We start from the raw sequence: 72,089 nt of genomic DNA on the forward strand, positions 1-72,089 counted from the left end.
CGTCACATTACCTCTTCGACGATTATTTGACCAAGTAAATTTCCTTCCCAGAGAGGGAACAGGAAGCAACTCGCACCCATCAACTATGGCCTGAAATTCCGCTGCCAATCCAAGATTAAAAGCTCTAGGGCCTCTCTTCTCATGAGAAGCTAGAGTGGCATTGAAGTCCCCAATTACTGACCAGAGAATAAGAGCAGACACTTGCAACCCCAGCTCTAACCACAAATTCCTGCAAATAACTTTAAAAGAGCTCGCATGCACGAAAGAAAACCCCACACTACTCCCATGTCTATCAAAGACAATTGACAAATGTTGGTCGGATATGGCTACAACCACAGGCCGTTGAATGCCTAACTTCCAGATCGCCCAAAGATTAGGGACCATCCCATCCATCTCATTATGAAGAAAGTCTACGTCATAACCCAATTTATTAAAAAATAAAACAGGGAATTTACACACCTGAACCATGGGCTCAGCTAAACAAATCACCTCTGGAGAGTGCTCCCTCAACATCAAACGAAGGGCACCTATACTAACAGCCTTCTTGATGTCTTGAATAATTCCAAAAGATGAACCGCATAGATCACCGATTTGAAGAGGTATTTTTGTCAGACTTTTTTTCCTGACTTGCTCTTTTCTTCTTTTGTGCGGCTCCCATCGTCAAACTTCTAGGGTCTTTCTCCCTCAACCTTGCCACTCTATCCACTACCATGACCTCAGAGTGAACGACTGAGATAGCTCCCCTTTGCGGTGCACTTCCGGCATGGACTAGACTATATGTTCCCCAATAATTGTCTGAGCCTGGAGGGAGCCACGATCATCATCCTTACCCCTACCCAAGCGACGAGAAGGATATCGAGATTCAGGCAGAGGCATGCCTCCTTCAGCAGCAGCGTTCAAGGACGTCTTCTCCAATCCCAAGGACACCTGGTCCATTTCTTGGATCGGGTTTGCCCTTGGGTCATGGGTAAACCCATTATCAAAGACCGCATATGACCCATCCACCTCAATCATCACACCTTCCATATTTGGAGGAGGAGAATAAGCAACGTTATTCCTTATACCATTCACAATCGGGCTATGCATGGAAGTTTTCAAAAGAATCTGGATTCCTCCCTCAGTGCAATGCTGGTTTGAATTTTGAATATTTGAAACTGATACTGGATTAGGATCAATACTCTGATTTGGCACTGATTGACTCCTAGTTGGAGACACATCTACCGAGTTGCCTCCACCTGAGCTGACTCCGTCTTCACAGTAGACTACACCTGGAACCTGCATAAACTTCTCCACCGCAGACTGCTTTTCGTCGTCTATCTTTCGCTGCCTACAACTGCCCACCAGATGCCCTACTCGCTTGCAATAGCCACATCTTTCAATATTGTCCTCGTAAATCACCTTTTGGATGAAACCAAAAACTTGGTTTGTACCAGGTTCCAATCTTTCAACCTAAACCTCTTCCACCCTCACTGTCGATTCAGAGATATCAATCTCTACCAACACCCATGCGAAGTAGCCAAGAAGGCCTTGTCTCGTCCTTCTATCAAGGGCTACAGGCTATTGCCTTTGCAATGGATAGGAGAACATTTTCATCCCAATATTCCAATGGCAGATCCAGAAAACGAATCCAGATCAGCTTCATGGAAGACTGCTTCTCGTGAATATTAAAATCAGGTTTCCAATGTTGGAAGTGGATCACCTGATCTCCAAACCTAAGAGGGCTTCTCATCCACACTGCTGCCTTATCTCCATCCGATCTTAACTAAAAAATAACAAATCCTTTTCCCAGGGGGTGTATAGTTACCCCTTGGCTTGAGTTCCACTTTTCCCGAGCCTCCGTTCTCAGATCATCAAAAGAGTTCAAAAGGAAATTCACCCTGTTGATTAATGCGAAGCGAAATTCTGTCTCTTTGATTCATAGTCTTTTTGCAGAATCATCACTCGAAGAAAATTTTGAGCCTAGATCGGTTCAGGTAGAAAGTCCATAGCTGGCAAAGTCAAGATCCCAACTACCTTCACATAAGAACGTCGATGATCTCCACCATCATGCCTCCTCTCCGGAGGAGGAACTCCTGGGCCACGATCCAGAGTTTCTCTGTCACCCCCATCATTTTCATCCAAAGCCAAATCTACATTCCTAGCCAAATCACCAGACACTCTCTTCTCCAGTCGTCATCTTTTCTCCAATTTAAGTTTGTCCCAGAAGCCTATATCATTGAATATAGTCTAAGTTAACATCTTCTATAACTTATTTCCCCTTATTGGCTTCCACTACCGTGCTTCTTGCTGATCTTTTTCATTGCTGAAAAATATAAGCATCAGGAATATACTTGATATCTAGAACATAAAAAACTTTTAATATATGGCAACAAAGAATGCCAAATGTCTCATATTTCTTACAACTGCAATTAATTATGTGTTCATCTGGATTACAAAAGATCTCGTACACACATTATGAATTAAGAACCCCATCCAAATATTCACAAAAGGTAGTACCTTCACTCCGTAAATTTGTTTACAAAAGTTAACACAGTTATACTACTTCTGAAATTGCTCAAAATCATGAGGAGTATATACTTCCCTAGCTTGTTTCATAACAGTGACATATAGAACATGTTTCTTGATAGTTTGTTCTTTGCATCAAACTTAACTCTTAATTCATTAGTTTGCTTACCGTTGACAACCCTTTCAAAGTGCTTAAAAAAATTGCACAACGCCTATTATGAAATTTAAATAATCCTTCAAGTCACCATTCAAGCTCTCACTAAGGTGTGTACTCCGCATACCTAATATGAAAGTGTTTTCATATAGCTGCTTTCCCATTTATATTTAAGTCCATAGATAAAATTATACCATGACTTATCCTCCACTCTGTAATCATTAAGTAATTTCTGTCAGGCTTCCTCAAAATGTGATTCAACCTCATATTGAAATATACAATTTTTTAATTGGTGAGAAATAACGAGCCATCTTTCATTAAATTTCCTAAATTCTGAATGCCATTTTGCATTATATTTCAAGTATTAAGTCCATGCCATGTCTCTGACCACACATCAGATAATGATTTTGCCATAGCAGCATCTTGATCCGTGATCTATGAAGATCGTATAGGCTTCTTATGCCTATATGCTTCTGTGAATGAATCAAGTGAACACTTGAAAGATTCAGCCATCTCGTCATATCAAAGTGCAACCCCAAATATAAAGGTTCTTTTGTAATGATTGAAGCCAACAAATACCCTTAACGGCCTACACTCTTTGTTCATGCAAAATGTAGTGTCGAAACTAATGACATCACTGAAATGTGCATAATCTATTCTTATCTTCGCATCAGACCAGAAAATATTAGTTATTTGTTCTTCACTGTCCAAATGCATTGAGTATTTAAACGGATGATTTATCCAAATTTGCTTTTCAAAATATTTCAACAAACTACCTGTTTCACCATAAGAGAGGGAATGTTACCTTTTAGTTCTAAGATAGTTCCAATGATCTTCACTCGTGTACTCAGGAGTCTCTATCCCTCTGGCTTGCTTACCCATGTATTCAAATATGTTTTTAGGCTTGATTACCGAATCATCAACCAAATTAATTTCATGACCATGTTTGTCAGGAATCTTCCTCTGTGAATGCATAAAATGGGTAGTACACTTCAACTAACTCATGACATTCATATTTTCCATTTTCCATCAAATATATGGACATCCATGCCTGATATTCTATTCTTGTTTCAGCTTGAGGTTTACTTGTAAGAAAATATCTCTTATCTTTTCCACGAGTAATCAGCTTTACAGCATACAAATCTTCTTGAGGTTATGGTTGTTTTGTCTTTTTTCCTCCTATGAGCATAATCTCGCCTAATACTAAAACCCAATGTTCTTCCATAACTATTGTAGAAATCATAAGCCTCCTTCTTTGAATTATATAACTTGCCTACCTTAGGCTTAGTCTCAACATCTTCACCTAACTCAACTTTATCCATAATATTGCTGATTTTTCAAGAGATTCAACATAATTTACAAGTTAATAAGTGGTAATGCCAAACAATGTATTGCTTTTAGAGGAGGGGACTACCAATCAAGAATATGGTTTAACAAGTTTGATGTGCTTATCAGTTGCATAAAGAGTATACAAAACATATGGCATTTCCTTTTAGGAAAATTTACAGCGTCACCCCTAGAGAATGCCACTATTATAAGAACACCATCTCTATTTCACCAAATTAGATCAGACCAGTCATTGTTAAGGAATATACTTTAAATGCTGATGTCAGCAACTATATTTTGTTTTAAATACCAAAATTCCATTATTAAACACGAAGTACCTAAAATACCCTTGTAATAAGTTAATATTTCTTTCACCCAAGATTTCTCCTAAATCGTAATTTTTAGACCTCCGACGATCGTTCAGAGCAGCGGCATTGGCGACAGAAGGTGACCCGCAGATCCTTGCTACGACCAGGTGAAACCTCTCTCTAGCTTTCTCTCTCTTGTGCGTTTCATAACTATATGAGTACTACAGTAATTGCTCAAATCCTTTCATGTCTCCTCGGTCGATCATCTGTGTGGTTATTGTTGTCCTATTACAAGTTTTGTTTATCGATCTGATCACAGCTTACACATGTTAGTTACGGTCAATAGGAGCTGATACAAATAGATCTTCTTCTTCTTCTTCTTCCTTTTCCTATCCCCCTTTCACTTCTCCTCCGTTGTTCCCTTTCGCCACCACTTTCGGTTGCGGCAATCCTTCATTTCATATCCAATGCTCCTCTCCTCGCTCCTTCATTTCCATTAACAATTTTTCTTTTGCTCTCCTTCGCCATGAACTCTACTCTACCTCTCTCCTCCTCTCCCCTTAAAACTCTCCCATCCCCAATGTGGCAACTTAATCTTCTTACCCTACACTCTCTATTATCCCTGATCGATCTATCGATCTCTCCGGTTCCCCCTTTCGATTCTCCAACGCTTCTTGTTCCTGGTTCTTTCTTCTTCGACCTTGCGAGTCCCTCTCTAGCCCTAATTATACCAAATGTCCTTGGGAATGTGCAGTACACAACAACCCAGTTCGGTTGCTATCGGGTTCACCTCGGCACACTGTTGAAAAACACTGCCAACAGTGGCTCTCTCTGCGCTTGATGTATTGGTGAAGGTGAGAATAGGTAGGGGTGAAGAGGAATCAGGCTAAAAAGAGTTTTCGTGAAAAGGGTATAAAGGTCATTTTAACTCTTGACTTGATAGTGACTGACGGTAGGGGGTCTGAGTCTAATTTGGTGAAACAGAGGGGGTGTTCTTATAATAGTGGCATTCTCTAGGGGGTGGCACTGTAAATTACCCTTCTTCTTAATATGGAAGGCAGGGTAGTTAATAACTTCCAAGAAAAACAATATGTTTAAAGGGAAAAACAAAAAATCTTCTAAGTGTACAGCTTGTGGAGTAGGGTCTGCTTGTAACTTGGATACTTGCTGACAACTGGTAGTGGTGGTACAAATTGCATCAAAATGAGTGTATGGATGTGTTGTTAAAATAGATAAGTACATAATGAAAGAAAATAAGTGCGAAAATGATTTATGGAGATCAATGAGCATGCATGATAAATACTACAAAGATATGTTTTAGGCATACCTGAATCCATGACTGAAGAATAACAACTCCTCAATGTCTTTATGTATGCTCCTTGGACAACACGATCAATGTTGATTTGGTCTACCCTCTTTACCTTTTGCTTTAGATCATTAGCCTCACTTAATGTGTTAGTGATAACTATATATAGGGGTGAGGGTAGGGACCAACCCTGCAATAAAATTAGAGTTTCTTCCCCATTAAGGAAATAATACCTTAGGTCTACACATAGCAATAAATATTTCATACCATTAAGGTGTGTTAATAGAATCTAATATCTCCATAGAGATCACTTACTAATAATATTGAATTCTTTCTGCTTACTCAATCTATAGTCAACACCACTAAATCGATTTTGAAAACAAATTTTTGACTATGCTAGCCCACCTAATTGGAAATCTTACAATCTCCCACTTGGGTAGCATATGTCACAAGTTTTAGACTTTAAAATTTATTTAAAACGATTCTCCGGTTTAGATAAAATGAATGTGGCCACAAACAAAACAGTGTCGAATGGAGTACACCTTAAACCAAATGCCTTAGTCCGAATGAGAATTACAAACACCCAACCGTATTGATCATCACGTCTAAAGCGATATGAGACCAAACACGTCAAAGTGCTCATAACATCACCGACTGGGTTGAACAGTATGAAAGTGTGGTATGGAAATAACATGCAATAGTGATCATTATGTCTATTTCTAAATTGGTCCTGCCTCGAAAACCAGATGAGCCCTATGAGACAGATACCAAAGGTCTCACTAACTATAAGCATCTCCTAAACGCTCAAGCTTCAATCAAAGAAGCTCATTGGGACTGGGTCCGGGTGTATAAAAATACTAGTACTAGACCTCAATCAAACGAGGCTTTGCTAGTGACTGGATGTGTGTGTATTGACTGGAACCTTAGATACCGAATGAGATAAATACACCACATATAACCTCAATTTTCCGTAGGAGGCAAATAAATAAGTGTATACACATAAACAAGTGGCCATAATAAAAATGCATATATATTCTTGAGAACAATAATAATGCATCATATATATAAAATAAAATTGAAAGTCAAATGCGAACATATTGAGCAAAACTCCCACTAATAAAATGCATAAAAAAGAACTAACATGTCCCATATTAGTGACATGCTCTTGAAAGACTTTTGGAGTCAAGCCCTTAGTAAGAGGATCTGCAATCATGTTTTCTGTAGCAATCTGTTTCATTGTAATCTGTGACTCTTGAACTTTCTCTTTGACCAAAAAGTACTTAATGTCAATGTGTTTAGAGTCTGAAGTACTTTTGCTGTCATGAGAGAAATAAACCACAATGGAGTTGTCACAGAACATCCTCAATGGTTTAGATATAGAATCAACAACTGTAGCCCTAAGATAAAATTCCTTAACCACAAAGCTTGAACAGTGGCTTCATAACATGCCACATACTCTGCTTGCATAGTAGAAGATGCAGTGAGTGTCTGCTTGACACTTTTCCAAGATATAGCCTCACCTGCCATCATAAAAACATATCTAAAAGTAAACTTGAGGTCATCTAGACATCCAACAAATCTGCATCAGTGTAACCGACTACATCAAGTGAATCGATTCTTCTATAAGTAAGCATAAAATCCTTGGTGCCCTACAAATATCTCATGACTTTCTTAGCAGCTACCCAATGCGCTTCACCAGGGCTGCTCAAATATCTCTCAAGTACACTAATAACATAGACAATGTCAGGCCGTGTACAAACTTGAGCATACATCAAACTACCAATGCATAAGGTATGTTCTTCATCTGATTGCGCTCCAATTCTATCTGTGGACGTTGAGACTTGCCAAATTTGTCCCCTGTCACAACTGGAGCCTTACTAGGGGAGCATGCTAACATATTAAAACTTTTTAATACCCTCTCAATGTAATATTTCTGAGACAAACCAAGAATGCCGCTAGACCTATCATGATGAATCTCAATGCCTAAAACATAAGAGGCCTCACCAAGATTCTTCATATCAAAGTGACTTGATATGAATTGGACAAAAAAACACAGAAAATTTAACTGTTGACATCCATAAGTGTTCTATCGTGACAATTAGAAGCACCACAAGGTATAAAATCAAAATAAATAAAATTTCAATGTGCTAATGACAAAACAAAAAAATTACGATATATAAGAAAAAAAAAAGGTGAAAAAACTTATTCTCCCACAATGTACACCAAAAATAAATAAATAAATGCCAATTTACAAGGTAAAAGCACTCAAAAATCGTCTTTATAATGAACCCATTCTGGTTGCCACATAGATGGAGATAAAAAACCCATCGAGTAATCTGACATGAGAAATAAATAAATTCTTTAAGTCAATACATGCACTTTATTACTTATACGGTACCTGATCCAATTAGTCGGATCGAATTTTATTCTCTTGATCAACAAATTGTAGTGGTCAATAAGTATATATATTTATTTGTAATAAATATACAACCGGATCTATACAAATATAATGATGTAAAGCCCATCATCATTACAACCTATCATCATTAAAACAGTAACTTCAAAATAATCCCTTTATGCCATATACATGTACAGATGGAATGCTATTGTCATTTTAAAATATTTAAATATATATAAATTAAAAGGCATAATAATATATCTGCAATTGAAACGCCCTCTGCTGCTCATGGCGATCAAAAGAAAAAGAAATAAAATCTATATATATATATATATATAAAGAAAATAACCAACCTGAATTGGAAGAAATTTCGTACACAACAGAGAAAAAAATAAAAAATTATGGGTTGGATTTGCAATCAATGTGTTCACATGCACGACTACGAAGGAACCGTGTAAACGGTTATTCAGCAATGCGACATGCAATTATTATTATTATTATTTTTAATCGACCATCTAAACACACAATAATAATAATAAAAAAAATTATATGTATACAGCCTATCGATTTCCATGAACAAGGCTCTGATACCATTGAAAGAAAATAAGTGCGAAAATGATTCATGGAGATTTATGCGCATGCATGATAAACATTACAAAGATATGTTTTAGGTATACCTGAATCCATGACTGAAGAATAACAACTCCTCAATGTCTTTACGTATGCTCCATGCACAACACGATCAATGTTAGTCTAGTCTACCATCTTTCCCTTTTGCTTTAAATCATTAGCCTCATTTAATGGGTCAATGATAACTACATATAGGGGTGAGGGTAGGGACCAACCCTGCAATAAAATTAGGGTTTCCTCCCCATTAAGGAAATAATACCTTAGGTCCACACATAGTAATTAATATTTTATACCATTAAGTTGTGCTAATAGAATCTAATATTCCATAGAGATCACTTATCAATAATATTAGATTCTTTCTGTTTACTCCATCTGTAGTCAACACCACTAAATCGATTTTGGAAACAAATCTTTGATTATGCTAGCCCACCTAATTGAAAATCTTACACACAATAGCCAGAGCATGTTTATGGAATCACATCTTCTTAAGGAAAGAGATTGCATGTACACAAGCATTCATGCCAAGCTAGATATAATTGAAAGATACACAAGCATGGATGAGAGTGGGGTGCTCGAAAGCTATGATATTAAACTACAATCTGGATTCACATTCAGGCTGAGCCAGATACAATTTAAGTATTAGATAGCCAATAAATTAAATGTGTCAAACCGAAGTTGGATTCACATTCAGGTTTTCTTCTCTCATCATTTGCTTAGATTGAGCACACAATCAAACCCAAGTTGGATTCCCATTAGGCTTGCTGCTATTCACTGGGTTAGAAATCTGATAACAATCTAGCCTAGATTCAGGCTGAGCCGGATTGTGCGAGTTGTGTTGCCTCATGAGTCATGAGAGAGTATCATAAAATGAAAAAAATGGATAGGTGTGGATTTTTTTAGTTGGTAAAGCATATTTTTTCCCAATTTTGTGTCATCTCTCTCTCTCTCTCTCTCTCTCTCTCTCATAAATCTATAATAATGGATTGTTGATCTCCTGATCGAATTATGCCATTAAAGAGTCTCTTGGAAGAACATTGATTGTTGATCTAAGACAAGCAAGCAAATTCCATTCAAGTAGTTTCTTTATGGAACCAAACAAATAAACTATCATTAATTTAGGCTTGAGTCTCTCTTTTTATTTCAAGAAATGGAGGGAAAGAATAGGCAAGGTAGTGCCTAAATTGACATGCATATTGAGTTTGGCTCCCCTTACTTCGCTGAGCTAGTCCCATGGTTTCTATGGTTTTCATAGGACCTAGTGCTAATATGACTCCCATGTGTGTGGGGGTACATGTGTGTGGGATTAGTCCAACCAAAGGTATAGATACTCTCGTTAGTGGCTATAGATCAGGTTCATGTACGAGAATGTTCTCGTACACTCCTGATCCGTGGATATAGAATCTATTAAATGAAGAGAGAGAAAATTGATTATATATCTACGGACCAAGACTGTTCTCGTACATTCTCGAATGTGAACTTGATCCGCTCTCCTTGTTAGTAAGAAAAATCATACTTGTGGTTGATTTGGGTAGAAAGGAGAAGCCGATGAAGCTCCTGCTGGTATTCGGCTATTGCTTGATGCTCTGCTCAATGTTTTGGGAAGGAAGTAGAGTTGAAGATGGAGAACTGCAGCTGCTGCTCAGTTTACCTGTAATGGCAGCAAGCTGGGGTGCTCAGTGGTCGCCACTCGCTTTGGGAAGAAAGGAGAGAGAGAGTTGAAGGTTTTTTTGGTTGTTCTCGGTTTCTCTAGAAGGTGCTCCGTAATGGAGGAAGATTGAGATGGAGAAAAGGGATATAACACTAACTTTTCACATTTCATTGGGTAGGTTTTAGTGCCCTAGCTTAAATGGGAAATCATGCAATTGGGATAAGGCTTCGCAACAGTACTCTTAAAAATTTTAAGGCACCCTCTCATAGAAAGGACTGAATATCCATGTTGTTACCTTGTAATACATAGGACCTTAATTTGAAAATTTTCCAAAAAAGATCTTAAAAAATATGAGTTGAAAAATAAATTTCCATATTAGATGAGTTTTAGGATTTGAAGGCACTCTCACTTAAGAAAGGACTCAATATCTAATAGGGGTGTCAAAAGTGAACCCGAACCGATAAGACCGATCGAAATCGAGCGAAAAAATCTAGACCGAGCCAAACCGAGGGCTTATTGGATTGGTTTCAGATCAGGGGTATTAGAAGTTATCGGTTTCGGTTTGGTTCATGTTAACCCGATGGGCACCCGATGGGACCGACCAATAAACCCGACAATTGGTTGAAAAGTGAAACCCTATTTGACACCTATACTAATACTATAGTCTATACACCATTCTCTTTGGAGTTGCAGCCGTCACTCAATAATTAATGAATTAATATATTTCATTCTCCAAGACAAGACCGAGAGTCTAAGTCGAACACTTTAGCGGCTGAAGCGGCTGTGCTTGGCTGCTTGTGTCCTCTTTCTCCTTCGTCTTCTTCTCACGTAGTGATGTTGATAGTTGACTCAGCATAATTCTGGTAAATAGTTTCTTCTTCTTCTTCTTCTTCTTCTTCTTCTTCTTCTTCTTGTCCTTTTGCCACTTTCTTTGAAAAGAAGGGGAGCGCTTCTAAAGCTCTCATCAATTAATGTCAATCTGTGGGCCTTTTGTGTCTCTTTTCTAATGTTTGTTTGCAGTAAAAGGAGAGTAAAGGAAGGTTCTTGCTAGATCTAGGCTTCCTTTCAACTGAAAATAATATGAATGATGAAGGGTTAGGTGGTGAATTGTCTTTTTTTTTTTCTCTTTCTTTTTCTTGTGCAACTATTGATAACTGTTAGCATTTGATATTTGTCCATCTTTGGGACTTTCACTAGTACTGTGAGCATGAATATGATGGATTTTTTGGAAAACTAATCCTTAGGGATTATGTACAAAGATGATGAGTTTTTTTTTTTTTTTTGAAACATTAAAGTTATTCAATTAAGAACGAATGTTGTTCACTTGTTCTAATTTTTTAGCCATAGCCTTTGCCCTTTGGTTTATTATTGTTACTTATTTATTAGTTGATTTGATTTAGAATATGTCATATGTTTTTCACTTTTCCCATTGACAGTAGTTAGTGTCAGAAATGTCAAAACGACCTATCTTTGTCGTCAATATTGCGGAGGAGCCTTGTATTGATCTTAATGTTGATTACAATTTTAATGATGAACTTAAATTACCTGAAGAAGGATCAACTACAGTAACTACTACAAGTACGAGAGCTTCAAATAACAAAAGGAGAAAAAGAAATGCTATGTGGGATGAATTTATACCACTTGATGGTGAAGATTATGAAGATGGGAGGGATAGAGCTGAATGTAAGAAATGTGGGCAAGCATATAAGGCTGACACTAGCATTAATGGAATAGGTAACCTTAGGAGACATCTTCGAATTTGTCCAAAACGAGATATCCAAGATATCCAACAAATGATTATTGCTAGTAATGGAGGGAAATGGGTATCAGAGATAAAAAGGTTGATCAAGAAATTATCCATAACAAAGTCACTTGACTTATTATCAGGCACGAGTTGCCTTTGACTTTTGTTGAATATGAGGAGTTTAGAGAATTAATCACATTTCTTTTTCTTGAATACTCCCATATCAGTCGGAACACACAAATGTCTGATATTTTAAAATTATACGATATGGAGTGTATCAGAATCAAGGGTTTTCTTAAATCCTTGAATGAGAGAATATCTTTAACTAGTGATTTGTGGACATCCATCACCAATGATAGATATATTTCTTTGACTGCCCATTATATTGATAAAGACTAGATTTTACATAAAAGTTGTTGCGGTTTTGTATAATGCTGCCTCCACATTTTGGCATATATATCTCAGAAATGGTTTCAAAAATTCTGTCTGAATGGGGTATTGAAGAAAAACTTTTTTCAATAACTTTAGACAATGCTAGTGCCAATACTTCTTTTGTTGAATTCGAGGAGGGGTCTAAATTTGAAGAAATCTCTTTTATGTGATGGTGCTTTCTTTCACAATCGTTGTTGTGCACATATTTTAAATCTCATTGTACAAGATGGATTGAAGTGCATAGATGGATCCGTGTTATTGTTTCGTGCTAGTGTTGGTTATGTGAAAGTATCCCAAGCAAGAAATGTGAGTGTTTTGAAATGTTGTAACCAAGTGGGAATAATATATAGTAATGGTTTGCATGCCGATATATGTACAAGGTGGAACTCAACCTATCACATGCTTGAGTCTGCCTTATTTTATAGGAGAGGGTTTGAACAACTCCAATTGATGGACCCCCATTATAAGACTTGTCCTGATTCTGAACAATGGTCAAAAATTGAAAAACTGATGAGTTTTTTGCAACCCTTTAATGAAATTACAATTTTGCTTTTTGGTTCCAAGTATCCCACTGTAAATTTATAATTTCCCAATATATGGGAGATCCACCAAAGTTTGTTGGAAGAGACATCAAATAAAGAAAGTTTAATGAAGGGAGTGGCTATGGAAATGAAGAAGAAATTTGATAAGTATTGGAGTCAGTATAGTGTGATATTGGCTGTTGCGTTAGTGTTTGACTCTCGCTACAATCTTGGATTCGTGAATTGGGCATTTAAAAAACTTTCCCCCTTGGACCCAAACTCGTCTGAGATTGCTAGTCGTGTGAAAAGTGCATTATATGGGCTATTCAATGAGTATAAGAGCATGGATGCAAGTGGTATTGAGTCTTCTACAACTTTGTTGAATCAAGCAGGGACTTCTAGATCTCGTCGAAATATAGTGGTACATACATTTATCATTTACAACCTTATTATTTTTTTATTTGCAAGTTTATATAATCATGAAGGCTAAGTACTAATTACTTATACTTTGTATTTTTCATGTATTCCATAGGAATTTAAGGCAACTGAGATTGCTGAAGTTGATAATGGATCTAAACTACAACTAGATGTGTATCTAGATGAACCAAAGACCCCATTCAACGAAAATATCAATGGTTTTGTTGTGTTGTCATTTTGGAGATCAAATTGGACAGGGTATCCAGACGTGGCTCGAATGGCTCGTTATGTCTTAACTATTCCAGTTTCAACGGTTGCCTTGGAGTCTGCTTCTAGTGCAGGGGGTCGTGTTATTGACAAGTATCGAAGTAAACTACTTCCTACCAATGCTGAAGCATTGATTTGTCTTCAAGATTGGATGTTTGACTTAGATTTCAGAGGTGATTTCCATTCACATAATTAAAAAAAAAAAATTTGTACTTTACTTAGTTTCTAAGTCTAGTAATTATTATTGATTGGTTGTACTTCGTTTACAGCTGAGCTTGTTGACGATGTAAAAGATGTGTTGTTAATACCAAAGCCAAATAGTGAAAGGGGGTGTGAACCAATTGGAACTCCTCAAGCTTCATCATGAGGTGGTTCTTCACACTCTAAAGTGTAATAGAGAACGGTACAAATCAATCATATACTCAAACTTCATCATATGTTGGTTCTTAATTTATGAATTGTGGCTGATGGATCCTCTTTTCATTTTTTGTAGGTTCTAATTTGTGAGAATAAGAGTGAACAATGATTGATTTTACTTAACGGATGAATGGATCATCGAATCATAGATAATTTGATATTATAATTTACATATTTTTTTTTTTAAAATATTTTAACTTTTGAGGATGAAAGTAAAACAATGGTTGAATTTTTATTTTTATTTTTTTCTAATAGAGGAACAATGATTGAATTCATCCAATAAAAGGATGGATCATGGATGTTATAATTTTTTTTCTTAAGTTTTAACTTGGCAAACTTGATGTAGCTTTTTACATTTTTTCTTTTTAAAGTAGAGGAACAATGATTGAATTAATAAATGGATGGATCATGGATATTATAACTTTTTTTCTTAAGTTTTTAACTTGTCAAACTTGATGTAGCGTTTTACTTTTTTTTTATTTAATAGAGGACCAGTGATTGAATTAATTCAATAAATGGATGGATCATTATGGCTTCCAGAACTTTATTGAATAGATCATCATGGATGTTATAATCCGATTATGGATGAATGCATTTTTTTTTTTTTTTTTTGTGAGTATGTGAAAAGAGTTACACCCGAATCAAACCGTTAGTAACCCGATATTAAAAAACCGAATTAAACCAAAGCTAAATCGAACCGAAACTGAAACTGATCGAAAATCAAAATTTCTTAATGGTTTGGTTTCGGACTCATACATTCTTGAACCGAAACCGATTCAACCTGACCAAAACCAAACCAAACAGTCCAATTGACACCCCTAATATCTAAGTTAATTTTAAAAAAAAATGAATAAAGATCTTCCATACAATTGGAGTGTTAGAAATTTAAGGTGCCCTCTATCTAAAGGCTAATGCTCATGGTAGATTTTCCCATCAGATGCAACCGTAGTAGGGCTTATGGTAGGGACTGTTGCTGTTGTGTGATTGTAGCACTCAAATCGAATTGAATTACCCATTTTCGAACCGAATAATAACACCATTATGCCTGAACTAAAATATAAGTAGAGGCTTCCTTTTACACAAAATTTAGGCACCTCTAATTTGTTGACATTCCACATATTTATTGATGGACAAAAGAAAATTTATTCATTTAGTAAAGATAAATTGAAACATCAATATCAGAGTTAGTTGTTGATGAGTAACTGATTGTTCATACCCATGGTGGCTATACTAAGCATGAGGAGAACCAATTCGTTTGTTGGTCTGAGATAAATATGTGGTATAAACAAAATGTTATAGACGTTCATAAAAAGGGATAGCATTAGAGGTGTCAATACTTAAATTGAACTAGTTAAACCGCCTCAAACCGAGCCAGTTGAACTCGGATCAAACTGAACCGAAGGCTTATTGGGCCAGTTTTGTTTGGGAGTTGTAATCCACTTATAAACCGAATCGCATTGAAAATCGAACAAACCAACAAAACCAAAACCAACTCAAAACCGGGAGCAAAACCAAAATAAACCAGTAAGAAACTGAAAAAGTCCCAAATTCATTAACAAACCAAGTTTTTGCATAGTTTTATATGGAAAATCAAACCAAAATAGACAAAAAACTGAAACCAACTCAATTACAAACTGATACAAAAAACTGAACCAAACTAAAATCAAACCGCATCAAAACCGAAATCGAAAATTTCCTTATTGGTTCAATTTCAATTTCATCATTCCCACACCGAAACTGACTCGACCCAAATTGAAACCAGGTCGAACTGACTCATTTACAGCGTCCAAGGCCATGATTTGATGCTCTCACAAGAAAATAACGTTCCTAGTTCCTCTGAATCATTCCATGTCTTCCCTATTGTCCAAATATGTGGTTATACTACGCATGCCACATCCCACATGAATCTATATTCTAACATGGCCTTCTTGTGATTATTTTTTGGAAAAATTACATGATTACCCACTTTTGGGTTTCTCTTTACAAAATTACCCACCAAAAGTTTCAGTTAACAAAATTACCCAAAATTAGGTTTCCATTTACAAAATTACCCATTTAAAGTTTAAGTTAACAAAAATATCCAAAATTGAACTTGGGTTTATAAAACTAACCATTCAAAGTTTTAGTAGTAAAAAAGTGCATGCTTATATGTGGAAGATGAATTACTATTTTGGGTAGTTTTGTAAACCCAAACCTGATTTTGGGTATTTTTATTAACTGAAACTTTGTCTGGGTAGTTTTGTAAACCCAAACCTAATTTTGGGTATTTTTGTTAACCAAAATTTTTTGTGAGTAATTTTATAAAAGAAAACTCAAAAATGGGTAATCATGTAATTTTTCCTTATTCTTTTAGTCCAGAAAAGGTAGGCCCATGAATTCCAAAGCCTACCTAGCCCCATTCGCTACGTAGCGGCGGTGTAGCATGGTAGTCACGTAGTCGCGCCCTCAGATGCATGCGTCTTTTTTTTTAGAAGGTTGAGGATGTTTTCGTCCAAAGGATATAATGCTGGTTTAGGTATGCATAGATATATACCGCCACGGTGCAACGGCCAACCGTCAACGGCGCCAGCGATTGGTCTTTCATCGCAGAGAAAGATGACACAGCGAAATCTCAGGAAACTAGGGTTTCTTTTTTTGGCTCTTGAAGTTAGGGTTTGTGACGCTTACTGCTTATATGAACAACAATGATCTACGACGTGAACTCCCCTCTCTTCAGATCATTCCTTAGCCAGAAAGGCGGGGCAGCTGATAAGAGGTATCTATGATTCTTCACATTTTTCTTTGAATTACATATATGGGCTCTGTTTTTTGAATCTGATAACTTTTTCCTGTTTGTTTTCTATTATCAATTAGATTGCGTTGAGTTTATTTGGAAATGGGATTTTTGTGTTAGTATTTCCATTTTGTAATTTGTTTTGAGGTCCTACGAGGATTTGAATGTCGTAATTTTCTGGGTTTTTATATATTTTATAGTTTATGAACTGCAATTTATGATTGTTAGGTTTTCATAAACACAATCTAGTCCTGGAGAATGTTATGTTTAGCTTTATTTAAAATTCACTGAAAGTAGATGTATCTGATTATCCAATTGTCACGAAAGAGTTATGTCATGGATTCCGGAATCAATCTTTCCATGGAGGAGAATCCAAGGGTGTGTTTAGGTACGAAGTTTTAGTTGCTTGTCATGCGGGCATCTGACTTTTTTCTGGAACTTAAATGCTGTACGGTTGATAGTGGTGCCTAGTGTGAGTCTACTGGTTCTGAATTAGGGTATCTGTGTTTCGATTTCTTACATGTTATTAGAATTGGAGAAACTTGGATAAATGAAAGGATTGTTTCTTTTTTCTCTTTCTTTCTTTCTTGGTGGAGTGTTCTCCAGCTAACAGCAACTCCAGCTAAGGGATGAAACTCGACGGACTAAATTGCCCTACATGTGAAAACTGATGTCCAAAATCCACAGTTGAATGGGTCATTGCCCAATGATTTCTAACTTCCCCTCCCAACTCAATGACAGTATGTAGCAGGAAAAGAAATAGAACCTGAAATAAGAATAAAGAAAGAGAAGAATTATAATGAAGGGAGAAGGTTATTCAAAACTGGGTAATAGAACAATCGACCAAACTGGTCTCACACAACTCCCTAACCGCTGGATTGCATGCATATGAAAAGAAAAGACAAGACTCTTAATCAGAGTTTTATAGAGTGGATTCAAGATATGGATCGGTCTTGGCTGCTTCCAATTTAGATCAGATTGGAATTGGCTAGATCGGTCCTGAATCAGTCATTTTTGAAACGGCCAATGAACATGCGGTGTTTTATTTTTAAAGTATGATGGATGGAAATCGGAAGATTTTCCAGAATCCAGTCTTCCACCCCTGTGTCTCCCTCCGCATCCCGTTGCAACACTCCCCCTGCTACAACTGATTATGGCATTCTGTCCAACATTGGAGGCGTTCCCTCCCCTCCCCTCCCCTCTCTCTTCTTTCTCTCTTCCTCTCTTCCTCTCCTCCTTGCCCTTATTTCTGCAACTCCCCCATTCTGTTTCTCTCTCCCTCCCTATTCCTCTTCCTCCCTGCCCTTATCCTTGCAATTCCCTCCGCTATTTCTCTTTCCCACTCCTCTCCCTCCCCTCCGCTCACTTCTTCTTCGACTTTGCCTCTTGCCCCATCCACTCTCTAGCTCCCCTCCCCCTCTTGTTGCAACACTTCCCGCCCCCTACCCCTACCCCACTCCTTCTATCTCTCCCCCTCCCTCTCTTGTTGCAACACCCCACCCTTGCTTCAGTCTTTGATAATATAAGGACTAAGGGTAGCCACCCCTAGAACTCAGTTGCAACAGTGAGGATGTTATAACTTTTAACACCCAAATTTAGACTGTCACTACAGTCAAGGAGCTAGAGCCCCTTTTGTGTCCAATCCCAATTGGAGCATGATGTAGTTCAATCCTACGATTGGGTTTTAAAACAAATTTCGTGGGGGCCAATGACAACTATCAATCTTACTTCTTTGTTGGAGAGTTGGGAAGATATCTAGTCAGCAAGGAGATATTGATTGAGCAATTTAAGGAGCCATAACTGTAATCTCATACTTTTTGGAAATAAACTTCTTCAATTGCTCAACTAATATCTCCTTGCTAACTAGATATCTTCCCAAATATCCAACAAAGAAGGAAGATTGATCACTGTTTTTGGCTCCCTCGAAATTTGTTTTAGAGCCCAATCGTATGCTGGAACTACATCATGCTCCAATTGGAATTGGACACAAAAGGGGCTATGGCTCTTTGATTGTAGCAGCAATCTAGATTTGGATGTTATAGTTGTAACATCCTCATAGTTGCAACTGTGAGTACTAGGGTGGCTGCCCTTTGTCTTTATATTATCAATGACTGAAGCTTGTATATCTTGGACTGTAGAAGCAGTCAACTTGAGTTGTGTATTGAGCTTAATACGAGTCCTAGTGAGGGCAGAGCTCTATGGATGTAGGCACATTGCTGAACCACATATATCTGGTGTTGTGAGTGTGTGTGCCTATATGGCTTGCATATAGAAGTGTGTTTAATTGCAGAAGGTGTGTGCATCTTCGGGAAGGCCTGGCCATGCTTGGTTTCATGGCAAGAGTGCATGTGTAACTGGTAAAAGTGGGAGTGTGCCAGCCAGTTGTGATTTGCAAGTCTATAGCTCAAGTCAGTGCCAAGACAGTTATAACAGTTATGGTTGTGAGCATTAAGATTGCAAGGAGGTTTTGGGTGTGCCAGTTGTGATTTGATAGTGGCAGTGTGGTGAGTTCTTGTGAGCAGCAACTATGCTGGCAGTGTGTATGTGCCAGGGGTGAGTGTTATCACTGTTAGAATACCTAAGGGAGTGTTGGGTAGTGTCCTAGGAAAATTTTGACTTCTTTTGAAGACCTTGATCACTCCCCTCTCAATGTTTACGTGGGATCATCAGTTACAATAAGAATGTCTAATTAACAAAGATTGGTTGAAACAAATACCATCCCATGGTACAGAGGTCTATGGACACACATAGACTTCCAACCGATGCATGCACTCTGACAATATAAAATAGTGTGAATTTGGATTTTAAGTGAGATGCTTCTAGAGGAAATACGATTCAAGGTTCCTCATTGTTCGTCAAATTAGTTTCAAAATAAACAGTTTCGAATTCATGTATGGTTCTTAAATTCCATAGAGGGTTTGCTTCTATTTTGGCATAGTTCTGTTCTCTCACAGGCATGCTGGAACCAACCACCTCCCTGGGTTAAAGTGGGTTGACTTCTTCCTTTCCTATTCATTCGCACTCTTTATCTATTTTTTTTTCCCAGACCTTGGCCGTTTGTATAGCCTTTCTTGGTTGTTACTTCGATATTTTACTTTATGTCCATTTAGCCATGTCGAAAGGGTTTGACATTTTTCCTATGATGAAATGATTCCTTCCACTGGGCATTGACATATTCTTATAATTGTTGGTTTCATATGGATAGCATCTTGTGTAGGTGGGATGTTCCTATGATGTTGCTTTGTTTCTTTCTTTTTCTGTCCTGTTCTTTTCTTTCTTTATGTTTCCTTTGTTTTACGTGGATCCATGTAGCTGATCCCATTTAGTTAGGAAAAGGCTAAGTTGTTGTTGTCTGGATGGATAGCATCCGCTCTTTACTGTGGTTTAATCTTTTAAGTTCAGCATTTTTTTTTAATGTGCATTTTGTTCTTGTTTTCACTCTCTTTCTAGTGCGTGGGGACTGACACTCATGCTTCCCATCTTTGTTTGAAGAAAAGACACCTCTTCTCTTATTCTTCTGGTCATTTTCTGGGATTGGTTAGGCTCTTCCAAAATTTATCTTACATAAAATGCCGGTGTTTTTTGTGTACATTCTGTTCTAGTGAGGACACAAATACTCTTGATTGGATATCTTACACATTATTGGGATCATTGCCTATGGTGGTCTCTTAGTTTTATAGGTTATCAGTCTTTCTTGTTACTGCCTTCTGTTTGAAGACGAGATTTGGGTGTTGAATTTGGGCAACCAAGATAGCATAGTTAACTTCTTGAGTTTGATGGGAGGTCGAAGGTTAGGAGCTGTGCTTGGTGCAGTGGTGAATTCAGGCTGCCAGCTAGAAGACACTGGTTCGAAGTCCAAGGGGAGTCACTTCCTGAAAAATGCTGAATATTAGCACCAACTCCACTTTGGTCTCTTCCAGGATTCTGCAAAAGCAGGATGTGTATCATGTTACAGCCTTTTCAAACTTTGGGGATTCTTTCTGTGAGGAAAATTTAGGTTCTAAAATTTAAAATATATATGGAATTGTGGAGAAAAAATATCCAAGCATTAATATATATATCTACACATAGTCTGGCAAAGCATATAATATTAAAAGCAAATCTTGTCAAATAAGCAAAGAAATAACTGAAGATTTTACTCTCCTCATAAGGAACACCAAAAAACTTTGGTGCCTCCTTGTGTACAGTTCCACTGAAAAATGTCTCTGATACCTTAGAGATGAGCTTGAAAATGTACAGGCTCTTTCTGCTTTACGGTAGATGAAGATCGACTGGTATGCACCATGTAATAATGAGGTGAACCATAACAATTACTGTCAAAGTGTGGGCGCCATTCATTGAACTTGCGAGTTCTTCATGGTGGATCAGTTTATATCTTCTGTTGATTCTAGTCATGCTCTCTGTCTTTGGAGGGTGGGTGGGGTTGGGGGATGGTGGACAGGAAATTGAAGAATTTACTCCATTGCCTTTTCCTCTCCACCCCCTAGTGGTTAATCACATAGTTATCAAGGCGTTGCCTAGGTGGCCAGGTACTTTTTGCTGGAAAGGCACATTGGTTACTTGGTTGTAATCTTGATGCTTTATTGGTGGTGACTTGATTTTTCCTTCCAATGCCTATACGCTGTGGCAACTATGATTGATCATTTTCCCTCTTCCATTTTAGGGTTGAATTATTCCTTGTATTGCATACTTATGGTTCTCTCCTTTTTTTCGTAACAGACTACCTAGTTTTGAATCAGCTTTCGGATTTGATTTTGTTTGGATGTTGCAGGAAAACTGAAGAGCAAAAGCCGAAGGAGCAGATGCCAAAAGCCAATGAGAATAAGCCTGTAATGACTGAGTGACAGAATTAGTTGCACACATGATGTAGAATAGACCTATATCCAGTTCCAGGTTTGTACCTTGCGGAAAACTATATGTAGGAGGTAGAGACTATTTGCAATTCAAGGAGGGGGGAGGGTTTACTGTGTTTTAATTCCTGTTACTTTCTCTCAACATCCGGTATATGATTGAATGAGATGAGATCATTTTGATCCTTGAATGAGAGCACTTTGATCCATGAATAATTTCATATGGTCAAGATATTATTGCGAATGACTCTTAATGACAGGCATCCTGGTCACTAGTCTCATGGGCCCATACTGACCCCACTACTACATGGACCGGGTCATACCGGGGTTGAATGAAAATCATTCAACTTTCACTGAACAGTGAAGAACACTGAATACCTTAGTGTGAGTGGCCCCAAGGTGGTAAAAGGAATCGAACTGAGAACCGCACGTTTCATGAGGCGAAGGTCTCTTGCCAACTTGGTTACCCTCTTGGAGTTGTAGAGTTGCGAGTGACTAGTCGAACACCATATTTCATATTTTTATTTTTACAATAGACACCGGGATGGTGAGTTATTCAGGGCCATCTCCTCCTTCTGAGCTCAATTTCAGATACTGTCCACAACCCACCCATATGGCCATACAACCTTTTTCCAAGCTCAATTTCAGATACTGTCTCAACCAATAAGGCTTTGTTGTTGTACTTCACCAACTAGGCCAGGCAGTTGGTAGATCCGATGAGACTTGTAGCCGTTGGCCCCCTCTTTGATTAATGTTAATTATTTTGGTGACTGATGGTGGTTGTCATATGGTGGGACCAATTCCGTTGCCATTATATAATGGGAACCAAAGCCTGGGACCACGTCTTTCCATCTCCTTCTAATCCATTATAAAAAATGGTTTAAGTAATTAGAATCCAACATGGGATTGATAGTGATAGATTCTGACCTGATTTGGATTGGAAATGATCGGAACCTTACATGAAATTGGAATTAGAAAGAAGCAAGGGTTTTTTAGAATGTGTGAATTTTTAGAGCTTTAATTTCTTGAAAAGAAAAAAAAATATTATTCTCACAAGGGTTTGTTATTTCTCTAAACATGAGAAGACATACTATGTCACATGGATGGATGATGTGTCTATTTTGATCATTGGATAGAGAGGACATTGTCTAGATTAGCCATATGTCTCTTAATTCAATCCTATACATTTCTTGCATCTCGTGTACCCCTGCATATATACTAGTAATCTAGCTATATTGTGTACTCTGTGTGTGTGTGTGTATGTGTGTGTGTGTGTGTGTGTGAGAGAGAGAGAGAGAGAGAGAGAGAGAGAGAGAGAGAGAGAAAGAGAGAAGCGTGTGGTTATGAGTTCGATTTTTCTTACCTCCTTGGTCACTCACACGTGGGTGTTTAGTACTCTTCATTACTTTCGGTGAAAGTTGAATGATTCTCATTCAACTTCGGTATGACTCCGTCTATGCAGTTGTGGGGTCAATGGCTGAAGGCCTGGATACCAGTTGTTGTGTGTGTGTGTGTGTGTGTGTGTGTGTGAGAGAGAGAGAGAGAGAGAGAGAGAGAGAGAGATTTTACTTGGTTCACCCAAGGTGAACTATGTTCACGGTTGGGTGATAAATTTGAACTTCCACTATTTTGATGAAAAAATTATATACCTTCACGAACCCACTTTTCTTTTTTGATGAAAAAATTATATACCTTCACAAACCAACTTTTCTTTGCAAGATCCCACCCTCTATATGGTGTTTCAAGATGCATTATGGTATAAAGAAACCCTAATTCTCAAAAAGTATAAAATTGCAACTAGTATAAATGTCTCCAAAAAAAATCAATGATCAAACATGAATAGTGGATGATTCAAAAAAGGATTACAAGAATCAACTAGAGTCAAGATCAGGCTTGACCGATTCCAATTCGAATCAGGAGATTCACTCGATCCGATCCAGATTAAATAAACCTTGCTGTCTGATCAGGGAAATCAAGTGCAACTTTCACTTCCCTTGGAAAAAAACTAAACAAGATATTATCAAGGCAGATGAGATTCTCAGAGACTGGGTGTCACCTGCTTGGCCTTATTTTCTTTTGGGTACTGTTGCTTGCTGGTTTAGTCCAGACTTGATAGAGTTGACCAAAAAGGGATAACCATAAAGTAGAGCACTAAACTACTTTCTAATCTAAATGTGGGAATGCTTGTAGAGGTAGTCAACAAAGGTGGGGGTCTCATCCAAAATAATGGTGGGAACCCATGGTCATATATTAATGAGCCAGGGACAAGAAGATAATTTTTGGCATTCCAGGAAAATAGCTTGTCTAAGCAAGGGTATTCTCGTCAGTAAGTAAATTTATGGGTCACAGTTGGTCAAAAAGGGCCAAGAAAAAGAAAGTGTGGAGTATCTGATCTACCCAAAATAGCCCCAGTGGCTGATTCCACCAACTGTGAGTAAAAAAACGACATATGGGACCTTATAGGGGTTAAAAAGAGGAGACCAGAGAGGGCATGCATAGTGTGCACTCAAGTGGTCATGAGTGGGTTCCCCATGTGCATGTGAATGCCTTCTAGGGTACCTTCCAAAACCCTAGTCCTTACTCTCATTTTCCTCCTTTTCCCACCCAAGAGATATCCTTTATTAGTCTTTAGTGCCCAAATGGTTTTATTTCCAATTATACCCTGCAGACACTACAGTAAGCTAATGGCTCATCTTGAAATCACTCTTATGAGAGGTGCCTGCGCTCAAATACATCAAGGGTGAAATGGCCACCCCACCCCACCCCACCCCACCCCTATTAGATTTCTCCGAGTGTTTTCATTGGTTTTCGTGCTGATGTAGGGGTCACATAACTTGGCAATGATCCCCTTCCCCTTTCTTATATAGCAAAGAATGAAGAAAGAACTATACCAATCTATGCAATGCTGTCAAAATTCGACCTGATTGTTGTATCTAAGGCTATGTTTGGAATGTATTATTGGAATGCATTTAGGTTGAGATTGAGATGAATGCATAACAAATGTAGTCTAAATTTTCAATTAACTGTCTTTGATTAATTAGGGATTTGTGTTTGGACTGATGTTTGTTGTCCATAATTTTTATCTAAATCATTTAAATTGGTCGTTAGTACCTTGGCATTTTAGAGAATTAGGTAACATGTTCAAATCAACATGACAAGGTCAAATTAATTAAGTACAGTTGTAACTAACAATTTCAATTTCACGTGGCACTAAATCATTGAGTAGTTCATTCATAAAAATGCTTCGACGGGCCCATTTTATGAAAAAAGAAAAAGAAGAAGAAGAAAAATATCGAACCCATCGAATATAAGTTTCATCAAACTATAGGCTTACGCGTTCTCGCACCGTTGGTGATTTGCAAGGATGGAAGAAGACATAGGTCTAATAATTACCTTAGAATGTCCCATATATTAATCATTCACTTTGATGCTCTACTAGAGTAATATTAGGGTCATCTTAATTGTGAGAACATGCAGTTCAATAAATGCATGAAGGTATTATCTAGTATTGGCAAAGCATCATTAATTAAAAATTAAAAATAAGAAAACCCAATTAGGAGAAGATTCCCAAAATGTGATAAAAGGTCATGTTACTCATCTATGGCAATTATAGGGAAAGGACTGCAATTATTAATCTAAGGATGGTAATATGGACATTTTGGTCATTTAGTTAAAAAGGAAACAGAGTTGGTGGCCGTTTCTAAAGGTGTTTCTTTCACCCAATGTTAGTTGGTTACCTTCTTCACTCTCCTCTCCTTTAGTCACGCCGGTGTCACTACCCCAATTCACTCTCTTTCCCTTCTTCTTACTAAAACAGAACATTAAAGTAACAACTCTCTTTCTTCACTCCTCCATTGATCCATTCTCCTTTAATTCTGTGGTTCTCTCCATCTCTCTGTGTTCTGCAAAGAAGAGATGTCTGAATTCTGTTTCTCAATCTCTAAAAAGACTCATTTTTCTAGTCTTCTCTTCACTGATTTCATCATCTTCTGCTCCTTCATACTCTCTCATCCTCTATACTTCTCTTACTTTCTTTTCTTCTCTCCTTACCTCCTTAAACTCCTCTCATTTCTTTCTCCTCTCTTTATCACTACCTTTCTCCTACTCCTTACTCTCTCAACTGTCTTCCCCTGCATCTTGGATGACAAAATCTCTCTAGAAACCTCAGAATATAAGGTGGGCTTCTTCCTTGATGCATACCGAAAAGTTGTAGACAAATTACGGTCTAGATTCGACGATGATGGCATCGAATTCAGGATCTTTGAGGAGCTAGAAGCATGTGTGGTGGTGTTCAACACAATTGGCTTCAATGTAGGAGAAAGAGAAGGAGAAGAAGACCCATTTGAGGTTGTAGAAGCTAATTTTGATGGGAAAGGCTTACAAGCACTAGACATTGGTTTAGGTGAAATTGAAGCAGTAACTTTTAACAAGGTAGAAGAAAACCCAGTTGAGGTTGCTCAGAGGAAATGTGGAGGAGATAGTCTAGAATGCTTCTTACAGGATACAGATCCATCTGAAGAAGAAAAGCAGGTTGAAATTGAAGCAGTAACTAAAAAGGTAGAAGAAAACCCAGTTGAGGTTACTAAGAGGAAATGTGGAGGAGACACTCTAGAATGCTTCTTACAGGATACAGATCCAGCTGAAGGAAAAAAGCAGGTTGGACAGAAAGGTACTGTGTCAGACAAGGTTGGAGAAAACCAAGAAGAGTCACTAGTCGTGGATGGAGGATCCAAGCCACCTGTTAACAAGGTAAATGAGAACCCATTCAATTTGAGTCTGGAATATAGTGAAGAGTACTACTCAAAAGTGTCTGCCACTAATGTCAATCCAGAGTTACTGGGTTCAAGTCTTGGGAGCTTTGGGTCAATGAGGAAAGAGAAGGAGTGGAAAAGGACATTGGCATGCAAGCTTTATGAGGAAAGAAGGAATGTTGATGAAGAAGAAGAAGAAGGGATGGATTTACTCTGGGAGACTTATGAAGCTGATTCAGGGAAGGTGAAGTTGGAAAACAAGGAGAAGAAAGTGAAAAGCAAGGATAAGAAGAAGCAAACAAAAAAGAAACCTGAAGTTGAGTACTATGATGATGAGGAAGAAGATGATATGGATGAGCAATTCTGCTGCTTACAGGCTTTGAAGTTCTCAACAGGGAAGATGAATTTGGGGATGGGAAGGCCCAACCTTGCCAAGTTTTCCAAGGCCTTGAAGGGAATTGGATGGTTTCACCAGATCAGTCGCCATGGTAAGAAGGGGTACAATTAGTTTAGATTTTCCTTTTTTTTTTCCTTAATTAAATCCTGTTCCACTTGGTTGATGTTAAAGTTGAAAAATTAACAAAGTAAATATGTTATTTTCATACTTAAATTATTCTAACTCGTGCCAATTGCCATCCCCTGCCTCTATCTGTATGTGTCTAATTGCAAAATTGCTCAAAAGTGAAGTCCTCTCTTCAGGGGATTGAACTATTAATCCATCCAAGATGGGATTTTGCCTAAAAATCTTTTTTAAGTTTCACTGTTCTGGTTCATAGATAAAGCCCAGCAGGGCTCACTAGCCAAGTAGCTGCTACTACTGTGATCTGGGTAGGTGCCTTTTGTTTTTTAGGTGATGAGGCTAGTTAGGTGCAAATTACAAGGTTTAAGTGGGTCAAATCAAGTCATACCAAGAAGAAAATATAATGTACTGATAACGGCTTGATTCATCTTTACTCTGTTCCAGAAGGGAATTTTATAATCATTAAATGGCTTCCTGAGAATGCTGAAAGGATGCATGAGGAAGTCAGATGAACTGTTCATGGGTAGTTGATGATGAAAACTAGAGATCTAGAAGAAATAAGAAGAGAACCCTATTGGCTGTCACTAATGCTTATCCATTCCTCAATTGAGACTGGAACTACAAAGCTCAAGTTGCAGAGAAAATTTATCTAAGCAACTGATAGGACTTTAAAACAATCAAAGCCATAGGTGCAGTGCGTGATTTGGAAGATCAGGAAGGGAGCGAGGCATGAAAATGATTTCTGTCCAGGATTGTGACTCCTGCACCAGCCTCCTTATGTCTGTCTCTTTCCTTTTTCTTGTAAAATTCTCTCTCTACCTCCTTTTGACTGAATCGAATTGCAGGCCCGGGAGTGGTGGGGGAGGGGGTGCTGATTGGGTCTCACACAAGTGTGGAAGCTACACTCTCGACGTCTTGAAATTTGGCTGCTGCCCTTGCGGTTAAGTCGCTGCTGGCAGCCAAAGAAATGGAATCTAAAAGGGTATTTTTGAAAATATTAAAACATAGGAAGGTTTTGGTAAACCAAAGGGGAAGTTGAATTATTTCATTTCTTTGGCTGTCAACAGGATAGCTGCAACCCTTTTTGTTTATATGCAATTAAATACAATTTTCATAATCTAATGCTACCCTTTTTTATCCTCCTGTGTCCAGCCGTGTGATTGGTAACATAAGAGTTTAGAACACACGCAAAGTAGCATTTGCTTCTTTAAACCTTTACGAGTGAAAGGCGAGATACCCACTTGCAGTGCTCCAAGATGCACACAAATTTGTATCCAGAACGCTTTTCAGCTTCTTGGAGTTTAGTTTAGGAATGGAAAGGCTATTCTCACTCGGTAAGATGTAATTTTCATTATCTAATTCTCCCCCAAGAAATCAGACAGGAATAAATACTGATCTACTCATACAACCTTTAAAATGGAATGCCCAGCAAAATGACATTTCTAGAATACACTAAATGATCTGACATTAACTGAAGGATCTAAAGCCGACAATAGCTATAACAAGAAGAAAAAGATAACAATAAAATCTTCAAAGAGTGGAAGTTTAAAAATAAATTTCATAAAATTATAAATAAAGTTCATAGTTAAGAGAAATGGTTGCTGCCTCTTTAACAATATTACAAGGAGGCAGTTCCCAACCTTGGTTTCAACTATTGGTATCTTATCGGCAGTATCGTATTGGTATCTGACTGATCTCTGATCTCTGACTGATCCGAATCGATTGTCCGTATCATTTCGGAGGTAAAACAGTCAGAAAACGTACTTTTCTGAAAAGCAAGGGGGCAAAAGTGACCAATACGCATTGATCCTCTCCGATACCGATCTAGATCGGTATTGGTCTCGACAACTAAATCCATGTTCCCAACGCCATTAAGGGTCTTCCACACAGAGAGAGAATATATCACTAATGCTTGGAGCATAATAAAGAATCCAACATGCATGCTTTGTTACTGGCGGCCCAAATATCTACCTCGTGACAACTTGAAATGACAAAATTTGTGGATAACATTTCAGCCCAAATGAATTTGTCAAATGAAAAAAATAAAGCATTAGAAAGTAGTATAAAGTAAAGATTCGACTTCTGAAATTTGACACGTGATCAATTTAGACCATTTGATAGATATCTAATGATAGAAATTGCCATGTCATTACCCTTCTATGTTGCTAAATGAGGGGTGTAATAGAAATGATTTCTAGGCTGGTCGCTTGTACAAGAACGATCTTCTTTTTTTTTGGGCTAACTATGGGTATCCACGCATTCAGCCTTACTAGTCCCGCGGGCCTATACTGACCCCACAACCGTATGGGCTAGGTCATTCCGGGATTTAATGAGAACTATTTAACTTTCACCGATAACAGTGAAGAGCACTAAACATCCCGTGTGAGTGGCCCCAAGGAGGTACGAGGAGTCAAACTGAGAACCCACAAATGCTGGACAGAAAAGATTGAAGATGCAGAACTAATCCTTCATTAAATATAATTTTTGTGTTAAACTTATCAAATAAACAGGCAACATATTTTGAGGAAGGACATAAATGGTTGTCACTCTCGGTGTAAGACTGCGTAGTTCTTGCCCCCGGATCTCGCACATGCAAGAGCCTCGTGCACCAGGTACACCCCTTTTTTTTGACATAATTGGTTGTCACTCATGTCTCAAAAGGAATGATAGCCATAAAAATGGCCTTCCTATGCTGCAATTGAGTTGTCAGAGGAAGACATGCTCATGATGAATTGCTTCAGCTTACTTTGAGACCACTTTGAAGAAGTATAGTCTGTTATGAGCAATTTACAGATTAACACTTTACAACAGCTTACATCTGTATACAATATTAATCATGTACATGATTGATTTAATTCATATAACTTTGGCAATCACCTTGAAGACTAAATCATCTAATCTTTGCATTAACAAGTTCAAGTCATCACTGCTCTTGAGGAGGCTTAGACGAACATAATGATCTTCAGCACCGAAATTGCTACCTCGACGACCGATGATACCCGCGTTCTTAAGAACAGCATAACAATCCCAGTCCTCCTCCCTCTCACACTTCAACCAGGCATATGCTGTGGTGAAGAATGAAGATTTAGTTCAATATTTGAGTATGCAATATTATTCAGTATGAATATATGTAAATTGCATCATCATCTACTTAGAGAGAGAGAGAGAGAGAGAGTACTTATACCTGGAGAAGGCTCATGGTCAGTTTGAAAGTAAGTGCAGTACTGAGATGAAAGGTTCTGAAGGGAGAAATGCTTTGATGAAGTGATTGTCTGACTAAGCCTTCTCCATCTCTGCTTCAATGTTTTGTATCCAAAATCAAAGAAAGCCCTTCCTCCATCCTCTAGGATCACCTTCAGTAATTCTAGAGCTCTTAATTGGGTATCACGAGAAACACCCATGGTATTGATGTCTACATATCCTGCCATTCTTTGATATACATCTTCATCTTTTATGAGTGCCCACCTGAAGAGGAATTGAGTTATTGTGGAAGGGGCCATTTGGATTCCATTTATTATTGAAGTGTTAGTAACTATAGATCATTAGTAGAGTATTAATTAGTAGAAGCTTCAGAATGGTCATCTAGATGCCTGAAATGGATCAAATATCTCAAAATCAAAGTCAAGTAGAATCAAAATGAAAGTTTAATAATGGTTGAACCACAATCCACCAACACTGTCAATTTCAGGCTTGATCAAGTAGTTGCAGCAGTAATAACAGTAACATTATTACTAGCCATGCTACATAGCAGGTTGTGGTTGTTGGAGCTTCTCAGGAAAGGATTACGCAGAAGTGAGATCACGGGTCTTGGGTTTCTTGCAATCTGGAGAAACCGAATTCTCAAAATCCAAGAAGCAGAGGTCTGAGAAGCTCACCAAAACATGCACATGGTAGAAGTAGGACTAAAGAGTACTAACAGAAACAAGAACAGTGAGAAGAGTAGTTGAGTAATACCCAAATCTGCTGCCAGCATGACCGGTAACCTTCGAGAGTGTGAAGATCATAAGATCTTCATTTGCAGGAGCAGGGATTGCTGAATAATGAGGCCAGTAATAAGCATGGTCATATATTGTTTTCACAGATGAGCCTTGTAAGATGGAATGTTGTAATTGACCATCAGGGTTATTGGGTGAAGTTACAAATTCAATGAAGTTCTTGGAAGAATTATTATTAGACATGTTCTTCCATAGAGATGCATCTCCTTTCCATTCAAAGTCCTTAGAATTGAATATCTCTGTCTGATCTTTATACAACTGCAATAATACATCTTCAAAAGCTAATCAATTCAGATGAAACTCAGTCCATTTTTCATAACAAGATTGAAACAAATTAAATTTATGTATAACTAAATTTAATTACCATGTAATAAGGAGCAGATGCTACGACATTAGTGGGTTCCGGTGATCTGCTGCTTTTGGCAAGAGCATACAGAGCTGCATGAAGCAATTGGCTTGATCCAACACCAAACACAATGAACTTTCCTTCAGAAATCGCATTTCCGACAACAACATGTAATCGTCGAATATATTTTTCAAGCTCGGCTGAGATTATTGATTGATTAGGCATTGTGTAACTCATCCTGTGCCATCCTGGGACCATTACTGCACTACTTGTTGCATGTTCTATCCAGAATGGCTCCAAGTACAGAGGATCTCCCCTGTTTCCATGATATAATTATCAATAATTAAAGAGATTTTCTTATCAACACCCATTAAAGTATCAAATAATTTGTAACCTTACTTTTTTTTTTTCTTTTGCAGTTTTAGTTTCATTCACTTAGCCAATTAACCATGGTTTCAGACTTTAGAAGGAAAGAGCACAAAATCAACCAGTACATATGTTAATAACAGTTCATTATCTTTTAGAACATTCAAAAGTAAATGATTAGTGATCCATTTAGAGATGGAAGAACTTACTCAACTGCGTCGGCGAAGCAGTGAGGCAAGAATTCGGAACAATCTGAGCCACTGTAACATGAATTACATTCACAGATGGGCTTCCCTTGATCAGTAACTCCATCCAGGTAGGCATGTCCATGGCCAGAGCAAGGTATAGCTGCAACCTGTTCAGCCTCTTCAGCTGATTTTTGACTCCAACTAAGCTGTAGCTGACGATGAATGAAGCTACTGAGGAATAAGAGATTGAGAAAAAGGGAGAAGGGGAGGCAGAGAGGATAGTTGAAGCGAACCATAGGTGTTATCTCCTTTGGACCTTATCATAAACAGTGGTAGTCGTTCTTTCACCAAACCTCCCATGTCTATTCAATTATTTAATCTTCTCCTTTGTTTATTTATTTTTTATTTTTGGTAAAAGCTTTGTCCTTTATAATTAATTATTAGAAAGGAAAGATGATTGAAATCAAGTCAACCAAAATTCCCAAGAATTATTTCCAGGATTATAATTACAACAACAACAACAACAACAAAGCCTTGTCTCAACTTAATGGAGTTGGCTACATGGATCCAAGCAAAGCCAAAGAAAGAGAAAATAAAAGGCGTTAAAGGAGACAAATTAGTAATCACTAATAAAGTAGAACACAGCTAAAGCGGGTCCGCTACCTGGATCCTAGACCTCCAATGTGCTCTATTCAAAACCATACTTGGGAAAATGTCTAATTTGTGTATGTCTTTTCTCACAACCTCTCCTATGGTCATTTTTTGCCTGCCTCTCGCTCTTTTGGATCCTTCTATCTGAATCAAGTCACTCCTCCTTACCAGTGCATCTAATGGCTTTCATTGAACATGTCCAAACTACCTCAAACGACATTTTCGAAACTTGTCAGGAATTGGGGCAACCCCCGAATCCTCTCTAATTTGTTCATTCCTAACCTTATCCTTTATAGTTTTCCCATACATCCATCTTAGCATTCTCATTTCTGCTACCCCTAACTTATCAATATGCTACTTCTTAACAGCCCAACATTCTGACCCGTACTTCATAGCCGGGCGCATGACTATTCGATAGAATTTTTCCTTAAGTTTCACCGGGACACATTTGTCACACAAGACTCTAGACGCACTCCTCCACTTCGTCCATCCCACTTTAATCCTATGAGATACATCATCCTCTATATCGCATTTTTTTTTTTTTTATTAATGATGGGTCCCAAATATCTGAAATAGTTACTTTGCTTAATCTCTCTTCCTTCAATGGTCACCTCGTCATTATCACTCGTGGAGTGGCTAAAGTTACACATTTTATATTCTGTCTTTGATCTGCTTATCTTAAGGCCTCTTGTTTCCAAGGCAGATCTCTATCGCTCAAGTTTAGCATTGAGTCCTGATTTTGTTTCATCAAATAAAACAATATCATTCGCAAAACACATACACCAAGGGACGTCACCTTGTATATATTTTGTCAAGGCATCCAGAACAAGTACAAATAAATAGGGGCTTAGAGTTGACCATTGGTGTAGACCAATAAAAATAGGAAACTCGTAGCTTTGGCCACCCTTGGTTCTTACATTTGTTACCACGTCATCATACATATCTTTAATCATTTCCACATATTTGCTTGAGACCTTTTTTTTTTTGTGCTAACGACGGGTATCCAGGCCTTCGGCCTGACTAGTCCCGTTGGAACCATTCAACTTTCACTGAAAAGCAGTGAAAAGCATTAAACACTCCCGTGTGAGTGGCCTAATGTATGCCTAGTGGGAGTCGAACTTCAGACGTCCGAGTTTATGGCTCGTATCAAGTTCATTGCTCACCAACTGCGCTACCCCCTTGGGTTTTACACAAAGCGTACGACAAGGGTTTGATAATGGTAATGATCATAGCCCCTAGGACAAGCCCCCATACGGGAAGCGACACTTCCACAGGATCAATGGGCGATAGTGGGCATGCCAAAACTCGAACCATATTAAATCTCTAGGAATTTTGTCGTAGGCCTTTTCCAGGTCGATGAAGACCATATGGAGGTCCTTCTTACTTTTTCTTTTTTTTTTGGTTAACCAAGGTGTCCGGGCTAGTTTACGCACACCTCGACTAATTTTCGGAGAGACTAGCACAGCAACCCACCGCCATGATCTCCACTTAAATCGCAAATGCACAGAACGGGAATCGAACTTGAGACCGTGCGTCTAATCCACACAATCCTCAGTTTGCCCTAACCATCTGGGCAACCCACGGGTGTGTACAAAATAAATAAGAAAACACACACACACACACACACACTCACACAATGCGTACAATAGGGTTCGATCCCAAGACCTCCTCCCCTGGGTGCCGACTCCACAAGCCGAAGCTACCACCACTCGACTATCCTTCTTACTAGCTCTAAAGGTTTCCATGAATCTTAAAGGATTATAATTGGTAAAAAAAAAAAAAAGTGATGGCAATCTAGAAAATTGGAAATTCCTACTTCACAGCCACCTAATTTTGAAAGGGGGACACCATGGCAGTGAAATCAGGTAAATTGGAGTTCCACAAAAAAAAAAAATTTATGTTTCGAGGGTCATTATTGTCTGATGATAAATTTGTGATCGAAACTTGAAAATTTGAAAATTCCTAATTATCTACCACCTAATTTTGAACCATGACATTGGAATTAGGTTAATCAGAGTTCCATTGAAAAAGATTTTATATTTACTGTAATCATTGGCTGGTAATAAACTTGAGATAGAATCTTGAAAATTCGAAAAATACCCGATATCTATCATCTAATTTTCAAAAAGGGATCCAAAGATATCGAATCAGGTCAATCGAAGTTTCACTGAAAATATTTTGTTTCGAAAAGTCATAATTTGTTGGCAAGAAACAAGCAAGGGGACCTGAAAATTTTAAAAATGCTAGGTTTCAACCAGCTAATTTTTAAAGGAGGATCTGATTACATTGATATCAGGTCAATCAGATTTAAATGGGAAGAAATTTCCATTTCAAGTAATTGGCTGAAGGGACTTGTGATGCGAACATAGAAATTTATAAAATCATAGGTTTTAATCATTTAATTTTAAAGGGTATACGATGACATTGAAATCTGGTGAAAAAGATTCCATGTCAATGGGTCATAATTGGATGACATGAAATTTCTTATGAGAACCTAAAAATTTTTAAAATCCTAATCTCTTAATTTTGGAAGAGGTTCCGATGAGAATGAAAACAAGTTAATCGGAGTTTAATGGGGATAAAATTTCGAGGGCCATAATTGGACAATCGACAAGGTAGTTATGATGGTTCAAAAGAAGAATTTAAAATAGTCTTAAAAGGTTCAAACAAATCAGTTGTCATTATCTTTAACCAAGTTCGATTTTCTAAAATGAACTGTGTAAAATGACAAAATGGACTAAGAATTTATAGATGGGAGAGTTGAGTGAGGAGTGAGGACATCAAAGTTGGGAACAAAAGAGCAAACTAATTATCACAACAAATTTTTTTTATAATGGTATTGCAATATTGAATGGCTTAATTAAATTATTAATGATAAAGTTGTTGATATATATATATATATATATTTATATATTTTTTTGTTGTAATAAAAAAGGGTGTTCCATGGTAGTGATCATAGCCCTTAAGTCGAAGCTTCCATATGACATGTAGTGCTTTTGGAAGATCAATGAGCGACAGTGGGGTGTGCCAACTCGAATCCAAAATTATCCGACTCAAGTGGTGACGATTGACGACAGGGCAAGGGCTTCCAACACCGTTGGCAAGTTGTTTATCGATTTAAAACTATGATTTCCTCAAAATTAATATATATATTTTTTTATTTAAGTAGGTATGATGTAGGTTTCTTGGCCATATTTCATCCCCGTTGCTTTGATATTCTTAATAATAGAACAAAATCTCGGAAGATTTTGCATCCATATTCTTTTCCATTTTCAGTATAGTCCAGATATTCATCAGGCCCAATTTATCTCGTAGATTTCAAAAGGGAACCAGAACGAGTGGTTGTGCTGCCTGAATTGATTAATTGTCGGAAGGTTATGCCATTCCCAAAGTTTTTGATAAATAGATCGACTATTAATATATATATATATATATGTAATTTTTTTTTGTTTGATTATATATATAAGAGAACAACTCGCTAGTTGTTGTTGCTGAATCTGATATTTGGGAAGAGAAGGTAACCATTTATCATGACAAAATTTATCAATTTTTTCTGTTTCAATTTGCCATAACAAACCAACTAGGAGGGTTTTCTGTCCATCCAAGAAACTAAGCCAACCCAAGACGGTTTATTTCCTAACCTAGCTTCAAGAAAACAAGAGTTTGGAAAATATATGAAATTTAAGAAATTGGCAAAAAGAGAGTGGTAAAGACCATAATCGCCATGCTGCTTTGGCTAACAAATCCTGATTTCGTAAATTTGAATCTTTGAAGTCAAGCCCACCCTTCACCTTTGGACGATAGAGCCGCGACCATGATATCCAATGGATTTTGGAATCATTGCCCGAGTCACCCCAATAAATTTTTACTGCAGCCTTTCGAATAGTATCATGGTGAGAGGCTGGTAATTTAAAGTGGGACCTTGCAAAACTTGACTAGGGTTTATGGCCGCATTAAGTAGCACTTCCTTGCTTGCATGAGATAAGAAATTTTGCTTCCACCACTACATCTTCTTAATAGTCTTCTCTCTCACATCTTGAAAAAGCTCATTCTTTGAAATACCAAACTCAGTGTTGGTGTATGATGTCTTGTATTCCGTCACAGTTTAATTCATGGAGTACTAGTGCAGCACCTTAACAGGCAAGATGGCCTGTTAGCTGGCATGGGGGTTGCAAGGGGGGCAAGATGCCCCCTGCATAGTGGGGGTGTAGGGGCCGCTCGAATTTTTTATTTGAGGGCAATTTTGTACTTTCCGGAGTAGGGTTTTTCGTTATATATTTGTAGCGAGAGTTTCTTTCTCTATAATACAAGCAATATTGAGAGGTGTGGAGATGAGCGTTATAACCCTATTATCCATTAATAGTGAAGCAGGATCTCATCTCATCGAGGACGTAGGAAATCTTTCCGAACCTCGTAAATTTGAGTGCATTGCTTGTTCTTGTTTTTTCATTATCTTTTGCATCGTTTTAGGGTTGTGTTTCTACAAATCAGTTGGCAAGCGTAGGTACTTGGAAGGTCCATCTCCATAAGGCACCTTTAGGATCCTAGAAAACTACCTCTTGAATCTAACATGAGTGTTAGGGCTAAAGGTGAGGCTTGATTTTTGAAGATTAATAGTCTGCCCTGTAGCCTTAAAATATAGGTCCAAGGAACTCTTTTAAGGGAGTTAACTTCATGTTATTTCAGTGGAGAAAATAATAAACAATCATCTGCAAAAAAGCAAGTGAGTAATAAGGGGACCTATGTAGTGTCTAAACCTAACTCCATGTAACACACCATTATCCACTTCTTGATTTATAATAGATGTAAGAGCTTGTGAAGATAAAATGAAGATGATAGGAGAGATATGATCACCTTGACGTATGCCACGTGTATGAATGGTAGAGCCCTTGATGCAACCATTGCTAAGTAGAGAATAAGAAATAGACCAAATGCAAATCATCACAAAATCAACCCAGTATCTACGAAATCCCATTTTCAATGGCATGTCTTCAATAAAGTACCACTCCAATCTATCATATGCCTTGCGCATGTCTAGGTTTAGAGCTAGGAACATATCTTTCTCCTTTTTCTGCTTCTTGATGTAATGGAACATTTTATGGACAACCAAAATATTATAAAAAATGAGGCGGGTTGGTACAAATGCCAATTGAGTAGGTGCAAAGATAAGGTCAATGATTTACAGTGTGTTAAAAATCTAAAAGCTTGCAAAATGGCGAGATGAACCCTACTGTGACTTGTGGTCGTCGATTAATAATATATACCACAGTCTTTATGCATTCGGACTAGAACAGCTTAGACACTCTTTTACTATGCAACTGTCACCCCAAAAGTTTGCATGACGTTGATGAATAAAGTGTCGAAAGATGTGCATAGTTTTTGTCTGATTGGATTTGAAAATCTTAGATATCCCTGAGCAATGTTTGATAATTGCAAGGAATCTAAAAAGAGTCTTTCAGTGTCATTCTCTCTTTCTCTGGTCAAGCCTACCAATCTTTGCCTTAAAACTTATATATTAAGTCACCAGTTCCAACCTACCTCTCTCTATTGAATTGCGGTTAGCAACTATCTCACGAAATGGATATGGCTTAGTTAAAAAGAACATTCCTCTCTGCTTCGGCCTATGTGGGTCAACTTTCAATAGAAAATATAAAGAAAAAATGAAGAAAAGAGAAAAACTAGTAGAGGGCATGTTTCTCTTTGATCTACCTCCATCTTGAATTATATTTGAGAACAAACAACGCACATCCAACGGTTGGGAGAATCGTGACACGCAATGCGGCAGTTGGAGAGGCTCTTGTTCCCACTTTCTTTGTTATTCTATTTAAATTTACCATTTGCCACCGAATTATACACATTTGTATCTAAATAATAATCTTAATATGGAAGAAACTTGTACGAAAGTGTTTCCACAAACAATTATTATATTATTTTTTGGGTTTCTCCTACTCCTCTTACCATATCCTACTTTCGTTAACAACTCCACTTCTTGATTGGAAAACCAGATCAAGTCCTCCATTGTTTTTAATCTAACTAGTTTTTAAACCAGAGAGCTATTCTTCAATTCAACTTTGTTCAGAGATGGCTAAAATTTTGATCCATGGAACACTTCATGTCACCATTTTTGAGGTGGATAAGCTGCACTTGGGAGGTGGCCCAAACTTCATTTGCAAGCTTGTGGGAAAGATAGAGAATTGTATTGGATTCGGCGACGGTTCTAGCAGAGTATATGCAACAATTGATATAGGAAAAGCTACAGTTGGCCAGACGCGAATGCTGGAATGCGAGCATGTCAATCCTCGATGGTTCGAATCTTTTCACATTTATTGTGCTCATATGGCTTCCAATATAGTTTTTACTGTTAAAGATGATAATCCCATTGGAGCAACAGTAATAGGAAGGGCTTATGTACCTGTTGAGGAAATCATTGGTGGGGAAGAAATAGATAGATGGGTGGAGATCTTCTATGAATATAATAAACCTATTTATGGAAATTCAAAGATCCATGTAAAGCTACAATATTTTCCTGTTACTAAGGAACTCAATTGGTCTAGAGGGATTAAAAATCAGAAATTCCCTGGTGTCCCTTACACATTCTTCTCACAAAGGCAAGGATGCAGAGTTACTCTTTATCAAGATGCACATATCCCAAACAACTTCATCCCCAAAATTACTCTTTCAGGTGGCAAGTACTATGAACCCAATAGATGCTGGGAAGATATTTTTGATGCTATATCTAATGCAAAACATTTGATTTATATAGCTGGGTGGTCTGTATATACTAAGATTTCCTTAGTAAGGGACATGAGCAGGCCAAAGTCTGGAGGACACAGTACTCTTGGGGAGCTTTTGAAGAGTAACATGAGCAGGCCAAAGTATGGAGGAGACATTACTCTTGGGGAGCTTCTCAAGAGGAAGGCTAGTGAAGGTGTCAGGGTTCTTTTGCTTGTTTGGGATGACAGAACCTCAATTGATTTGATAAAGAATGATGGTTTAATGGATACCCATGATACAGAAACTGAAGATTATTTTCGAGGCAGTGATGTTCACTGTGTTTTGTGCGGTCGTGATCCTGATGTTGGGGATAGCTTGGTTCAGGGATTTGAGATTTCTACAATGTTTACTCATCACCAAAAGATTGTGGTTGTTGACTGTGAGATGCCTAAGAGAAGATCATCGGAGCGGAGGAGAAGGATTGTAAGCTTTGTTGGTGGAATTGATCTTTGTAATGGGAGATATGATACACCCTTCCATTCCCTTTTCAGGACCTTGAACACAGCTCACCATGATGATTTTCATCAGCCTAGTTTCAAAGGTTCTTCAATCCATAAAGGTGGTCCAAGAGAGCCCTGGCATGATATCCATTGCCGTCTAGAAGGACCCATAGCTTGGGATGTTCTATACAATTTTGAGCAGAGATGGTGGAAGCAAGGTGGGAAAAACATTCTTCTTCAGCTCCAGGATCTTGAAGACATTATTATAACCCCATCTCCAGTTATGTTCACAGAGGATCATGAAACATGGAATGTTCAGTTATTTAGATCCATTGATGGAGGAGCTGCTTTTGGTTTTCCTGCAACACCAAAGGATGCAGCCAGAGCAGGACTGGTAAGTGGAAAGAACAACATAATCGATCGAAGTATTCAGGATGCCTACATAAACGCCATTCGAAGAGCAAAGAATTTCATCTACATTGAAAATCAATATTTCTTAGGAAGCTCATTCTCTTGGAAACCAGAGCATGACATCAAGGTTGAAGATATCGGTGCCTCGCATCTCATTCCAAAAGAGATCTCATTAAAGATTGTGAGTAAGATTGAAGCAGGGGAGAGGTTTGTGGCCTATATTGTGGTCCCTATGTGGCCAGAAGGTATTCCAGAGAGTGATCTTGTCCAGCCAATTTTAGATTGGCAGAGGAGGACAATGGAAATGATGTACACTGATATCACTCAGGCCCTCCATGCTAAGGGACTATTTGAGGCAGACCCAAGGGAGTACTTGACATTCTTTTGCCTTGGCAATAGAGAGATGAAGAGGTATAATGGTGAATATGAACCTCCTCAGAAACCAGAGAAAGGTAGTTTTTATAGTAAAGCACAAGAAGCGCGCCGCTTCATGATTTATGTTCATGCAAAGATGATGATAGTGGATGATGAATACATTATAATTGGATCTGCAAATCTCAATCAGAGGTCAATGGATGGTGGTAGGGACTCTGAGATCGCGATGGGAGCATATCAACCACATCACCTAACAACCAAGCAACCTGCAAGAGGTCAGATCCATGGCTTTCGGATGTCATTGTGGTATGAGCATCTTGGAATGCTTGACAATGACTTACTCCATCCTGAGAGTTCAGAATGTGTTCAGAAGGTTAACCAAATCGCTGATAAGTACTGGGATCTTTACTCTAAAGAGTCTTCTCTAGACCATGACCTGCCAGGCCACTTGCTTAGGTACCCAATTCAAGTCACTAGCAATGGAGAAGTCACCACACTTCCAGGGTTTGATCATTTTCCAGATACTGAAGCTCGCATTCTTGGTACGAAATCTGGATTAATTCCCTCAATTCTCACTACATAATAGGATTGTTCAGATACAGTAGTAACCATTTGTCCCTGTACATGAATTGTAATATATATGCCTTCCAATTTGCAGAAAGTACTGAAACAATTAGTAGTCTTCATTACATAATTTGATTCATTGATTTTGTATACATGTTGTATCATGTAGTTGTTGCAATCACTGAGAAATGAGAATGATAACCGACTAGATTGTGTGATTGCTGATTTCTTCTATATTATTTGTTTATTTTTTCTGACTGCCTTATTTACTAGGGCTGTGCTTGGTATACAATTTTTGGAATGCATTCTAGGTAGTTCAATAATGCATTTCAAGATATCATACCAAACGCAGCCTTATTTTTCTACCTCTGATCTTAGACATCTGGACCCACTATTTATCTAATGTATATTTGTCTTTTGTCATCTCACCTTCTCTCTCTCTCTCTCTCTTTTGGGTAAGCATCTCATCTTTTCTCAATCTCAACATTTTGTGGGTCTCGGGCACCTCACCCAATGAAGATCTCTTAACCCTAAATAATGGTTCAAATGGGTCCCTACAAAAATGGTGTTTGGTATGATGTGTTTAAAATGGTTCAAAATTTGAAGAAGGCAGTAAAAAATCCATTCAAACAATTGAGAATGCAAAAAGAAATTTTTTTTTTAAATATTTTAAATTAAAAATACATTATCAAAGTTAATACAACTATACATAAATTAGTGAATAATTTACTTAAATGTTTACATCATCACTAATTAATGCTTTTCATTAATCAACACTTTATAGAATGCAACTTATTCAGTCATTGCTGAGACATTTCCACCCACATCTAGTCGCTAATTAACTTGCAAAAGCATAAGAACCAATAAAGTCTGGCTGGATCTCTTATGTACGCCACTAATCAAATTATAAAATGAGAGTTGAGAGTGTCTTGTTATGCTTTACAAGTCATGCCGACGACTTAGTATGAGAGATGTGATATAAAGCTCCACAACGCTATCTTTTAGACTTATTTTTCCACAAAAGAGAATTAAGAATCTTTGGTATAAGCATATCCATCTTGGACTTTTGGCTGTAATGAAGTGTAGTTTTTTTTAATAGACCGGTATGATATTAAATTAATTTTTTTGAGGCAGAACACATCATAGTAGGTTTCTCTTGGAGTTCTAATATGTCACCCATGCATTGCACTACTCGGAAGACAACAAAGAAATTTTCTTTTTTACGAGAAATAGTTCTCTCATCACTGGTGATGCAATCACACATGGTGAGACTCTTATCCCATCACTAATTCTCATCCCCCACATGTTCACGTCCAAAATATCCCTCCCATTGGACATTCAACAATGTCAATGTCCTCACTTTTATTTTTATTTTTCCCCTCTCATCAATTAAATAGAAAAATACATTTTAGGATTAGGGTTTTCTAAGCAAGCAGTATAGCCATATAGGGGAGCACATCAATGGGTTGCAACAAAAAGGTATTGACCATAAGTGGCAACGAGGTCATTTCATGTGAGGAAGTAAGTCAGTCACAAAGGTGTTAGTTTACCGGATCTTGTGTGAGTGCCTAGCCCATTGATTTGCAGCGATTGCTTGAAGAACAGACTCCAAGAGGTTAGTAGAACTAATCCTGACAAGCATGGGTGAGTTGGATTAAGTAATGTCCCAGTGGACAGTTCATTAGGAATTAAAAAAAAAAAAAAAAAAAAAAAAGTTAATGGATCCTATATCCCAATTAAAAAAAAAAAAATCTCTGAATTTTATACCAATTTAAAACTATTGATTAAAATTTATTTATGGAAGAGGATTGGACACACTACTAGTTTATTTGAATCTAATGAGTTAACCAATGAGGGATTAGGATGAAATGAGTATGAGATCATTTCCAAAGGAATGAGAGCCGATGACACAAGTTGAACACCTCAATAACGTGCCAACCTTTTCCCATTATTTATTTTGCCTTATCTTTCAATGTGATATGGAAAGAAGGGAAAGACAAACAATTCGTGTTCTAAACTGCTTCAATTAAATGTGATCTAATCAACCATTAGTTTGGAGAAAATTCAAGAACCTACTTGACGTATTAAAAAAAGAAAAAAAATTTATGATCAAAACGTGTTAAATGAAACTAAAGAAAGTTACTTACATAGAAATTCTATTTGATAGAGTCCATAGGAAAGTCAAGGTACCATTCTTAGTTCAGACCTGCACGTTTGAACTATATATTTGAGATCCACCAAGCAAGAAGCTGGTTGACATGGTTAGCTAATTGAATTGAATTGAATTGCGCAATTTTAGTTGAATTTCAAATAAGACTTGACAAGATACAATACTCATCCACAGACTGAAATGCATCTCAGCCGATAGAACCTTCAAAAATTCAAATGAAGCCGCTGCTGGTGTGGAAACCTATGAAACCAATGGTCCCAGTGCACACCATCCATACTTGATGCACTTGATGCATAAGAACACTAAAAAACCATAAAATAGTATGTTACATTGTTCCATACACCTGAAAGGTTCACCAAAATGTTTGGGGATAGATAAAAGAACCAAAATGCCCTTGAACCTTACACTATAGAGATGTAAACAGATCAAACACAAATCCAATACATATTCGGAATCGAATATGTATTGGATACCCAATACAGATTGGATGTGATCTGATTTGAATATTCTAAAACCAGATTTGGAAACCCCTAGATGGATACAAATGGAGAAGGGGAACCGAGGTGTGAAAAGATGCTTATGCCCCAGCTCCGCTTCCCCATGTGTCTGGCTAGTTTTCTTTCTCTCATTGTATTATAGTTGATTATCTATTTAGATCAGATAATTATATTTTAGATAATCTGAATTCAGATCAAGATACCCTCCAATCTGAATATACCTACACAGATATGAATGTGAATTGAATTCGAATTTTCAACTATCTGTTCGCATCCCTATTGTACTATTTATAACTTCTCCATCTGATATCAAAATGAGGCGAATTTGGGCTTGTTGGAAAGAGTACAACTTACTCAGCAACATTCATGGAGACTCCGACAACCATATATTTTATCTTCAATGACCAAATTTCCCCCGAATATGAATGAAAAAAATTTATTGATGCCAAGCCCGAAAATGCACAACACACATCATGGCCACACCCATAGCATTCAAACAACTTCATACACTCCACACATCATAGCCATGTCATCATATCTGACCATCTTTGATACTCTGATACTTTGCCATTTCTATTAGATCTTTGTGATCACTACCTTATCAACCATAACAAATATCATTGGTTTCCTTTATGCCAATAAGCTCTTACCTAGCTTATATTTATTACTTTAGGCTTTTGATTTGGATTGCTATTGGGGGCTGATAAAATACATAAGAGATATGTGGTGAACTTTCCCATCACTATGCCTAGCTAGTGAAGTATAACGCTTCACTATTTGTAACATGGAAGTACATGAGTTAGTCCATGTAATAGATATAGGACCTTGGGTCTACCTATCTACAAAATTTGAATCCCATTCACATGGCAAATATTTTGGCCTCCTTGATAAGCTTTGATAGTATACACAATAACAATGTGTCCTCCAAGAGTTTCTATTAGTATACACACTTGTTCATATCGTTGATCACATATATAAAATGATGTCCATTTAGACATATCAAAGCAGACCATTCTGAGAAGGATTAAGCCAACAATTATGCCACTTTCCAGGAGGCTTTAGCATATACACTTATTTATCATAGGTCACATATATAAAATGATGCCTACTTGGTAATCAACTTTTGTTGATTTTTTTATTCAAATGGTATCTACGAGCTCCTTGGAAACTAAAGTTTCTAGTCGTTGCAATAACAAATTGAAGTCATCATCACCCCTGAGGAGAGTTAATCGTGTATAGCGATCTTCATCACCAAAAAAGCTTCCTTGACGACCAATGATACCAGCAGCTGCAAGAATTTCATGACATTTTCTACCCTCCATCTCACATTTCAACCAAGCATAACCTACAAAAGGATTTAGTTCAGCAAATGAAACATATGAAATCTTTACAAAGGAATTAGTAGATCTATTTGAAATATCTAGAAAAGAAAGATAAGGTGTAGACAATGAGAATCTAAAATGATATAGAAAAGAATGGATTCGTAAACAATCATGCAACGCAAAAGGATTTACATGGTTTGGGAAAATTGCTTATCAATAATGAGATGAGATCTGCTTCACTATCAATGGTGAATAGGATTAAGTCACTCGTATTCACACTATCTTAGATTAATTATGGAGAAAGAACCCTCGCTACAAATTTATAGCAAAACCCTATATAGATAGTTGTTGGGAAATTGGATCATATGTTGTCATTGTTGGCAACTAAGAGCAACTAGGAAAATGGTATATTAGTTCGGTGTGAATCGATATTACCTAATACATGAGAGAAGTACTCATCCTATCAAAGTCTATCTAAAATCTGAAAGCATGGGAGTTTCCTAACCAAGTTACAACTACAATGATGTGGCAGTACTCATTCTATCAAAGTCTATCTAAAATCTGAAAGCATGGGAGTTTCCTACACAGGTTACAACTACAGTGATGTGGCAGTACTCATTCTATCAAAGTCTATCTAAAATCTGAAAGCATGGGAGTTTCCTAAACATGTTACAACTACAGTGATGTGGCAAGTTTATAAAACAAGAAGGAAAGAAATAAGAAGACACGTTGTGCTTCTATTGTAAGTGGGGAGAAGAAGAGTTTGGGTAGAATTAGAACTATGGTGATGTGGCAGTGATGTGGCAGTTTTATAAAGCAAGAAGGAGAGAAATAAGAAGACACGTTGTGCTTCTATTGTAAGTGGGGAGAAGAAGAGTTTGAGTAGAATTACAGATTAAGGAGGACTCCTTCACGTAGTAGCAGCCTAATCGGTAGAATATGACTTTAATTCTTTAAGTCTATTTCTGTTTTCAGCAATAAAAAAGGGTTCTGTCAACAGAATTTGATGCTTCTTGATAACCAGAAAAATCGAGAAAGGAAAAGAGAAAAGAGGAAGTTCAATTCTGGTTTTTGCAACTCGACATTGTGTTATTATGTTTTCTTCTCTGATGTTGCAATAGAGATCATGAAAAGGGGAGACATTACTATTGGGTGCTGCTATCATGTTGATTTAGTGTTAAATTGAATAAGGAGCATTCGAAGTGCTGTTTAAGCATCAAGTAAGAAATCAACAATGGGGTCTACACAGGCTGAGGTAACCCGTATATGAAATTCCTATTTTTGTATTCTAGTGTCTGTTTATTATTGAGAAACTCTAGATCAATGATATACTGGGTTGGGATTTTATTGATTTAAAATTGTGAACCTAGCAAGTTGGGGCTTGTCTGGGGTGTGGGGTTGTTGCCCTTGTCTGAGTTACATCTCAGATTGAAGCAGGGATAGGTTCCTGAACCGTTGTAGCGGTTAAAAAGTTGAGTATTGGGGAAATTCGAAACCCTATATAGGTATTCCTCCGTGGAGTAGGCACTCTGGCTGAACCACGTATATCTGATATTATTGTCTCGCATTTATTTTCTACATATATTTGAAGTGCGTGTTGTGCAAAGTGGTAGGACACTGTTTGGTAGACTCAGCCACATTGTGGTGTGAGGTGGACGTGTCGTTGTTTACGTGATTGGTAATTACGGGATTATCCTGACCAATCTAGAACTTGCAATTAAGGAAGTTTTTGGAACCACTGATTCACCCCCCTCTCAATGTCAACCTGGGAACATCAAGTGGTATCAGAGCAAGGTTCCCTAAGGAGGAAGCTTAATAGTTTCGGGTTTGAATACTGAGAAGATATAGATGGCATCCAATGATAGTAATCGTATGCATGGAAAGATTCCTTTCTTTGATGGGTCGAATTACAACTTCTGGAAAATCAGGATGGAAGCTTACCTAAAGTCTCAGGGTTATGAAGTTTGGTTAGCAGTGAAGAATGGTTACAACCCCCCCACTACAGATATTACAGATAAAATAGAGATGAAGTGTGAAGATAATGCTAAAGCAATGAATGCACTTTTAGGTTCCCTAGTGAGCAATGAGTCTGCAAAAGTGATCGGTTGCACAACATCAAAGGACATATGGGACAAATTAAAGAGTGTTCATGAGGGAGATGATAAAATCAAAGAGGCGAAGCTGCAACACCATAGGAATTTATTCGAAAGTCTAAAAATGTCTGAGGGAGAGACCATTGATCAGTTTATGAGCAAGGTAAACGAAATCATCAATTCTATTAGAGGGTTAGGAGAAGAGGTAAAGGATGTAGTGGTGGTGAAGAAAATATTGAGATCTTGACCTGACTTGTACAACCCGAGGTGTCTGCCATTGAAGAATCTAAAGACTTGAACACAATGAAATTAGATGAACTACATGGAACTCTGATTGCTTATGAGATGAGGATGGTCAAGTCCAAGCCCATAGAAAAGGAAGTTGCCTTCAAAGCTTTGAAGAAATTGAAAATCAATGAAGATAGTGAACAAAAAGATTCCGATGATGAGTTAATAGCTTACTTGGCTAGGAAACTCAAGAAAGATAGAGGTAAATACAAAGGAAAACTTCCTTTGAAGTGTTTCAATTGTGATGGTATAGGGCACTTCTCTTCCAAGTGTCCAAAGAATGATAAATTGAGTGACTCTGAGGATGAAGATGCTCAAGAAAGCAAGTTCAAGAAAGGAAAGAAGAAATTTATTCCTAAAAGAAGAAATTTCAAGAAGAAAAGCTTAATATCAAAGAAGTGCAAGTCTTCTTTAGAGGAGTCATCAAAGGACTATAATGAGTTAGATGATGAGTTATCTGAGACACTATTTATGGTACTTGGTGATAGAGTGCAACACCAGACTACTGAAGAGTATGAGGAAGAGGAAGAACAAACTTAATAGCAAATTTGCATTTTGCTTTAACTGATCTCAAGGAAGAGAGGAAGAAAATGAAAGTTCTAGAGATTCAACTTGTTGAAAAGGAGAACCAGATTAGTCAGTTAAATATTACAGTTGAAGATATGACTAAGATCAATGATGAGCTGAGTGTCAATCTATCATCCAAGGCAGAAGAGTGCACTACCCTTGAAGAGAAATTGGAGATATTGAAGATTGAATTGGAAGAGATACAGAAGATGAATTTACAAGAAGAAACTACACCATCTCCTTCAATTACTATCTTAAAATCCAAGGGTAAAGAAATTATGATTCAATCAGTTGAAGCAAATACTCCATCATCGAGCAAAGAAAATGAAAATGTGTTAGATAAGATTTTGAGTTTTCAAAGAGCTCTACATATGAAGACTGGCTTTGGATATGTAGCACAAGGATCTTCTGAAGTAGTGGAGACTAAAGGCAAAGGAACTGCAGAAATTTCAATGAGGTTTATCAAGGAGAAACAGAGGAGCTCACAAATATTTTACAACGATGGATTTGCTTCAGTTGACTATCAGAGACACAGAGGTTCTTGGCAGAGACAGAGCTTTAAAGGTTACTATTATGGGTGTAACTATTATGGACACAGGGTGGCAGATTGCAAAAGACAGACCAAGCCTATAGTACTGACTAGCAAGAACATGTTTGCTCTATTGTCGGAGAAAAGTGTAAAGTGTTATAGGTGTCACAAGATGAGACACATTGCCAAAAATTGCAAGACCATACTTCCCTACTAGAGGCAGGAGAAAAGAAGGCAAAATGATAATTCTTCATGGAAACAAGGTCAGAGACAAAGAGAACTTATTACTGTGGCAAATAAGGCAGTATGGGTTGAGAAGAAAAAGAAAGCAGGAAGCAAGTCATTAATTGTTCAAACAACCTTCAAAGCTCATAGCAAGCCGTCACCGTGGGTTCTTGACAGTGGATGCTCCACTCATATGACAGGTGATAAGGGAAAGTTTCTGAGTTTGGATTCAACTGAGAGTGGATCTGTCAAGTTTGGAAACAATGATGGTGCAAAGATAGAAAGCAGAGGCATAGTTAAGTTGGATAGAGGAAAGATCAAGTCAAACAATGTCCTATATGTTAGTGGTCTGATGCACAACTTGCTCAGTGTGAGTCAAATTTATGATAATGGTAATGAGGTTTTGTTCACCAAGGAAGGCTATGTAATCAAGAAAATAAAAAATGGAAAGATTGTGGCACAAAGGACAAGAACTACAGGAAACTTATACACTCTGTTAGAAGCAAATGAAGATAGATGCATGATGGGACAGGAAGATGAATGTTGGTTATGGCATAGAAGGATTGGGCATATCAGCTTCAAGAACTTAGCTAAATTGAGCAAAAAGAAGGCAGTCAGAGATCTTCCAAAGATCAAGTCTCCAACAAATCATATTTGTGCACCATGTCAAAAGGGAAAACAGACTAGGGCCACATACAAGTCAAAGAAGCATTATTCAAGTAAACTATTGGACTTGATTCATACAGATCTTTGTGGACCGATGAGAACAGAGGCAATTGGTGGAGAGAGGTACTTTATCCTATTCATAGATGAGTACTCCAGGATGACTTGTGTTATGTTCCTTGAAGACAAGACTGAAGCCTTAGACTGTTTCAAGATCTTCAAGAAGAAGGTAGAGAATAAAACTGGTAGGACAATTAAGTGCCTGAGATCTGATCAAGGGAAGGAGTTTACTTGAAATTTATTTTCTAACTTCTGTCATGAGCATGGGATTAGGATTCAACATTCTGCAGCCCGTACCCCCCAACAAAATGGGGTTGTGGAAAGAAAGAACAGGACCGTTCAAGAGATGGCAAGGACAATTTTGATTGAAAACAATGTTGCTAGGAGGTTTTGGAGAGAAGCAATATATTCTGCAGTGCACGTCCAGAACAGGTGTTTCTTTAGACCAAATGAATCGAAGACATCATACGAGCTATGGTATGGAAGGAGAGCCATTGTTAAATATCTTAGGGTATTTGGTTCCAGGTGCTTCATCAAAAGGAAGGAGGATAGCCTTGGAAAATTCGATGACAGAGCAGATGAGGGGATTTTCTTGGGGTATTCTTCAAAGAGTAAAGCCTACAGATGCTATAATAAAAGATTGGGCAAAGTGGTAGAGAGTTAAGATGTAAGAATTGATGAACATGTACCCCATTCTAAACAGATAGAACCAGCAGAGCAGACTCCTGAGGACTTTTATGATGATGCAACTGTAGATGATGAAGTTCAAAATCATATTGATGATGAGGATATAGATGCTCATGAGGCTGACATAGTGACAGAAAAAGATGTAGGACCCAGTTTTGAAAAGTAGCAAAAAGTGCATCCCCCACATCAGGTCATTGGAGATCCTAAAGCAGGAATGCAAACAAGAAAGATGAATTCTGCTACATATTCATTACTTTCTCAAATTGAACCCAAGTCTATTGGGGAAGCAACTAAAGATGAGAACTAGGTGAAGGCAATGAATGAAGAGTTGGATCAGATAGAGAAGAACATCACTTGGGAGTTAGTTCCCAGACCAACCAATAAAAACATTATTGGAACTAAGTGGGTTTTTAGAAATAAGTTGAATGAAGCTGGTCAGGTGGTTAGAAACAAAGCCAGACTAGTGTGCAAAGGCTACGCTCAGCAAGAGGGGATAGACTTTGATGATACATTTGTGCCAGTAGCAAGATTGGAATCTATACGGATGTTCTTAGCATTTGCGGTTTATAAAGGCTTCAAGGTTTATCAGATGGATGTCAAGTCTGCGTTCTTAAATAGTAATCTTGAAGAAGAAGTGTACATTGAGCAACCAGATGGTTTTCACATTGGAGATGATCCAAACATGGTCTGTAGACTAAAGAAAGCCCTCTACGGCTTGAAACAAGCTCCAAGGGCTTGGTACTCCAGACTAGACAGTTGCTTACATCAGTTGGGACTCCGGAAGGGCATTGTTGATAGTAACCTATATGTTATGACAGAGAACAAAAGTCAATTGGTAGTGGTGGTCTATATAGATGGTATCATCTTTGGAGGGTAAAATGATGAGGTGTGTAGACAGTTTGCAGAGCGAATGACGACAGAGTTTGAGATGTCTATGCTAGGGGAGTTATCATACTTTTTAGGTTTACAAGTGAATCAACAACAAAATGGTATCTTCATATCTCAAGCAAAGTACATCAAGGAGATATTGAAGAAATTTATGATGGAGGATAGCAAACCAGTAAGTACTCCTATGGTAGTAGGTTGCAAGTTGAGCTCGAGTGACGAGTCAAGTTCTGTAGATCAAACTCTCTACAGGTCAATGATTGGAAGCTTGTTATACTTGACAGCATCAAGACCTAATATCCTACAAGCAGTGTGTTTGGTTGCTCGATTTCAAGCTAGTCCAAAAGAGACTCATCTAGTGGCAGTCAAAAGGATTTTTAGATATCTTAGAGGTACGAAGGAGTATGGTTTATGGTACCCTAAGATTGAAAGTTTCTGATGCAGATTTATCACCAAAATGGGCTTGTTTTCTTAGGAATAAGTCTATGGTTGGGTTGTATGCATGTTGGGCCTTTGGTCCAAGGGTTTTTTAATGTAATAGGCTACTTTAATAGTTTAATGAGCCTAAACCATGGTAATAGGTCTAGTAGTGGTTAGGTTCATTAGTTGAACCAGTCATGGGGTCAATAAGTGTTTAGAAGGTACTTTTACTTTTACTTTTACTTTTACTTTTACCTTTTTACTTTTCTAGAAAGGGGGAGGGGAATCAACTCACTTTTGTAAGTAATGGTGGGTGAAGACTTTCCCATACCAACTTTAAGAGGTGATGATTTTTCCACCTTTGGTAGTTGGGGGATGAAGACTTTTCCACCTTTGGTAGTTGGGGGATGACTTTTCCATTGTAACTTTAAGAGGTGAGGATTTTTCTACTTTTGGTAGTTGGTAGGTGAAGACTTTTCCAACTTTAGTAGTTGGAAGGTGAAGACTTTCCTACCCCAACTTTAATAAGTGAAGACTTTCTACTATTGTTAGTTGGAAGTTGGGTATGTAATGTTTTGTTGAGTTGGTCCTATAAATAGGATCAATTGTAAGCATTCAAAGACAACTCAGAATTTGAAATCAAAGTTTGCTTATGCAACTCTCTTCTTGTGTTTGATCAAGAATCTCTTGTGTTTGATCAAGAAATCCCTTGTGTTTGATCAAGGTAGGTTGGTGTTTGATCCAGTCGATCCACCTTGCGGTGTGAAGCCCGGGTGTTATATTATTGTTTATTGTTCCATCTTTTTTTCATCTTTCAACAAGTTTTAGCAATATCCTATTCTCCATATCTAGAATTCCCTATTCTCTGAGAAAAGATCCTACCCTGGTACTGTTTTGAGCTTCCTCAATTTCAGTATTACATCAATTGGTATCAGAGCATGGCAGAGAATGAGTCACAGTGGCCGCCGCCTCCACCTGATCCAATGGCAAAAGTCATTGAGATGCTTCAACAGCTCTCTACTGGACAGAAGATCATAAGTGCGAGGTTGCAATCACTTGAGAATCAAAGTACTACTCCAATACAAGGTAGCAATGTACCATTCGAAAGGGAGGACAGGTATCAACTACAATCTGCTATGCATCGTCAACATATGAGAAGTGCTGAAAGGGAACAACAAAGTATTCTTACAGTGCAGCCTACCTTCGAGGAGCATATAAGATCTTATTTCAATGGTGATCTTGAAGCACCTTGTCGACGTGCTGATGAATCACAGAAGGTCAAGCTTGAATTAAAGGAGTTCAGCGACAAGCATGATTCCCAGGTATTTTTTGATTGGTTGGTTACTTTAGATAACTACTTTGACCGGTTTGAATTATCTGAGTCGCACAAGATGAACCTAGCGCATACTAAGCTAGTTGGGTCAGCCCGCGAGTGGTGGAGAACCAAAGAAAGGGATCTAAAAGATCATGGTAGATCTCCCATTACTTGGGAAGAAATGAAGTACGAGTTGGCGGGCATGTGCCTATCTAAACATGAACGAAGAATGTACTTCCCTCCACCCGAGTCCCCTTTAAAGTCTTCTTTAGATTTCCAAAAACCACCCACTGGTGACAAGAGCATGAAAGAATTAACAGACCACATGGCCGTTCTATTGCAACAATATGCAAAGGAGCAACATGAGAAGACACCTCCCATCAACGAACCAAAGTCAGAAGTTGAGGTTAGTGTGGAAGAAATTCCAACAATTTCTACTGTCAAAGAGGGGATAGACAATGATGATCCCATCATTGAGACTCATGTGGAAGAAATCGACATTGAAGACATTGTTCTTGAAAAGTTGGAGCTTATCCCTCAAGTCTTTGCCAAGGAGATTACCAATGTTGAGGACTCTATGAATTCAACATTCACAACCTATATTGATTCAGAGGATGATCATGTAGAGTTCATTATGCCACCATGGTTCTTTGAAGAGAGAACTCCGCACATTGAAGACTTTATCCCCAACGTTCCTACACCACTCGAGTTTTGTTTGGGAATGGTTAAAGATGCTACTCACATGTGGTTTCCCCCTCATCACTACAAAATTCGAGGGCGAATTTTTTCAAGCTGGGGAGAGTTGATGCAGATTTATCACCAAAATGGGTTTGTTTTCTTAGGAATAAGTCTATGGTTGGGTTATATGCATGTTGGGCCTTTGGTCCAAGGGTTTTTTAATGTAATAGGCAACTTCAATAGTTTAATGAGTCTAAACCATGGTAATAGGTATGCATACGGGATTAGTTACTATGGTTTACATGTTTTGGTCTAGCAGTGGTTTGGTTCATTAGTTGAACCAGTCATGGGGTCAATAAATGTTTAGAAGGTACTTTTACTTTTACTTTTACTTTTTACTTTTCTAAAAAGGGGGAGGAGAATCAACTCACTTTTGTAAGTAATGGTGGGGTGAAGACTTTCCCATACCAACTTTAAGAGGTGATGATTTTTCCACCTTTGGTAGTTGGGGGATGAAGACTTTTCCACCTTTGGTAGTTGGGGGATGAAGACTTTTCCACCTTTGGTAGGTGGGGGATGAAGATTTTTCCACCTTTGGTAGGTGGGGGATGAAGACTTTTCCACCTTTGGTAGTTGGGGGATGACTTTTCCATTGTAACTTTAAGAGGTGAGGATTTTTCTACTTTTGGTAGTTGGTAGGTGAAGACTTTTCCAACTTTAGTAGTTGGAAGGTGAAGACTTTCCTACCCCAACTTTAATAAGTGAAGACTTTCTACTATTGTTAGTTGGAAGTTGGGTATGTAATGTTTTGTTGAGTTGGTCCTATAAATAGGGATCAATTGTAAGCATTCAAAAAAACAACTCAGAATTTGAAATCAAAGTTTGCTTATGCAACTCTCTTCTTGTGTTTGATCAAGAATCTCTTGTGTTTGATCAAGAAATCCCTTGTGTTTGATCAAGGTAGGTTGGTGTTTGATCCAGTCGATCCACCTTGCGGTGTGAAGCCCGGGTGTTATATTATTGTTTATTGTTCCATCTTTTTTTCATCTTTCAACAAGTTTTAGCAATATCCTATTCTCCATATCTAGAATTCCCTATTCTCTGAGAAAAGATCCTACCCTGGTACTGTTTTGAGCTTCCTCAATTTCAGTATTACATCAGTTAGCCTTTGGCATTGCAGGAGGTTTTTCTAAACAACGTTGGGGTGATAATTTAATTGGTGAGGTCATGAAGATGCCATAGATGAACCATTAGCTCGTGGCTTGCTGAATGAATTTACTTGGGGAGAAGACTGTTACTGATTGGAACTATCACCCCTAAGAAAAGTATCTGAGAAAGTCTTCCAAGTGTCAGGCCTCTTTAGACTCTCTTCAATCTGATATGCCACCTGGACTACATATTCCATTATAAGCAGTCGACTGGTTGGTTGTGCAGGACTAATCTGAGGATGCAAACTATTACGGAATTATGCTTCCAATACCTCCTCATTTCTCTCAAAATAAGATCGAGAGGCTAAGAAAAATAAAATCTGGCCACATACTCCTCAACTGTCATGCTATCTTGTCTTAACTATATGAACTTGAGGCGCATGCGTTGCTTATAGTCAATGGGTAGGAGTCTCCGGCTCATGGCTTCACTTATCTCAGCCTAAGTAGTGACTAATCCGATGTCTCGAGCATAGTTGTCAAGGTGTCGCCAAGGCGACGACTAGGTGTCCAGGCGGTTTGCCTGGGGCCTAGGCGACAGTCGCCTTATGTTTTGGCACTTATTTATGCCAAATATCTTCATTTACTTAAGATATTATTCATAAATAAGCAAATACCCCCTATTTGAGTCTAATAAAAATAGTTTAAAAATAAAATTCCAAAAGGATAAAAAGTCAAATCCCCAGTCCAAGAACAAAAACTGGATTTTGGTTATAGGGGCGATTTTCAACTTTTAAATGCTGAGGTTTTTCTCAATTATAAAAATTTTATAAATTCTATCATGTTAAAATATTGTTAAAAACCAAAAGTTCGGTAAAATAATATTTTGTTTTGATATCCATAAAATTATTTTCATTCAGGCGATTTTAACAGTATTCGTGCACTTAAATATAAGTTTGACTAGAGCATAACTTTTTCATTGTATCTCAGATTTAAGTAATCTTAGACTTGTTAGAAAGCTGGTTTTATGTTATAACTAATACAAAAAGTCTCATGTAAAAATAAAATCATGTGACCAGTCAAACTTATTATAGAATAAGAGCATTTCTCTAAATGTTGATTTTTTATAACTTAATATGACTTAATGTTAATTTTTTATGATTTGATGTGGCTAAATGTTGATTTTTAATGACTTGATGTTGCTTAATCTTGATTTTTTATGATACAAGGTGTATATAACTTACTAAATAATGTTAGAAAATAGGAAAAATAAAAAATATAACTTGTTTGCGTTGTTCACATCAAGGCGGGTGCCTTCTCGCCTAAGTGCTTAGACAACCCTCCACTGCCTTGGTTCGCCTTGGTGCCGTGGCAACTATGGTCTCGAGTCCTATTCTGTTACTAGGGTTTGATCCACTAGGCTCAAGCCGTGCCCTTTAGTTTAGCCTCTATAAATAGAATCTTAGTGGCCTCAGTCAACCTGTACCATCTGAAGAACATCTCCAAATTGTTGAATGGGGTAATGACTTGTGTCAAATATGACACCAGCCTTCTTTATTTATAACAATGGAGAGAAACTTCTAGAGAATTACAATGACCATTAAACCCCTTAGGGTCCGTTTGGTAACTAATACTTTCTTTAAATCTCATAAAACCCATTATTATAACACTCCCCCTCAAGTTGGTGCTTAAATATCACATATGCCCAACTTGCAGATAATAGGATGAAACATCTTACTACTAAGACCTTTAGTAAATACATCAACCAGTTGTTCATTACTGGGAACAAAAGGGCACAGTGATAAGGCCTATATCCAGCTTCTCTTTGATGAAGTATCGATCGATCTCCATATGCTTGGTTCGATCGTGTTGGACAGGGTTGTGAACAATGCTAATGGCAAATTTGCTGTCACAAAAGAGCTTCATAGGAAGGCCAAATCAGTGAGGAGTATAAAGCCATAGGAGCTCACAAATGCCAGATGCCATAGCATAGAACTCTGCTTCAACACTTGAACGGGCAACCACGACTTGCTTCTTGCTATGCCATGTAATAAGGTTACCACCAACAAAGGTGCAATAACCAGTAGTAGTCTTGCGGTCATTAGGGGAACCTGCCTAAGCATCTGTGAAGGCCTCCACCCTAAGGTGATCATGAGGAGAAAAAAGGGATGCCATGTCCTGGGTAAGATTTCAAGTACCGGAGAATACGCAGCACAACTTCCATGTGAGTCGAGTAGGGATCATGCATGTATTGACCATAGTTGTTAAGGCATCGCCAAGGCGACGACTAGGCGTCCAGGCGGTTTGCCTGGGGCCTAGGCGACAACCGCCTTGTTGCACTGCATGCCGCCTTGTGTTTCGGCACTTATTTATGCCAAATATCATTCAAGTAAATGTTTTACTTAACATATTATTCATAAATAAGCAAATACCCCCTATTTGAATCTAATAAAAATAGTTTAAAAATCAAATTCCAAAAGGATAAAAAGTCAACCCCCCATTCCAAGAACAAAAACTGGATTTTGGTTATAGGGATGATTTTCAACTTTTAAATACTAGGGGTTTTCTCAATTATGAAAATTTTATAAATTCTATCATGTTAAAACATTGCTAAAAACCAAAAGTCCGGTAAAATAATATTTTGTTTTGATATTCATAAAATTATTTTCATTTAGGCGATTTTAACAGTATTCACGCACTTAAAAAGAAGTTTGACTAAAGCATAGCTTTGTCATTGCAACTCAGATTTAAGTAATCTTAGACTTGTTAGAAAGCTGGTTTTATGTTATAACTAATACAAAAAGTTTCATATAAAAATAAAATCATTTGACCAGTCAAACTTATTATAGAATAAGAGCATTTCTCTAAGTGTTGGTTTTTTATAACTTAATATGACTTAATGTTAATTTTTTATGATTTGATGTGGCTAAATGTTAATTTTTAATGACTTGATGTGGCTTAATCTTGATTTTTTATGATACAAGGTATATATAACTTACTAAATAATGTTAGAAAATAGGAAAAATAAAAAATAACACTTGTTCGCCTTAAGGCGGGCGCCTTCTCGCCTAAGCGCTTAGACAACCCTCCACCGCCTTGGTTTGCCTTGGTGCCGTGACAACTATAGTATTGACTAACCAGGTTGACGGCAAATGCTATGTCAGGGTATGTATGAGAGAGATAGATCAACCGCCCCACTAATCTCTGATATCTCCCCTTATCTACCGGATCACCTTCTTTGCTATCAGGTGACCATTAGCTTTAATAGGAGTGTCTGCCGGCTTACACCCCAACATGCCTATCTGAGAGAGAAGATCAAGCACATACTTCTGTTGAGACAAGTAGATCCCACGAGAAGACTTGGCAACTTCAATGCCGAGGAAGTAACTAAGTTGTCCTAGGTCTTTGATCTCGAATTCATCACTCAAGTACTTCTTGAGGTGAGAGATTTCTGCCAGATCATCATCAGTAACAACAATATCATTTGCATAAACTATTAGGATAGCAATCTTCCCACTAGATCTATTGATGGACAAAGTGTGGTTGACATTGCTTTGAGAGTAACCTATAGCGACCATAGCCTTATGGAAACGTCCGAACCAAGCACGAGGGGATTGCTTCAGCCCATACAGAGCACGTTTCAGCTTGCATACCTTCCCTTGGGTTTTGGAGCAAGTGAACACAGGAGGAATGTCTATTTACACTTCCTCAAGTTCCCCATGAGGGAAGGCATTCTTCACATTTAACTGTTGGAGATCCCAATCTAAGTTGGCGGCACAAGCTAAGGTAACAAGAATTGTATTCATCTTAGCAACTGGAGTAGAAGTCTCCTGGTAGTCAATACTATAAGTCTGTGTGAAGCATTTGGCAACAAGTTTGGCCTTGTATCGATCCACTGTACCATCAGCCTTCATTTTACTATGAAGATCCATTTGCACCAAATTGTCTTCTTTTGTGAGGGAAGACACACTAGATCCCATGTGTCATTCTTCTTCAGAGCCTGCATCTCTTCAACCATAGTTACCTGCCATTGTGAATCTGCACTCGCTTCCTGCCAGGTATGAGGAATGGACACAGAGGAAAGAGAAGACACAAAACTATAATATAAAGGAGAGAGTGAGTCATAAGAAATAGTTTTAGCAATAGGATGTAAAGTACAAGACCTAATGCCTTTACGAACAGTAATAGGCAACTCAAGAGACTGATCAACAGAAGGAGAAGGAGAATTACCAGGGTCCAAGGGGACAAGATCAGGCTCGAGAGGAGTTGATTGACATGGTAGGGTAGATGCTGGATGTGTAAATATGTAATGGTCTGAGTCTGCTCTTTGCGACTATGCACATGTACTCTGGCTGAGGTGCAATAGGAGAAGTAGGAGTGTCACTCCCCCTTGAAACGGGATACTAGCAGGGACAACAATTTCAACAGACGGCGGCAAATCTTCCACAATGGAAGGAGACTCCCCTTGAAGAGGTGTCACAGTGTAGTATGACGCAGATTCGTGAAAGACAACATCTATAGTCACAAACCAACGCCGAGTAGGAGGATGAAAACACCGATAGCCTTTCTGAGTAGGAGCATACCCCAGAAAAATGTATTGGAGACAACGAGGATCAAACTTTCTATGAGGATGATGATCGTGAGCATAGCAAACACTATCAAATACCTTAGGAGGAACAGGAAAAGCAATAGAACCTTGGAGAAGATCCAGAGGGGAGTGGAAGGTATAGACCCGAGAAGGCATTCGGTTGATAAGAAAGGCAACAGTGAGAATTGCATCTCTTCAGTATTGGGGAGGAACATGCATCTCAAACATAAGAAAGCATGCTACCTCACAAAGGTGGCGATTCTTCCACTCAGCAACCCCATTTTGAGCCGGAGTATCCACACAACTAGTCTGATGAATCATCCCATGATCAGAAAGGTAAACTTGAAAGGACCATTCAAAGTATTCCCGGCCATTGTCGCTTCGAAGGATCTTAATGGTAGCACCAAATTGAGTCTAAACTATGCGGTGAAACTGTTGAAAGCAATAGAAGGTCTCGCCCTTGGTTCACATCATATAAACCCAAGTAGTCCGAGAATGACAATCAATAAAAGAGACAAACCACCGATAAACTTTGACACACACATACCGGGATGGACCCCAAATATCAGAATGTATCAATGAGAAAGGAGTGACACTTTTATTTCTAGAAACAAAATAAGTGATTCGAATAGCCTGACCAGAGATCATGCCTCACAAAAAAACTGACTCAAATTACAATTTTTAAAGGAAGGAAAAACTCTAGCTAAAGTTCCCAAAGGGGGATGTCCCAACCGACGATGTCATTGCAGTAACTCAGAGATGGGAGGTGACGTAGAGGATGTTTGAACAGCCTGACCAGAGACCAACGCTTAGTCATCATCAAGCAGATATAGACCACTATGTACCCTACCAGAGCTAATCGTTGCCCCTTTCACCAGATCCTGAAAAACACAATGAGACGGGAAAAAATGTGACTTTACAATTAAGACTGGAAGTAAGACTACTAATGGACAAAAGGTTAGTGGGAAAAGAAGGAACATGCAATACAGCAGAAAGGAATAAAGAGGGGTTACAACCAACAAAGCCCTTCTCCATAATAGTGGAATAAGTCCCATTAGCCAATTTGACCTTACCATTAATAGGACAAATAGTGTACTGTGAAAAAAGAGACAAGTGGCCTGTCATATAATCAGAAGCCCCAGAGTCTATAATCCAAGGGGTAGAAGGGACATACATAGTATGGTCACAAAAGGAGATACCTGACCCAGAAGGGGTGGACTGAGCAGAGTTCGCAGTGGCAGGTGCAGGAGAGTCTGGATGTGTCAAGAGGCGCCGGAGGGCAGTAAGCTCGTCAAATGATAGCGAGGCTACTGAGGAGCTAAGAGCAGAGTCAGAGTTAGGCCTCTCAGTATGGTGGCCTACCTAGAAGTACCGGCACGGCCCTTCCCTCACCCTTTTCCAGATGTATCAGTAGGACGACCATGAAGCTTCCAGCAGTGCTCCTTAGTGTGACGCTCTTTCCTATAGTAATCGCATTTCACTGGAGTCCTAGTAGAGGAGCCTCCAGATTATGGGGTTGCTCTAAGGGACTGAGTGCTAGAAACAAGTGCAGATCTCTCAGTATGAGTGGCAGCTTGCTATGGAAGTATAGTGGTACGTCGACTGTCTTCAAGTTGGATCACAGCATAGTCTTGATCTAAGGTAGGAAAGGGGTCACGACTTAAAACCTGGGACCGCAACTGATCAAGCTCCACATTCAAACCTGCCCAGAAAGTCATAGGCCCTGATTTTGTCCTCTCGCTTCTGAAACTTGGTGACATCTTCAGCGGTGGAAGGAATATATTCATAGAAATCCAACTCAGTCCATAATGACTGCAACTCATAGTAGTACTATGAAAGAGTGAGCCCTTTTTTCCTGTGATCCCGGACCTTCTGGTGAAGCTCAAAGACTTGAGCATCATTCCCTGCCTAGGAATAGATATCCTGGGCAGACTTCCAGATCTTCGTAACGGAGTCAAGGAGGATATAGCCACACGAAAGCTGTGGCAACATTAAGTTGACAAGGAAGGCCATAACCAGAGAGTTGGCACACTCCCATTTGTCAATCTCAGTACCGGTGGTCGGATGCTTGGTGGTTCCTGTGAGGTATCCGTAATAGCCACGTGACTTGATGGAGATGCAGACTAAGCGTGACCACATAAGGTAGCTTGTGCCTTCAAGCTTGATAGCACAAGGTGGAAAGGTAGGAAGAGCCGTGGTCTCTTTGCCAGTAGAAGCAGATGAGATGGTAGACATGGTGACTTGATGGAGATGCAAGTCTTTTATTTTATAAGTCTTATTTTTTCTCAAGTTTGTTTCGGGTAGGATATGTATGAAGTAGGAGTCAGTTTTAGTTTTAGAGTCTAAGTAGAGTAGTCTTATTATTTCCCTTTAAATACTTGCATAAACTCAATGTTTGATTTTAGAGTTAATTTTATTTAGAATTAGTGAATTCGTGCGTTGTGTGGTTCCCCTTCCCCCACTTGTGCGATTTTCCCTCTTCTCCTTAAGGCTACCCCATCAATTTGGTACCAGAGCCGAAGGTCCCCATTCCCTTTCTTCCCTTCCGTCTTTCCTTCCCTCCCCCATTCTCTGTTTTGGTTACAGAGATCAAATTTTTTTTTTCTTACCCATCGTCCCAACCAAAACCCCAACCCCACCACTTCAACCCTTTTGAATCCCCACTCTCTGTTTTCTTCAATTGAGGGTTCCATAGCAAGTGAGAAAAACAAAAAAAGAAAGAACCAGAGAAACCCACCTTAGCCTCCAATCCCTTCTCCCACTAAAACCCTACCACATCTCTCAAGAACTACCCAATCCCCTGTGAATTTCTTTTCTCTTTCAGTTGAAACCTCCTCCCTATCCTAGGGTTCTGTCAGCAAAAAAAAAAAAAAAAAAAAAAAAGGAAAGAAAAAAAAAGAGAAGACGAGAAGAAGAAAGAACGAAAACAGAAGAGGTAGAAGGAGAGGAAACGAGAAGAGAAGAGAGAGAGACATACCTGGTTCTCGACTCCTCTCCATCGATTTCCGCTGGTTCCGGCTCTAACAAGGAGAAGGGCTGCTCTGTCGGTTTACGGTGAAACCATTAACCCTACGATCTCCTTTTAGTTCCTTTTTTTTCTTTAAATTCTTTTAAACTCCCAAATTACCCCTCTTTATTTCTTTTTGTTTATTTCCCATATTATCCCTTCCTATTGTCTTTTATCCCTCTCTATCCTATATTCATACTTAATTCCAATTATACCCCTACCCCACACGTGACTTCCTTTGTGACTTAAAGTGCACTTTCAATATTTACAGTTCTGCCACCCCTGAAAAAAAAAGAGTTATTTACCATTCTGCCATTACCCTTAAAGCTCCTTTATTTACTACTTTACCATCATATTCAAGTGTAATCTTGCTTGTCTCTATCATGGTGGCCAATAGTGAAGTTGTTCAACAGCTGAACTCCTATAAAGGAGAAACTACTGCAAAAATTGAAGCTTTTATGACAATGATGGAATCCATGCAAGCCTCTATTGATGGTTTGGTGGCAACAGATAGAGGAAAGAGTCCCATTCAATCTGGGGATTCTTCCAACACCACTCCACAAGATCCGTCAACACCACTACCACCATCGCCACAACATAATACACCGCCACCAACACCTCCACCACCATATAGAACTGGTTGATATGATGGAGCAGAAAGAGCAGCAAGATTGGATATCCTTGATTTTTATGGAGACAACAATCCAGAAATGTACCTTGACTGGAATCACAGCTTAGAGACATTTTTTAGATGGTACGGGTTGACTGAGGCCCGAAAGATCCTATTTGCAGAGGCCAAACCGAAAGGCATGACCCTAGTCTGGTGGATCAAGCAACAGCAACAGAACCGAACCTGAGGCATTGGTTTAGTCGCTACTTGGGCTGAAATGCATGAAGTCATGAACCGGAGATTCTTGCCTTCTGATTACAAGCAATGCATGCATCTCAGGTTTGCATAGTTGAAATAGGAGAATTTGACCCTTGAAGAGTATGTTGCTAGATTTTATTATTTAGCCACTCATTCTGATTTTGAGTGGGAGGAAGAAGTATTGGTAGCACAATTCTGTAATGGTTTGCACCCTCAACTTAGTACTGCCCTTGCATCTAGCCGACTGCCTACAATGGAAGATGTCGTACAAGTAACATATCAGGTTGAGGAAAGTCTGAAACACCCATACAATTGTAGGCCATTTACAGATGCTTTTTCTAGAGTTCCTAGTTCTATTCAGCCACGGTCATCTCCACAGGAAAAGTCAATCAGAAGACCACAGGCTAGTGTTTCATCTATGGCATTTTTACTACCTTAGCCTACCGTATTCTCCACCTCATCGTGATTTAGACATGTCATTTTCACGACCTAATCATCCATACTCCTCACCTCAACGTGGTTATGATAGGAACTCAGTATTTCCAAAGGAGGCTATTCAATGTTTCTCATGCAAGGGGTATGGACATAGAGCTAATCAATGTCCTAACCGGTTGTTAGCATTCATCGACAAGGACAATTTTATACCCTATGCACCAGAAGAGCAACTGAAAATAGGAACAGTAAATCTGGAGGCTGAATTCAATTGTGATCCTAATGAGATTAATGATGGTGATAGTGATGGTGAGCCTCAACCGTTCTATGTGATTCATCCTCTTTTGACTACACAGAAGATTCCTGAGGATGACGATTGGCGTCATAATAGTATCTTTCAGACCAAGGTGCGATGCAATGACAATTTGTGTAGTATGGTGATTGACCTCGGCAGTTGTACCAATTTTGCTGCTGAAGATGTTGTTCGCAAGTTGGGTCTGAAAACTGAGCCTCATCCGAACCCCTACAAGGTTGGGTGGGTGAACAACAATAATTTGAAAATTCATGAAAGATGTTTGTTCACGTATTCTATTGTTGGACTGATTGATCAGGTTTAGTGTGATATTCTCCCTCTAAAAGTCTGTCACATTCTTCTGGGGCATCCATGGTTGTTCGACAAGAAAGCTAAGCACTGTGGATATGAGAATACATACACTTTTCAACATGGTGGCCTTGAGATGAAGTTTCTTCCAGCAAAGGGTCTTCGCCCTCTCAAGCTCAAGAGGACAGTACTTTTCTCATCAAGCGCATTGACTCTGACGGCATCCTTGGATCTTATCCAAACTCGACGAAGTCGAGTTCTTTTCAGAAGGGGAGAGCTGATGTAGATATAGCTGCATTTACCTGGTTGGACCAGCATGACCTTTTGTGGAAGCCAAGGGCCAAGAAGAACTGGTCCAATCTAGGGTTTTGGTCCAACAAGGTTTGGAAGTAGTAGTTTAGTTTAATATTAAGTCTTTTATTTTCTAAGTCTTTTATTCTTTCTCATGTTTGTTTTGGGTAGGATACGCGTGAAGTGGGAGTCGGTTTCAATTTTAGAGTCTAAGTAGGAGTAGTCTTATCATTTCCCTTTAAATACTTGCATAAACTCAATGTTTGATTTTAGAGTTAATTTTATTTAGAATTAGTGAATTCGTGCGTTGTGTGATTCCCCTTCCCCCTTTTGTGCGATTTTCCCTCTTCTCCCTAAGGCTACCTCATCATGGAGAATCTCACTATTGGCCACCATGGTTAAGATATGGAGGAATTTAGGCTATGATGCCAAATTGATGGGTGATCCTAGGGTTCGGAAACCCTATTTGTAATCACTACGGGCCCACAAGACCAAGGGAACACTCAATCAAAGGTGTATTGGCAAAACAATAAATAGATCAAACTTTATAACGGAATTGTGGGGTTGTAAATAAAAGGAATCTTTGAAGCTAAGAAAAGAGAGCGACATGATGGGGATTAGCGAATAAAGTTCGAGGGCATACTAGGTATATGGAAACTAAAGGAAATATGGTAATTAGATTAAAAGGGTGGTGGGAAAATCTGGAAGGGAAAATAATGAAGGATAAAGAGAAGAGGGGGTGATGCAGGACAGGTTTGGGAAACCTAGAACAAGTCTTCCTTTGCCGCCCTGCTGCCTCCTTGCTATTAATGGATGAATCTCCATAGTGTTTTAAGGCTATGATTTAAGACAAAATTGGGAAAAGTGGGACTGGTAGAAAAGGAATAGGGGAGGGGGAAAGGGAGAGTGTGGTAACCTATAAGAGAAGAATTAGGGAAGAGGAAGGGCTTGGCTTCACACCAACTTGGATTCACTCCAAGGTTTGCAGGAGTAGGGGAAATGAAAAGTAGAAGAAGAGGAAGGGAGTAGGGAGGACAGAATCAAGAAAGAGAAGAAGACTAAGGGAAATTGAGAGTGAGAGAGAGACTCACACTGCAAGAGGGGAGCAGTTCTTGTTTTCATTCATCCAGTGATTGTCCAGGTACAGCCTTTTAAAAACCAAAATGAAAAAAGAGAAATAACTCCCTAAAAACTACTTTTCCAGCAAACTACTCCCTAGTAACTGCTTCTCCAGCAATAACTTCCTAATAACTCTCTTACAACATTAACACATAATAGTTTAGACATTAAATAAAATAAAAATACAAAAAAATAAAGAAAGCTACACATAAGTAAATAGAAATATGCATTCAGACAAGGGACATCTAGCCACAATGTAGTGATATGCTGTTGTGTTCGTTGACGTGTCCTTCCTTGGATGATGTCCTCATCAGGGGGTAGATTGGTCCTTAACTGAAATCGTGAAGGGGGGGGGGGGGATCGTCTTCAACCTAGTGATGGCAGCAAAACCAGTGGCAAGGAGGAGGTAGCGGCTTGACTGGGATGATCTTTGACACAAGGATTCTGACATGCCGGGAGATGGGGACTCAAGCATCGTTAAGAAACCCAGGCATGCATTCACTAGATTTCTACCCCAGAATTGGAACCCAGTTATGTCAGTTGCAGAACCCTAGGGGTGAACTCACTTGATCTCACAGCAGGGGGTGAAAGAACTAGGCCTCGGACTCTGATTAGATTCGCCCTAGGAACACAATTCAAATCCCAACTGGAGGCCTCCCGGCATTTGTCTTCTGTTGGTTCTGAGTTTCTGTTAGAAGCGCCTCCCAGCATTTGTTTTCAGTTGGTTCTGAATTACTGATAGAAGACTTCAACTTACAATTACTTTGGAAACCATTAAATGAGTTTTTGATTCATTGTGATGGTTTGGTGTATGGTCTTGGTCGTTAGTCTACTTTCTTGTTAAAAGTTGAAGTCAGTCCTGGTTGCATTTGATATAAGAACAAAGGAATTTAAAACGAAAACATACAAATTGAAAATTATGGGCAGGGATGGGAAAATAGTGGGAATGGTGGCTGGAAGTGGCCTTGGCAAGCTGTTTGAATTGGGGTATACTTCCCCCCTAGTTCCCTGAAAATTTTTGTTTACGATGTTCTTTTCCCGTAACCATGCCCTTGCATGTATTCACACATGTTAAGCGTGGCTGGCATGGTTGGCAGGAGGGTTGTGCCGAAAAAGGTATGCAGTTATTGTTAGAAATAAGAAGGTTTAGGGCTAGAGATGAGGGAAGACGAGATAAGAGAGGAAGGAAGAGGAAGGAGAGAAGATGAGAGAAGAAAGAGCGATAAGGGAAAAATGTGGGAGAGCAATGAGCTCTTCCCATCTATATTAGGTTCAAACCATATTAGGGGAAATTACATTTGCCTCCCTAGGGGGGTAAAAGAGAAAAGAGAAAATACAGCTTAGGACAACATAATAGTAAAACAGTTCCTAAAGTACTTAAGGACCGCTATTACATAAACTCTAACACTCCTCCTCTCAAGCTGGAGAATAAATGTCATACATTCGTAGCTTGCATAAGAGGGTACTGAACTGGTGAGGAATAAGCCCTTTGGTGAAGATGTCGGCTAATTGATCACTAGTTTTCACAATGGGTGTGCAGATGTTTACGGAGTCAATCTTCTCTTTGATAAAGTGCCGATCTACTTCAATGTGCTTTTTCCTATCATGTTGTACTGGGTTATGGGCAATGCTTATAGCTACTTTATTATTGTAGTAGAACTGTATAGGTCCATCAGTGTCGTATCCCAACTCAAGAACCAACTGTCTCAACCATATGAGTTCACAAAATCCGTGAGCCATTGCCCTGGCTGTTTTTTGCTCCTCCAAGTAACATAATTACCACACACAAAAGTGCAATAGCCTAATGTAGGTCGTCTATCAGAGATGGATCTAGCCTAATTGGCTTAAGGTTACCTTTTATCCTTAAGTGGTTGTTCCTGGCATACAATAGTCATTTCCTGGAGAGGACTTTAAGTATCTGAGGATGCGATGCACAACATCTAAGTGCACTCTTGGGGGCATGAATAAACTAGCTCATTACTCCCACTGCATAAGTAATGTCTGGACGAGTCAGAGGCAGATAAGCTTCCCCACTAGCCTCTGGTATTTTCCTTCATCAACAAGGGAAGGAAAACAGTCTTTTCTTAGCTTGTGATTTTGCTCAATAGGGGAACTTGTCAGTTTACAACCCAACATCATTGTTTCTTTCAATAGGTTTAGCACAAACTTTCTTTGGCATTTATTGATTCCCTTCTTAAACCTTGACACTTCAATTCCCGAGAAATAGTTCAGGTGTCCTAAATCATTAATTTCAAACTGATAGCCAAGTAGGTTTTTAGCCTACTATCTCATCCTTATCATCTCCAGTCACCACAATATCATCAACATAGACAATCAATGCTGTGACGGTTCCATTACCCCTCTAGGCTGACTGAGTGTATAATGTGTGACCTACTTGACTCTGAGAATATCCATTCTTCAAAATGTCTTGCCTGAACTTCTCAAACCGTCTTTGGAGACTGTTTGAGATCATATAAACTTGAAGCCAGGAAGAGGCTGTATACACACTTCCCCCTCTAAGTCACCGTGTAGAAAGGCATTCTTCAAATCCAATTGTTATTAGGACCAAACTCTATTTGCAGCCACAGATAAAAGAACTCTTATCAATTATGTTTAGCCACAGGAGCAAAAGTCTCCTGGTAGTCAATCCCATACACTTGACTATACTCTTTAGCCACCAATCTTGCCTTGTACCTCTCTACATCACCATCTGATCAGTACTTGATTGTGTAACCCACCTGCATCCAATTGGAATTCTCCCCTTGGGAAGATCAACCAGATTTTAAGTACAGTTCTTCTCACGTGCCATCATTTCCTCATACATGGCTTGTTTCCACTTTGGGTCAGACATAGCCTCAGTAACAATTTTGGGGATAGAAATAGACGAAAGGGCAGCTGTAAAGGCAACACCTATAGGAGAAAGAGCATCATAGGAAACAAGATGGGCTATAAGATTATTACAAGCTTTTTTTGCTCTCTTTTCCTTTCTAACAACAATAGGGAGGTCTAGGTTAGATGGAGGATAAGGGATATTACCTGACTGAAGAAGGTAGAGCTCAGGATGTGGATCCAAAGAGGACTCTTAGCAGGTCATTTTTCCCCTTCTTCTGTACATAATAAGGTAAAGTCCATTCTCCTCACGTCCACTGCCAATAATCCTCTTTGTCACCAAATCATGAAAAAGACAATGAGAAGGAAAAAATGTGATGTAACAATTAAAGGATTTAGTTATGAAAAAAATGTGATGTAACAATTAAAGGATTTAGTTGAAGTGCTCACAAACAAAAGATTTTTAGGGTCAGGTTAGGAACATGAAGATCAAAATTAAGTGAAATAGAAGAGATGGTGGGAATACTGCCTTTACCAGAGAGAGGAGAGAGTACCATCAGCCACTCGAACCTTGTCCTTACCAGAACAAATGGAGTAGAATCATAATAGTGGACGTATCGGTAGGGATGTAAATGGATAGCCGAAATCCGAATTTGAATCTGCATATGTATCCCTTTAGAGGTTTCCGCATCCGGTTAAAGAGTCTCCGTATTCAAATCCAAATTATCCAGCAAATAATTATTTGATCCGATTAAATAATCAATTAATGATTTTGGGGGTTCTTGAAGTTTAGACAGATTTTAGAGAATGAGGAAAAGAGCCAAGACAACTTAGAAAGGTGGATTAAGAGAAACTTGTATTCACTGGGAGGAGAAGGTTCGAATTACAAAATTCAGATAGTAAATGGATGGTCGAAAATCCGTATTCAATCCGCATCTGTATCCGGCCAAGGAATATCTTGATCCGATCACATCTGATCTGAATTCGATCAATTTACATCCCTACGTACTGGTCATGTGGTCAGTGACTCCAGAGTCAATGTCCCACGATGAAGCTGTGGAAGGAGCAGATGTGGAGACAAGCATAGCGAAAGCTGAGCCATTTGTTACACATGTCAGGTAGTTGGGCTATCAAGCTAAGAGTTGAGCTTCCGAAGAACTGCAGTATCCTCTTTAGAGAGGGAGTTGGTATCTGTCTGTGGGTGTCCCCTAGGATTAGTCTCTATCATCGTAGCATGGGATGTAGCTCCTTTGCGGCCACCACGTGTGCCAGGGGGATGGCTATGAAGTACCCAACACCTTTCTCGGGTGTGTCCAGATTTTTCATATGATCACTCCGAAGTCTATCTTTGTCATTTCCACGGGATGGCCTTTGGCCTCGGCCGCCACCACTCCATCCTTTGTGAGAAGTGGAAGAAAGAGAAGATCACTCAAACGGTAGCTATATACCTCATCAAGGGATGGAAGAGGTGAGTGGCCCAAAATTTGTACGTGGATTGGCTCATTATTTGAGTTCAACCCACCTAGTAGGATCAAAACTCGTTCCTTCTTAAGGGTTCTGTAGATCCCAATTCTCTCCTCATTAATGCCATCTCCTCCTCTGCCCCAAGCAATTCACCTTTCCATCTCCCACCCCTCTGGTGCCCACATTTGTTACCTCTCTATCATCTATCCCCACAATCTTGCCCCTTATAGGACTTCCTTTTGGGCTGAGCTCCGCTCCTTTAGCCACTCTACGGGTTCTAGCCCTTGGGGCATTGTGGGTGACTTCAATGTCATCCGGTTCAGTCATGAGAAGCATGGAGGGAAACCCATTGACCACCAAGCAGTTGATTCCTTTAATGACTGTATTGATGACCTCAACCTTAATGATCTTCGTTGGTTGGGAGTTAAACTAATCTGGCACAACAGAAGGTTTGGTAACCTCCTTGTGGCTTGCAAGCTGGATTGAGCCTTAGTCAATGAAACTTGGCTTGGCTCCTTTCCATCCTCCCGCATTTGCTTTGAGCTCCTGGGGATTTCTGATCACAGCCCAATCTCTATCCATGTCCTCCCCTTCCGCTTCTTCGGTCCACGCCCTTTAAGTTCTTTGATAGGTGGGTCTCTCAGCTGATTTCTTTTCTTTAGTGAGTGATGCTTGGACCTTCCCCATTAACCCCTCCCTTCCCACCCTCTTTGCCCTTGCCATTGCCAAGAAGCTCAAGAATGTCAAATCATCCCTCAAGATCTGGAATTCTTCCACTTTTGGCAATATCTCTTCTCGTGTCTCATCTTTTCGGGATAGGCTCTCCTCCATCCAAACCAGAATCTAGACTGATCTCCTCAGCCCCTCCCTCGCTGCTGAGGAAAAGTCTTTGGCTTTTGAGCTCTCCCTGATTCTGAGTCAGGAGGAAAGCTTTCTCCATTAGAAAGTCTGCATCAAATGGCTTGACTTAGGAGACTCAAACACTGCCTACTTTCACAGGTCTCAAGGCTTGCAACAATGTGAAATCTATCCCCAAGCTCATCTCCTCCCCTGGCATTGAGATCCTCAATCCTGTTGACATCAAAGCCGAAGCTATTTCTCACTTCTAGGATATTCTTCATCCTCCCCTTTCGGTGACCCTGCCCCCCATCCCTCACCTTCTCAATAAATTTGTCCCTGATGACCAGCTCCCTTATCTTCAGTCTATCCCTTCTAGGGAAGAAATTTTGTTGGCCATTCTCTCCCATAAGGCCAATAAAGCCCCTGGCCCTGACGGTTTCAGCATGGGCTTCTTCTCTTCTTGCTGGAACACTGTTTGTCATGATCTTATCCATGCTGTTTGGAGTTTCTTCCTTAACCCCAACCAGATTCGTGGAGTTAACCATACCTACCTCTATTTCATTCCCAAAAAGGAGGGGTGGTCTCCATTAATGATTTCAGGCCAATCTCTTTATGCAATTTGCTCTATAAATTTGTGGCCAAGATTCTCTCCAATCGAATAAAAAAAGTCATTAGCGTCCTTGTTAGTCCTAATCAATCCGCTTTCATCGCGGGTAGGAGCATTGCTGACAATATCATGCTCTGTCATGAGATCGTCCGTGGTTTTGATCGCAAATCTCATTCCTTCGCTACTCTTCTCAAAATTGACATCCATAAGGCGTCTGAGACCTTGAGTTGGGACTTCATATCCAAAGTCCTCCTTGCCATATCTTTCCCTCTATCCTTTGTTCACTGGATCCACTACAGTATTTCCTCTCCCATGTTCTCTGTCCTTGTTAATGGTAGCCTTGCTGGCTATTTCCCTCCTAGGAGAGGAATTAGGCAAGGCTGTCCTTTCTCTCCCTTTCTTTTCGCCCTCTCCCTGGAGGTCCTGTCTAGATCCATCCAATCTGCCACGGACCTCCACCTGATCTCTCCTATCCCCAAGTGTAAATCCCACCTCCTCACCCACCTTGCTTTTGCTGATGACATCATTCTCTTCTCCAAAGCTGACCGTCTCTGCATTTCCACCATTATGGATTCTCTTCGATCCTTCGAGAACCTCTCTGGTCTCAGCATCAACTTGCTCAAATCTAGCCTCTTCCTCTATGGGGTCTCCCCTAACTCCCAAGATCACCTTCTTGGCATCATTGGATTCTCCTTGGGTTCCCTACCTGTTAAGTATCTAGGCCTCCCTCTCATCTCCTCTAGGCTTTCCTCCCATCATTTCTTCCCTTTGTTTGACATCTTGAGAAAGAAGATCCAGCTTTGGAAAGGCAAGTTGCTCTCT

General features: G+C 38.8%; 5 protein-coding genes across 5 annotated transcripts; 4 read left to right on the plus strand and 1 right to left on the minus strand.

Annotated features, from left to right (window-relative positions):
* Window positions 1-16,564: 16,564 nt before the first annotated feature.
* On the plus strand, window positions 16,565-21,892 carry LOC122091226 (wound-induced basic protein-like). Its single transcript, XM_042661081.1, has 2 exons — window positions 16,565-16,828; window positions 21,618-21,892. The coding sequence occupies exons 1-2, from the start codon at window positions 16,758-16,760 to the stop codon at window positions 21,688-21,690; spliced, it is 144 nt and encodes a 47-aa protein (XP_042517015.1). The 5' UTR covers window positions 16,565-16,757; the 3' UTR covers window positions 21,691-21,892.
* A 3,541-nt stretch (window positions 21,893-25,433) lies between these two features.
* On the plus strand, window positions 25,434-27,082 carry LOC122090887. The gene has a single exon (XM_042660627.1). The coding sequence runs from the start codon at window positions 25,612-25,614 to the stop codon at window positions 26,953-26,955; it is 1,344 nt and encodes a 447-aa protein (XP_042516561.1). The 5' UTR covers window positions 25,434-25,611; the 3' UTR covers window positions 26,956-27,082.
* A 2,331-nt stretch (window positions 27,083-29,413) lies between these two features.
* LOC122091041 (tryptophan aminotransferase-related protein 3-like) lies at window positions 29,414-32,205 on the minus strand. Its single transcript, XM_042660853.1, has 5 exons — window positions 31,884-32,205; window positions 31,327-31,624; window positions 30,922-31,220; window positions 30,152-30,432; window positions 29,414-30,032 (listed from the first exon to the last, which is right to left on the minus strand). Exons 1-5 carry the CDS (start codon window positions 32,156-32,158, stop codon window positions 29,824-29,826), a joined length of 1,362 nt encoding a protein of 453 aa, XP_042516787.1. The 5' UTR covers window positions 32,159-32,205; the 3' UTR covers window positions 29,414-29,823.
* Window positions 32,206-38,594: 6,389 nt separating this feature from the next.
* On the plus strand, window positions 38,595-41,271 carry LOC122092433 (phospholipase D alpha 1-like). The gene has a single exon (XM_042662749.1). The coding sequence runs from the start codon at window positions 38,595-38,597 to the stop codon at window positions 41,094-41,096; it is 2,502 nt and encodes an 833-aa protein (XP_042518683.1). The 3' UTR covers window positions 41,097-41,271.
* Window positions 41,272-46,914: 5,643 nt separating this feature from the next.
* On the plus strand, window positions 46,915-50,344 carry LOC122092169. The gene is made up of 5 exons (XM_042662511.1): window positions 46,915-47,322; window positions 47,427-47,921; window positions 48,023-48,691; window positions 48,812-49,660; window positions 50,195-50,344. Exons 1-5 carry the CDS (start codon window positions 46,915-46,917, stop codon window positions 50,342-50,344), a joined length of 2,571 nt encoding a protein of 856 aa, XP_042518445.1.
* Window positions 50,345-72,089: the final 21,745 nt, after the last annotated feature.

This window comes from Macadamia integrifolia, chromosome 10 (genome assembly GCF_013358625.1).
Source record: "Macadamia integrifolia cultivar HAES 741 chromosome 10, SCU_Mint_v3, whole genome shotgun sequence".
NCBI classification, from domain to species: Eukaryota; Viridiplantae; Streptophyta; class Magnoliopsida; order Proteales; family Proteaceae; genus Macadamia; species Macadamia integrifolia.

What these genes read in the sequence shown, in the direction of transcription:
- LOC122091226 (XM_042661081.1), top strand. Translation starts at nt 16,758, where the DNA reads ATGATCTACGACGTGAACTCCCCTCTCTTCAGATCATTCCTTAGCCAG. An exon ending in GGCGGGGCAGCTGATAAGAG is followed by an intron (nt 16,829 to 21,617) that starts GTATCTATGATT and finishes TGGATGTTGCAG; the next exon opens with GAAAACTGAAGAGCAAAAGC.
- LOC122090887 (XM_042660627.1), top strand. Translation starts at nt 25,612, where the DNA reads ATGTCTGAATTCTGTTTCTCAATCTCTAAAAAGACTCATTTTTCTAGT.
- LOC122091041 (XM_042660853.1), bottom strand. Translation starts at nt 32,158, where the DNA reads ATGGTTCGCTTCAACTATCCTCTCTGCCTCCCCTTCTCCCTTTTTCTC. An exon ending in CATGCTGGCAGCAGATTTGG is followed by an intron (nt 30,433 to 30,921) that starts GTATTACTCAAC and finishes ATTCCTCTTCAG; the next exon opens with GTGGGCACTCATAAAAGATG. An exon ending in TGACCATGAGCCTTCTCCAG is followed by an intron (nt 30,033 to 30,151) that starts GTATAAGTACTC and finishes TCTTCACCACAG; the next exon opens with CATATGCCTGGTTGAAGTGT.
- LOC122092433 (XM_042662749.1), top strand. Translation starts at nt 38,595, where the DNA reads ATGGCTAAAATTTTGATCCATGGAACACTTCATGTCACCATTTTTGAG.
- LOC122092169 (XM_042662511.1), top strand. Translation starts at nt 46,915, where the DNA reads ATGGCATCCAATGATAGTAATCGTATGCATGGAAAGATTCCTTTCTTT. An exon ending in CTCTATTGTCGGAGAAAAGT is followed by an intron (nt 48,692 to 48,811) that starts GTAAAGTGTTAT and finishes AAACAAGGTCAG; the next exon opens with AGACAAAGAGAACTTATTAC. An exon ending in TCAAGATCTTCAAGAAGAAG is followed by an intron (nt 49,661 to 50,194) that starts GTAGAGAATAAA and finishes CATTCTAAACAG; the next exon opens with ATAGAACCAGCAGAGCAGAC.